Below are 72,089 nucleotides of genomic sequence, written 5' to 3'. Positions count from 1 at the left end.
AGAGTCAACAGGGGCTTCACCATAAATGCTTGGGACCAGCAGAAAAATGCCCGCAGAAAAGTAACCACTGGATCATCTGCAAAGTAGGATTTGAACCTCGCAGAGCGCCGCAGGATGTGACTTTAAAAGGGCAAGCTTAAAATCAGGCCCATGCGTAAGGGTTGTACTGGATCAGGACGCGACTCCTGAAACTTGTTGCGATGTCCCAGCGTTAAATGCCGTACCCTGCAATCCTCTGTGCTTCTCCTGGGGTTTCAACCACGTGCTTCAACGAAGTTTTAAGAGCAATACAGCACCACCACAGTGATTTATTGCCTAAGAGTTCACTGATGGTTAAACTTTTATAAGCCATAATATGGCAGGTCCAAGCTCCAGTGAAATTATCAGCTACAAAAGTAATGACTAAGCTTGCGAATAATTTAGACAAGGAAATCAATCAATTCTGCCCTACATAATAATGCTCAGACCTCAGCTGGCAGCACCAAGACTGCGTGTTCATTGCTACTCCAAATCACCCATCACTGGAGACCCACCAGCCAAAAGCCATTCATTAATTTTACTGGCATTTACTAGATACTTTCTTAAGCAAACCTGGGACACTACCATAGGAAAACATTCTTGGACTTCCCAAAAACCATACAGGCCTGGGTTTTTAACGATACCTTGCCTTGCATTTTATATAAGCCTGGGACGCAGGCTTCACGAGACTGTTGCCCCTGGCATGTCCAGCTCCCGAAGCGGCGAGGCTGGAAGCCCTGCTCGCAGCCTGCGAGAAGCTGTCTTACCTAGGAGGTTTTCACGTTCCATATGCAATTTTAGCACACAGCTGAGCAGGAACAACAGCATTTCAGTCTGCATTTTCATTGGCATCCATGCTGTTCGGCAAGTCCTGGGAGGCCGGCCGCAGGCTGCGGGACATCACTGCTGCTGTGCTGCAGCCGAGACCTCAACCATGGGAAAGCGCCTGTTGTGCTACACATGTAAATACGTGCTGAAAAGGGTTTCTGTCCCACAGCATTCCTCGTTAGCATGCGAGAGAACTGCACATGAAAAGGAAGATGCTATTTTGTGCATTTCAGCAATGAAAAATGGAAGCACAACAAGCCTCAGCAACTTGTTCAAAGTCTCACTGGGAGACTGGAGAAGAGCTGTAAGTTAAGCCCAGCTCTGCGGTCCAGGAGCAGCCCTTGTTCTGGTCCTCCTCGACCCATGAGCAACGCCTTGGGCTATTCAAAGACATCTATCCTTGTCTCCAATTAACTTTCAAGCGATTTCAAAGCATGGGAGCTCACATTACCCAGACCAAAATATGTATCCTGCTAGACACAGGGAATGAAGAACACAAAACTGAACAAAAAATCCAGCTTTTTAGACTGAAGATGTAACATCCGAGCACTCCCATGACTGCTCTATGGGAAAGCAGAGCTCTCTGATGCTACACAGGGCCTCTCAATTGTACAGTATTGCCTCTGCACACAGCCTGTATGCTAAGCAGTGCTGATAAGGGGATCTATTTTCACGTCTTGGGAGAATATCAATAACTGTCCTTCATGAAAAAAAAAAAAGTGAATGATAACTCTTTGCCTGATGCCTGCATGATGAATTTGCGATGGAAAAAGCCCTTCAAGTAGAAGAATTGGCCTCAAGTGAGCCATTAATATCAGAGCGTTGCAGCTATGTCAGATGTTACAATATTTAAATGAATAGAATATTACTTTTTCTACTTAACCAAAATGATTACGTACACACAGACCAAGAACAGCGCTGCACAGAGTATACTGCGATTTTACACTTGGGGACAGCTCGCCAAGACATCTCCAGAATGATTGCTGCAGACTGTAAAAGCGCAGCTTGGCAGGGCACAACCCCACCTTGCCCAACAGCAGTTCGTTGGCCGGGGGTGCAAATACAGACCAAAGAAGAACAGGCACCTGTAACGTAGGGCTTTCACCTGAAATTCAACTTAGGATTGTAAAGCCCCTTTAAGGAGTTATTAAAACAGAAAATTGTAATGATCTGACAATGTTACAGCAGAATAAGCCTTCATTTGCATGAAACGCCTGGTAGTAATGTACTTATCTGTTGGCATATAAATATGTGGGTCCCTATTAGAGTTTTGCATGGCAGCACAAGTTTGATAACGCCGGGTTATCTATTGCTTCTTGGCACCTGCTGGAGAAAGGAGTGGAAGCTCTATGGATGTCTGAAGCACGTTATTAATAGCATAACAATACAGAAGCTGCAAGGAGCACAGCAGATTCCCTGTAGCTATTTTTAATGCCATGCTCTTGTTTTTCTAGGCATCCCTTTCGCTGTCAGAAAAAAACCAAACTTGTTTTGCTTATTATCAGCAAAATCACACAGTGAAATTACAGTAACCTTCAGCTACTTCAACTCTTACCTAAAGCACATTATCAGCTAGCTGCTTTTGAAGAGCCAGCACCTCAGCCCACAAGAGGAAGGACAAAGGGGCTCCACGATGTCTCTCAACTGCATCGTCGCTTGGCCAGACACCAGCAGGTATTAGGGTCAAGCACCTTCCAGCACCCAGCCGAGGATGAAGCTGAAGAAAAAGCCACTGGGGTTATAACTCACCCCAGCCGCGGGTCTGCTCTGCCACGCCACAGAGCTGCCCTGCAGCTACAGCTGGGAGGGTGCAGGCAGGTCCTGCCCTTGGGACTCAGCCTGGGCAGCATTAAGAGTTCGCTTAATGTGGACCAGATGCAAGAAGTAAAGAATCCAGCCCAGCTCTCAGATCGTTTGGGGTTTCAGGCTGAAAAATACACCACCAGGACTGCAATCTGAGCACTTGGGAGGAAACCTCATAGATATCATAAATGTAGATGCCAGCAGGGCCATTTTTACAAATTGCATTTAAACACAGCTAGGCTTCCTATCATCTAAAAATCATTTGGGAACAGTCAGGAAAAAGTTACTTTTCACAAGAAACATGGTTATTGAAAAACCCCTGAGAAACCTGCATGTCTGACTTGCTCAGGGATGCCATTACGTTCCCAGGCAAAGCCACCCCCATGTCCTTGCCGCATGTGAGTTGTTTCCATGTGCAGCCAAAGAAGAGGCAGTGTTAGTGGCAGAAGAGGATGCCAGCTGTTCAGCTGATGGATGTTCACCCTGCAAAGCTGTGTCGCAGAGAATCAGGTATGTTTCAGAAACAAATGCAAATGCATAATCCTTTTTACTACGTGACTGGCTGCAATGCCAGCTACCAGATATAATGTTGCCCGCGTAGTCTTCAGGTACAAAAATAGACAACATGAAGGTGTCACTGACCATCAGCCTCCTCGCCGGACGTGGGCATCTCACCTACCCAGTACAGAGGGAAACCCCTGGTGACTCTCAGGCTGATGGGGACTTTGGGGGCAGGAGGCGGGTCTGGTTCTTCAGGAACATGGATGCTGCCTGGGTTGAAGAAGAGCATGAGCTGGGTCAGACTTACAACAAACAGCTGGGATTTAATTCTATGCTAAAAAGGACATCCTAGCACACACATGCACATTGCATTAAACACAGTCACAATTGCCGTCACTGAATCAATACCTTTAAGACTCGATGCGGCATCAGGATTTCTGCAGGTACGGCAGTCTGTCTGTGGGGATTACAGGGTAATCCTGGGTAACATTCACGTTGATGATACTCCTACTCATGATGGAGAAGTGCTTAATGAGACGTTACAGTATCATTTCTTGAAAAACTCTGAAGCATCAAATATCCCATTCTGAATTGCATTGCAAGAGGTATGAGCCTTTATTTATTTTCTAAAAGGGAGGATGATTTTTAATGGACTGGTAATCTTTAAATCCTTTTGTTTAAAGGACAGAATATATGAGATGTTTTGCTGCTCTATAATAATCACTGGTAATAACCATTACATAAAGGACAGTGATACAAAATACATGATTTCCCATGATGATTTCCTTTGAAGCGGAACTCAGGATATGAACTCAGCTCTGCTCGAACATTGGCAGTGGAGTGTATACTTTTAATTAAGTATGGTGCTACGTTACGCTTGATGAAAGGCAGTATGCAAAGCAGGCCTTGAGCAAGCCCAGCCAAAATGAACATCGTAGTCCTCAGGCAAGCTGGAACAAGCTGTTCTGGAGGAAGCCATAGTATTTCATGAAGAGTCACCGGCAAGTTATTAGAATGCAAGTTTTAGATCCTAAAATAAGAATATAAGAAAGTTCTTCTGGATTAGACCAGTGGCCCATCCAGCACACTATTCTGCCTTTGATGGTGGCAACAGAAGAGGCTATTTAAGGACAGCATGTAAGCCAGGTCCTTTTTTATAATCCATACCTGACACAGAAACCAACTTTCAAGATCATTAAAACATAACCCCCCCCGCCCTCCCCCCCCCCAAAAAAAAATTTGGTGAGAGTATTTTGCTTTGAACCAAACCAAACTGGCTTGGGATAAACCAATTGAATGACAGTTAGTGCTTGCTGGGTAAAAAATCCCATTTACTTTAAAAGATGCTTTAAAAGAGCGACTGCCCCCCCCAGTCACCCTGCCTGTGCTTCACCCCAGGCACTGTCCCAGCACGTCCCCCTGAAGCACTGACTTGCAGGCAGTGATATCACCTCCAGCCGCAGCACTGGCACGCTCTCCACGGTTCTCCTATCCATGCGTTTCAAAACAAATGAGAGAACTGGAGAAAGCGCGGAAATCCGGCACAAGGTTGCCACTGTGGCTGGAGACAGCATCTTCCAGGTGAGGACAGAAAAGCCTGGGTGCGGGTAGCCTAGCTCTGCGTGGAGAGAACAAGAGGTCTCCGTTACTGAAATTAGTGTTTTCCTGGAGAAAACACCCAATGAAGGAGTAACAGAAACAATATCTGAAGATGCTATGAGATGGATAAACTCAAACCAAAAATAAAGCATAAATACTTGTCAATGCTAGTAATTAACAAATCACTTTGGAAAGCAGAGCGTTGTCCATCTTTTGCAGACTCCAAATGAAAGCCAGATGCCTTCCCTTAAGATTTGTTTTACTCAAACATAAGCTACTGCAGTCAATACAAGGGCAGGAGGCAGAAACGTATAGCCTGTGACACAGGCGAGGTCAGAACAGACGATCACATGGTCCTGTCCAGCCTTAAGCTCTGCGAACTGTGTATGTAAACCCAGTTTTCATGTCTGGTTACGAGTGAAAGAGAATGGATATGCCATTCAGTTATTTGATATTCCTGAAGACATAGATACTCAAGGAAAATCTGTAAAACTTATTATAGCTCAGCGAAGAGACACGGGGGCAAGGAAGCAACACAAGAATGCAATAAAAGAGAACAAGAATTAAATTACTGAAAGCAATTTCTACTTCTCAAGAACTTAAGTAATGACAAAATCATAGGCATGCACCAATATTACACAGAAGCTAAAGACTCTGATAATACATCTTCATCTTTAATTTCTCTTAGATTTACTAATCTAAATGAGTAAATGCTTGGCATTTGGCCCAGATCAGAATGTCAAGCCAAGAAAACCTCAGGCTGCAGAGATCAGTGGCTCTCAGCTGTGAAGTGTGCATCCTCGAGGAGATGTGGAGCAACCGCAGGAGGTCGGGAAACATGAGGAACCCCCAAGAAATTCCTTCCAGCCTTCGTTCTCACACCTCTCTGTTTCCTCCCTCTTTCTTCTTCTCTTCCCCATTTCCTGCACCCAACTGCCTCTCCTCGAACAAATACAAAGCCTGTAATTTCTTTGAGGCACTGAGGATGAGCAGGAGCGAAGCTGCAGCAGCACAGGAGGAGCCATGGGGGAGTGGGCAGAAGAATGTTCCCGCTGGGGAGCTTGGCAGGCTTGAACTGCAGGGACCTTGGGCTTGGCTTAGGGCTCCACTTCAGAAAGGGGCAATACAGGCAGGATTATTGCCCAGCCAGACAAGGCTCCAGGGGCTAGGACGTCCTCCAGAAGGAGAAAAGGTATAAGGTGAACTCTAAGGAGAAAACAGACTTAAAATTGGGTTTGGGGTTTCAAAAAGAAAGAGTGGACTAGTTTGTTTTATTGGGTAATATCTGAAAGCCTGCAGGGCTGTAGGGCTAAAATATGTGCTGCTACTTTCCTTGACAAATGGTTCATATTTCCTTCTGAGTTGAGTTTATGCCAACAGTTCATGTACCATAGGGTTAGGCTTCAAAACAAAGAGCAAGAAAAAATGGTTTTCTGGTGGTTCCTTGAAGACCTATAAAACATGGGCGAAGATCCACCCATGAATCAAGTTCTTGAGCACTTTGTTCCTCCGAAAATTTATCTAACATCTGCACCAAACCTGGGCTTAAAAACAGCCAAGGGAGCCATCACTGTCTTTTGATAACTAACTATAAGCCTTTTATCCCTGGCAGGGATTTAGAGGATCAAGAGTAAAATGGGTTCCTGAGGATGCTAGTCTGAACCCTAACCCAAAACCTAACCTTAGCCCTAACGATAGCCCAGCGATTTACAGCTCGCATAAAATTCAGTATAAGCCTTTTGTCTTTAGGGACACAAGATTTAATCTTAACTGAAGGCTTTCCATGGTCGCCAAGAAACTGGTTTCTAAGCCTGGAGCTGTGATGATCACATTGTCCCTAACGCAGCCACCCCACAGAACTGAGCATAACCCGCTCGCCCACACGGGTATCAGCCCTCGTCCTACATCACTGAACCCGCACCCAAAATCTTCCATCTCTAGCCATCCAATTTCGTAACCAGAAGTCCAGTCCCCACCGAACTGCAGGATTCCCTTACAGCAGAGGTTTATCCATCAGCGGTCAGTGGGGTGCAGTCCTCGCCGTGCCCCGCAGCCCTGCCAGGGCTCACTGGGAGCTGAAGGCATCCATCTCCTCCCAGTACCTCACCCTGACTCACTCCACCGCTGCCACCACCGCCCAGTGAGCCCTGCATGACTTACAACTGATTTAAGACCTTCCGCCTTTGGACAGCCCAAGCTTATTTAGGCCAGCTCTGTGGTGCCCGAGGAATCAAGCTTTCCTGCTCCCCATTTTCTGAACCCAGACTCCCACTGACCAAAGCTGTAATCCTCTGACCCACAACCATGTCAGAACCAGCTACCGGCAACTGCTCCCTGTGCGGCCATTCCCTGGTTAATCCCTGTGGCCCTGGAAAGAAGCAATAATAAACATTACCCATCTATATGTGATCTTTTCTAAAAGAAATTCATACAAATTCACAGAGCACTCTTCCAACAAATGTTTTCTGTGCCTTTGTGGTATTTTTATAACCTGCATCTCAAGTGCCTTTCTAGTGCATCATCCCATATATAATGAAGAAATACCAGACAAGAATATAATACTGAAACAGATGCTTCTACTACCCAAATGAATAATTTCAACATTAATTCAAAAATCTTTAAAGCAGTCATGAGACTAACATGCAGAGGATTATCAGCCAAGGGAAGAGAAATTTTATGTATGCAGGTAAAGCAATTTTTTTTTCATGAGCACTACATACAAAACTGAGTTTCTATAGGTCTAATATATATAATAGGTATTTCTTATTACAGGCATGGTGGAGATGATATGTCTTACTTAGATGTTGATATCTAAAGCTAATTCATATAAATGTCATTAGTTTTGGTGCCCTAACTAAATTAATCAGAGTTCAAATTCAGTAATCAAGCCTTTTTAATCAGATGCTGAAAGCTAAATAGGTAATCAAGTGTTATAACTAACTTAACTCATAGAGACTTCACAGCAGGAAGGATCGAGCCCTTGCAGCCAGCCTGGTGGCTTACGGAGGAGCTCCCCTGGCTTTTCCTGAAATCTCTCAGCCAACGCGTCTGGGAAGCCCAGGACTGATCTCCTTCCAGCAGCCTGCTTCCACCCCACTCAGATCTTCAAGAAGATTATCATCACGCTCAAATTTCATTTAAGTCATCTCCTTTTTATTCTCCAGATCAGATAAAAAGCCTAGACAGAGATCCAGGATACGTATGTGCTGCTTCTCCAAAGGAAGCATTTTTTTCCTCTCCTTATCACCTTTCCCCAGCCAAGTACAAAACTATCATTAACTGCCCATTATCCCAGTACAAAGTCAGGGGAAGAATTACTGTCAGGTGCTTCAATGGGCTCGTGTTAGATTCCAGGGGCAAAGGATTTCATTAAAACCAAAGGGATGGTTTTATCGGTGGAGGATTCTCGGACACAGGCGATGCTCTGCCACTGCACAGCCCTTCCACTGCCATCCCGGCTGCATCCCCGCTCAATGCCAAGCAAGTTTCTTTCTCAAAGTAAACTGGCAGACAACAGCTCTGAGGAATCCTCCGAGCGCCGGAGAAGAGCATTAGGCACAAGGACACTCCCTGCCCTCTGTATTTTGACAAGGGATCAGAATTACAAAAATGCTTTTGATTATTGGCTGCTGTCAATCAGCGACAGACACAATTATAATGATACCAAAGATAGCATGCGGTCACCAATAAAAATTACAAGGATTGATTTTTACATACCAGCACAGCAATAAATATAATATGGACCTCATATTCAAGGATACCTTATTAACTAGCTAGTCTACGCAGCAGTAAAACATGAAATTGCACTGAAATAGAAATGTAATCTCCACGGATCTTCTCCTTCCCCACAAAATTCTAGTTCAACATTGATTTTTTCATGTTGAACAAACACATCATGAGGCTGAAATGAGATACGTGGATTCATTTTGAGCCTTTTTCTGCTAAAAAACAATTCTAGAAACAAGGTGAGAGAGCCCTATAATTACAGACCCAGGATTAAGCCAGACCATTGGCAGGAGTTTCATTCATTTGCAATGCAGCTCCCTCCTGACCTCAGTGTTCACAGACGCACTGCAGTAAGGGGTCTGGTTACTCCATCTCTGATGGGGCAGCAAGTTTCAACACAGGCATGAACTGGAACTTGAGAACCTGCATTTTTTTTTTTCCAGTGTTACCTGTAAGCCATCACGTGAACATGAGGACGTGGTTTTGCCCAGTACCTCTTGCTTCCCCATCTCTCCTCACCATCAGGCACAGGGAACAGCCCTTGGTACAGCAGAAGAGGGAGCTGGATGAAGAAAAGGGCCCTGGTTTCCTCCCACAAAATCCTGTGCAAAAGATGTAATACCACATTTGACAGCATTTTTACACTATTCTGCGGTCAGCACTGAGGACGTGCCAAGTGATGTAACCTCATGGCTACTGTCGATGCAGGGAGGATGATACACCTATGCACGCTCGTGCAAAGCTAGTTCTCAGCGACTATAAAACGCACTCAGTTACAGCTTACTGCTCGGTTCCCGTTTTGCTTTTGCACTGCCCAAATATCAGCAGTTACTGAAGGAAGAAGATGGGGAGAGTGAGGCCCAGAGAGTCACAAATAGTCTCCCCAATGCTGCAGCTCCAGATGCTGTAAATCTTCCACCAGCCAGAAGCAATCACAGACTAATTTCAGTGAGATAGGTCCCAAGGCTTTTTTTATTATTTTTTATACTCCAGTGAGTAAATTCATCAGGAAAAATAAAAAGAAGTGAACCCTAGAAGTCACCACACATTTCTAACCTGAGGAGTGAAAAACGTTGTGAAGACTGGAATACAACCAGCGAGAAGAGGGTGCGAGGACAAAACGCAGAGGAGCCAGCGGCCTGGGAGCAGCCTTAACGTCACTGAAGGGTCTTCTTGCTGTATGGAAAATTGGCCGGATTTCAAACGATGTTTACCTAATTTTGCAGTTTCAATGACTGCAAATTCTAGAGCAGGCAAAGCCCTTGTTATTATTCATCCACAAACATATATCCAGTTCACTGATACGCTGCACTTACAGTTGAACCAACAAAACCAGCTGGGTAGGAAACACTGCCAGGACTTTGCTCTCTCTCCCAGCTAGGTTTCAACCACTGACCAAGACACGAACGATCCCATCCTGCTAAGAAGTCCCCGCACCATCCCATCACCCTGCCTATCGTAAACGTAAAGGCTCCAGCAGAGGCATTTTCCGCACGCTCCGGGGGTGCAGAGCAGCCTGCTTGGGGGTGCAGTCAGGGATTGCTCCCCTTCTCAAGAAAACGACCTGCAAAATGCAGCCAGGCCATGCAGCCTTCAGAACATAGCAGTGCAGCCTCCCTCTTTACCAGAATGAACAGGGTTTATTTTAAGTAGAGCAATCCTTTCTTTTGTCATTGAATTGGACTTTTAACATGTCTTTCTTGTAAATGTGCCAAAAATAAGAGCATAATTTATTAATTTCCTCTACATGCATTTTGTTCCCAGTTATCCTTCCAACTATTTGACTGCTGTGAAAAGTTAAAAAAGCAAAAAAAGGAAAAAGCATCTCTAAAGGTTAAAACTTTGAGCCAATTTCAACTTCAACATACATTAGTGTATTTTTCATTCATTCCTCCTGTTGACATTTCAAGCTTTGTTACAAATCAATCAGCATTTCCAAAAGCATTTGGAGAAGCAGGAAACGATACTGGATACAAATCCTACAACATCTATTATTCTTGCTATTTCACTCATTTTGATGAAAAACATTTCAAAGGTTATTTTAAAAGCAGCAAAGATTTATTTGAAGTTTCAGGACAGATAAAGAATTTCTGTACAATGTTTCAACAGCAGAATAAACTTCAGCAATATACATGGAATTTATTTCAAAATTAATTTGGTCAAGCATTTAAAAGGACAGAGATTGTAGTAACTAGTAAGAGATACATTTAACGCTGTATAACACTTCAGTATGATGTAGAAATACTGGAAAATCTGTAAAGTATCTAAAAGTCATAAAAGACAGATATAAGGTGGTGGTTCTTGGAAGCTTCCTCCAGTATGATATTTATCACCCAAGGCCACGATGCTCTGCCCAGGTGAGTTACACACCCAGAGGGCTACTGTTCTGATGGGAGGCAGCTGCTTTGATTTGAGCACCAGGAGAACCGCACCTCTGCCTCTGGACCCATGCTGACATGCAGCCCGTACGTCTCAGGCGTTATAACCTCAAAGTGATGGATCAAACTGTGAAAGCAACTAACTGGGGCTAACTGGTTCCTGTCCAACCAGCAGGGCCCTGGCCAACCCTGCGGCCTTCTCAGCTGCTGCAACACAGACAGCATAGTCCTCCCCAAGATCCCAGAAGGTGTGAAGAAGTGGAGGAGTTTGTCAGACACTCATTTTGTCCTCCCCAGAGGCTCAGCAGCAGCATCGCTTCTCCAGACACGAGGAAGCTGAAAGCAGCAAGCACAAAACTGCCCTCTGCCACGCAGAGCAGCACCGCGTTGTCCTCAGGATGGAGTACCGACGGCACATTCACTGTTGGGTTCCTGCTACAAACCCCGATGTTCACCTCCAAGAGCTTGGTCTTGCTTGAGAACAGATGGGTTTCATATTCTGATCCATTCAGCCTTGCACTTTATATTAATCAAAGACATCTTTCCTCAGGCATGTAAACACTATGAAGTATATATGTGAGTTAAACAAATATACACTACCTTCCAAACCTTCTTGCAGGGTCAGAGGAGAGCAGCATTTTTTAAGGGTGATACTGAAGGTATTTTTCTTCTAGCCAAGTGTGCTTGCTAATTTATTTTAGTGCCCAAGGAAGAAGTACTTCAGCGTCTGATAGCAAGGCTGATAGCCCTAGCAGTATTGTGTTGAGTGCTCCCCTTGAACTAAAACACATCTGTTTCATCCTTCCAGTGCGATCAGGAGTGGTGGCAGGTGTCCTGTGGGATGGGACACAGGGAAGGGCAGTCTAGCACACGGGTTGCCCTCACCCTGAAGCTGAACAATGCATCAGAGAGAAATGGTCACTTTGGCTGTCACTGGTAACCTACGCTCTGCAAAAGCACATTATGTGCAGGTGACGGGCCAGCGCCGCAGCTCTCCCTCCCAGTGCCTCAGCCCTTATCTCCCTTGGCAGACCCACAGCCATCCCCTTCCCTTGCCGCCGCCTCGCCCCCTCTCACCGTCCCACGCTGCTGCAAACACAGCAAAAGCAAATACTCTGCAACCTGAACGGAGGCTGAGCCTAAGCCCCCGCGGGCAGACAGGGGAGAGTTGCAGCTAAATGGTTATCTTGATTTGCACACACCATGCTGCCCAGGCTTTTTAATCAGAGCCCGTAATTGCTCTTCTTTGTTTGGGAAACTCTCAGGGATCAAGTATCAGTCAACCTCAGAGAGGAAACCGTGCCGGGGAGATGACAAGAAGGAGAAAGAAACCCTCAAACCTGCACACCGCTTGCCTGGAAGCAGCACTTGCTGCCACGTACCCACCACGTACCCACCACGTACCCACCACGTACCCACCAACACCGCGTGGGCACGGAGAGCCGCACTGCAGCCAGGCTGACGCTGGGTGGGTAGAGCAAAACCAGCAGTCCTGGAGCACGGGCGAGCCCTTCCAAAATGACATACCTCGTGATTTTCCCCGCTTCGATGCAAGCAGAAACCAGTACCACAACAACTGGAATCACTTTGTGCCCAGACTAACCAGTGGTGCACTGGGAGGAGGACGGAGATGCCACATGATAGATAATTTCCAGCTCACATCTTGTCACTCCTGGTTACCATTATTCCAAATGATGAGGAAAATACGTGCCTCTGAGTAACATTACTCTCTGTCTAGGCTTATGCACAGAGTCTGGGGAGCACAGCGGAGGTTTCAAAGGAGAGCATTTCCCACAAACGATAAGCAACCCTTTCTCATTTTCCATTTGCTGCCATTCTTCACAACCCAGGCCGCAGATAGAGCTTTCCTCAGCCCTCAGATGATGATTGATAATGAAGCATAAAGTGACACGAGGTCATACATAATGATGCTTTAAGTTGGAAAATGGGAAAGCTATGTTCGTATTATTTTACATGGCCTTCCTAGCCCTACGGCAGCTCCTTCAACCACGGTTCCGTGAATGGTTTTAAAAAATGGCATCAGAAGGGAATGCAGATAGATGTTACTGTGGAAATCGAAAAGATCCAGTTCTGCTTTAAGCTTTCTTTAACCTGTCTAAATGTACGCTCTCATTTCCTAAGCTATCCTTTCCCCTTATTCAAACTCAAACGAGAAAGAAATTCAGAGTTCAGGCAGGGAAGCTCTCATTAATTTTCTTGGCGATGCCAGACCGTTTAGAATTGGTATGATGTTAATATGGAATGAATTTGACATTTAAATTGTTTTGTAAATATATCTTTTAGAAGAGATGTAAGATTACAGTCCTTAAAGAACCTATATGGTCCTTAAGGAAACCATAAATGCTTTTCATCAGGGTATGAACGTTAAAGCCAGTACCCTAGCCTAATTTGCCTAATTACATACCTCCCTAAAATTCTCTTTATAGTTTCAACTGCATATGATAATTTCTTCCTATCCTCCCCTAAAAATGCTGTTAATTGTCCTTATGTGATGTTAATCAGCTGCGGCATCCAAGCCCAGACCTAATTTGTAGCAATCGTTTACTTATCTCAGAGAGGTGTTAACACTGCTAGATTGAGAATTTAAGATGAAATTCAAATTTTTAATGCAAATTAAGCTACATCGCAGGGATGAAAAAGCTCAATAATTATTAAAAGCTCATTTTAGAAAAACCCAATACCTGAAGTCAGCTACTTGAAATTTAGATTCAGTGACATCATACATTCGCTTAAACGAGATGTGGAACAAACCTCACATATTATATTTTGAACACTTTGTCTGGTTTCATTTTCAATAAATATGGAAAGGAAGCGAGGCGCTCTGCTCCCGTAAGAAGACCGCTCTTCAGTCAACAACAAGAAGAGCAGGAATGGGGCTCCAGCTCTCCAAGGCTGCATCTCAAAATAACCCAGGCATGGGTTATTCCGACATGGCAGGGTCAAGGTACGGGCATGTGTGCAAGCAGCTCCACCGCCAGCAACGGGTAATAATAATTCATGGTTTGGAGTTAAGCAGATTCTTAGTCTCTTTGCTAGGAGTGAACCCAAATTTAAAAACTCTGCACAGATGCCTCTAGCAAGTTCCTGCTTGTCTTTATGGTTTCATCAGAGCTATTTCTGTTCCAGGATGTTATGCACATCATAATTTTTTTATTATGTAGGAAACAGCTTATTTGATCAATTTGCCCTATTTTTCTGTTCATGAATTTAGTGAGAGGTTTATCATTTTCCTGAGTTTACTAGAAATTACCTGCCAGATATAATTGCAGTAAATAAAACTTGCTCTGGAGCTCATATGGTTCAAAACAAATGCTTGCAATTACTGCATTTGTGGAGCATGAGCTCAAGAGAGCAAGAACACAGTGAAGGAAATTAGTCTGGGGTCTTAAAAGGCACCTAAGGGCTGTAAGTGCCTCTGTTCCCTGGGAGCTGGTCACCAAATTCCCTAAGGGCATTTTGATAAATGCTGCCTTACTTTATCCTGTTCTGTCCTGGAGAGAAAGCAGGGACTGTGATGTGCAGCGGGTATCTCAGCTGGCCTGTGCCTTTTCCCTGCAGATCCCAGGCTACTGTTGGGAGCAGGAATGTCAGTCCCCAGGGCTCCGTAAAGCGCTCAGCAGTTGGTTACTTGCTTAATGCCCTTTGATGCTTCTCCCGTACAGCAAAGCTGTGATATTTTCCTTTTAATTTACTATTTTCTGTAATAGCTCGAACTTGTCTTTGGCACATTGTTAAATCAGGTACCTTCTCCTGAAAGCGTAACGCCTTTTCTACCTGTTGACACTTCTGTCTCAGATTGATAGGCTTGAAAAAAGTTCCAGTTGTGCACAAACCCTGCGCGGGACCTGCAGGGCTGCGTGGCAGAGGCCAGGCTCAGAGCACAGCTGCCATTGCCCGAGTAGCCTGAGATCAAAGGAGAGAGTCGAATGGCGGCATCTGTGTTTGAAGAACAGCCAGGCAGCGGCGGGACCGGTACTGTAAAGGTGAGGCTACAGGGGATGAGTGGAGAAACACAGGATTTGTGAGAGTCACCCCTGCTCGGGTGATTGCAAATGTGCGGGCGTGAGATGCCGGAGCACACCCTGGCTCCCTGCCCGGCCCAGATGCAGGAGTGAACGTGTGGGGCTGAGCACACCTGGAGGACAGAAATAAAACCAGAAAGCTCATCTGCCATTTCTCCAGTTATTCTGTGAACTGCTGCGAGAATACATTAATTATTAACAAGCTATTTTAAACAGGGGCCACATGAGTGTGCAAGAACAAGGAATAGTTTCTGTATAGTAATAAGCAGCAGTGAAAATCCAGCTTTTGTGGTTAATAAACATGTCCAAACTGTCTTCCCTCTTAAACCTCCTCACTCCCGCCCGTTTCTATATTTGTTTTGCAGCACTATTTTAATGCAGCAGATGGAAATACTGAAGGGGACCACACAGAGGTGGGCACAGAAGAGCGCAGGCACTTAAGGGTACATTTGAGCTGCCCTCCACCAACAATTCTTTGTACAACTCCATGTGTTGAACCTGCTTCTCCTTGCAGTGACCACAAGAATTAGAGAGCATCCCATCTGCAGGACTGCAGGACGTAACGACAAGGGCACTGGCAGTATAAACGTCCCGCGGGGAGGAGGAGCGTGCACGCACGGTGTCCGGCCAGCACGGGACGAGCACTGGACCCGCCGTCATCAGAGGGAGCAACCCAGGGCGCCGCAACTGAGGGCTTTGCTGCCAGGCAAACACCAAAGGCTCAGCGAATGGGTTTCCTTTTGGTGTTGCTTATTGTAACTGTGGGAGCAATAAGCAGGTTTAATGACTTTTTTCTCTCACTGCTTGGTTTTCCTCCTAAGATATTGTGCCCCATGTCCCAGATCAGAGACTCCCGCTCCCAGGCAGCCAGCCACACACACAACCGCTTTCATCTGCAGAAACACCGAAGTGCCTGTCTGTTAGAGCAGGCCATGGCTTGACACCCTATAACATGATCCTATAAAGTAAATCCTAATTTACTGGGGGAAAAATTAACAAGGGATTACTTGATTATCAGACTTCGCTTTCCCTTAGGACCGTGAGACCAACTCTTGTGCGTGGAGGCAGGAGTGGATAATAATGAATCTTCTCTTATTAAGGAGAAGCTTTATTTTGAAAACGTGCCCCTGCATTTATCTCAACACCATAAAGTAAAATACACACAGAGAGGAGGGCAATTTCCTACAAGTCATGGTCTGCAATTAAAAAAAAAATCCCCTTTAGTGTTATTTCTAATAAATACTGCTTTTATATGCTGAACAGAATGACTGGAAAATACTGCGGGTACTTTATTGGCTTCCTAAAGCAAAAGCCTCAATATATATCCCACAGCAAGACACATATCTGAGGTTACATACCCCTGCATTAAGATTGCAATAATCCTTTTTGCATTAAAAAATAATGAGCTTCATCTCATTTGCACATTCTTAAGAGCACAGAATCCTATGGTCACTTGGCAATATGAATGCACATCTCATAAATAGTAAATGAAAACAGAGCTCTCTTACCTTCCCACAGAAGCAGGACTGAAAGCTGGGTAGTCCCACAGGGAAATGTATTTCTTTCAGGAAGCTTTCATTTCAGAACAGCTAAAAATCCTGCCCATACAGGCTTGTTTGGGGGAAGAGAGAGGATTAAACTGGACATTTAAAATGTTTGTTTCGCTACTCCCATCTTGATAAATCTCTCTAAAAATGTAATTCTTTCTTATAATGGAGAAGTGCCAGAGTTCTTGGTAAAACCCAAATCAGTCATTGTTATGGGGAACCTGCACAAATGCCTGTTTCACCAAAGAGCAAATTTGGGAAGCATCTACAGTTACGCATAATATAGCAGCTCACTGAAATGGGTGCCTAAAGGCAGCTGGAACCAGAGAAATGAGATCTGTAATACAAAGCTTTGCCAAAAAAGTAGTCTTTTCTATTTTCCCCCTTTCTTCCTAATACACTTTTTCATTTTCTTTTGTAATAAAAACTCCACAGAACACGTAGTCCCTCATTATGGATGTGTGTGTTCTGCCAAAGTTGTGGTCCAAGGATGAGGTTACTGCAATAATGTGCCCAAGACATCAAGAATAAATCTATTATTTGATTTTTAAAAAAACCCCACAACTTTAAAGAAAGGCCTTCAGAATTTAATAGATATGAAACCAATTAGATTTTATAGGAGCAGGGTCTATAGAAGCTGCTCTTACAGCCACCTTATCATTCCTTAGCAAGAGAGATAATACTCTATTAAGTTCTACTAAACGCTTAAAAAATCCACAGGAAAGTCAGCCTTTTCACTTATATTTTACTATTCTGTTGGATTTCACCTCGGCCTGTGCTCCGGCATTCCTCATGGGCAAACAGGTCTCCAGGAGGCTGTCGGGGTCCTTGTGCGGATTTTCAAAGCAAAGGTATGGGGTTTTGGTGCAGCACTTGGCTAGATTTTGCCAAGTACACAAGTACCTGATGTGCGGGTACGTGATGACCTTCCCCGGGACGACAGGCAGTCCCACCCCTGCGGCACAGCGCATAAATGCAGCGGTTTGCTTTGGCCAGCAGCCGTCTCTCCTGGGCTTACAAGGTTTCTGTGTGGAAGCCATAGACAGACAGGCAGTCTAGAGGGAGGAAGTTCTGCTCAGCTATCACCACAAGCATTAACAGCACGTTTCCACAGTACCATGTGAGACCTAAAAAAACTTTAAATGTATTTTGAAGCCTAGCAGGGTTGGGTGATTAACCAGTCCTGGATTGGCAACTCAAAAACTTTGGGTTCAACTCTCAGCCCTGCCACAAACAGCTTATCTGAAGTTGGCCAAATACGTGCTCTACTCTGGAAGTGGTTATTCTCCATAAACAAAACAGAGGTAATATCACAGCCTCTAATGTGCATGGTAGGATGCTGAAATGCAAACAACAAAGTCACCGATGGAGTGTAAACTGTCTCTATCCCTTTAAATAAAAAAATAAAAACTTAAATAAAACTTTAAGAACTGCAGCAGCTGGAGGGGCTATAGGACGCTGCAGGAGGCAGGGGGAGAGCCGGGGCCCGTCGCAGCAAGCCGCGCTCGGAGGGCTCCTCCTGCTCTGGTTTCAGCATTGCAGCTCTTCTGCTCTGCTCTTTGCATTTATTCCTGGAACACTTATCTAAAAGCAGCACATTCTCTTTGATTGACTTTACCTTATGGAAAAATATCTTCTAAGAGTAGCAGCTGTTTTTACAGAATACTTGTATTTATTTAGTAAAATAATTGGAAAACTGCTCGTAGGTTAGGTACAAAGTCATTTCCTAAGGCAGATGTTTTCAAAGTTGGATGAGAACAGCCCGAGAACCTGTCACTCTCCTGCAATTTCTACTGAATGTCAGGAACAGCAGAAAAATGAACCATTGTTTTAAATTATTATGGCTGAAAGAACCCATATTTTTGTTGTCAAAATCTTAAGTTGACTCTGCCTTGATGTTCCATATGTTCTCTTGCCCTAAATTAAAAGATCACATATATTCTAATTTATCCATTTGGGGTTATGTCCCTACAGCCGGCATTTTGGAAGACCCGTGCTCCAGCCTGCAGCCAGCCTGTGAGCTGCTCTGGCAAAGCTGCCATGAAAATCATACGGTGTTTTAACAGGGCGAGAAAGGAAGAAGGAGGTTCAGAAGGCTTTGTTCCTCCGTGGTTAATAACATGGGGAAGAGGTTGTGCATGCATTAATTAGCTCCAATTTGCATCCCTCAACTGCATAAATAAATAGCAACGACCTTATCGTGAGAAAGAGGAGCAGTGGGGAGCAGGAGGGCAGGGTGTCCGCGGCGTGCTGGTGTCCTGCAGCAGAGAGGGGGCTGCACCGAGGGGACGCTGGGGCGAGTGTGCAAGGACCAGGCTGTCCCGCTGCAAATGTAACGGGTCGTGAGGTATCAAGTCGAGCAAAGCTCAGGCCTTGCGATACTTGTATTGAGCAGATGATAAAACTTCTGATTCCAACAGGAATTGAATTACGCTCAGCATGTCGGAAAATCCCATCAGTCCAATTTCCTTCTTGTGAGAGAGCAGGAGAGAAACACACGATTTTTGATCTTTGTAATTCAACACTTTATAATTCAAAGGATTGGGGGCATACTAATCAGTGTGCTCTACACACATCCTAAAGCAATGAAAAGGTGGTTGGGTGCTTTGCAGAGGTTCTGTCCTTGCTCAGTATCAGCCAGGCGGGACGTCCTGAAATCAGTATGATTTACTTTGGGAGAAAACTGCTGCTGTTACTACTCACGCAATCTTTCACAGACAGCACTGCACCTACTGCCAAGTTCATCTTTAAATGTTCCCTTTCAAAATTCTTATAAAGTATTCCGCCTTCTCGAAACACTAGGCACACTGCAACACTGTAAGCCTTTCTCGTGCACTTTAACTCAATCCATTCTCACCCTTGTAGTACAAATACTCTCAAACAGTGCCATGATCAGCCAACTTCCAGGGCTCCCAGACCTTTCAGCGTAAGAGGATGTAGCTCAGCTGATTAAATTTGTACTACTGACAGGAGGATGCTTTAATGTGAAGATCAAGGAAGCAATCATGCACCTGAAAATTTCTAGATGCCCTCCGGACATTTGAGCTCAATTCTACTGTCTAAGCATATTTTCAGTGTTTATGCAGGGAAAAAATAATACAAAAAAAAAAAAAAATTAAAGGCTTGAGATCAGGTGCTATATAACGTGCAGTACACAACTTGTTTTTATACCCAGGCAGCCACTTGGGTGGTACCTGCTTTTCATAAACTAGTCCAGTTCAACTTTTCTGGCTAACTCTAATTAGAAGATCAGTCATTGATATCAAGACAGCACGTATAACGAGGTTAGCCCGAAGATGTATAATACTCGGTTGAGTATTGATAAGTTATTTTTATTTATGTAGGTCATATAGCACTAACATTGACATTTATAATGTGTTTGGAGTATAATACAAACAGAAGGATTTTTGCCTGCTTAGCATTACATATTATGCATCTGTCCTACACTGTGCCAGCTTTCCCTGCCACTGGATCTTCACAGTGGTAGGAAATAACAGGGATAAAGGGATTAAAAAGCAATGATTTTCTGTAAAGCCTTATAGGACATGTCTGCTATGATCTCAGCTTACTTGCCTCATCTACACCAGTAAAACACTATTGTAGTAGACAGATTTATGGATTAAATGCAGACAAGTGTGTAAAATAAATATTTTGCTTATAGCTTCTACACACTTTAAAATATTCTCTATGATTATAATAGCTTCTGAAGTCTCTTTCCAACGGGGTGATTTGCAGTTCAGAAGTTAAAATCAGGGACCTCCTCTGGCTTCGGTGCAATCTAAAGGTCATGATTGAAGTACGGTGTTTAGCAATTCCAAATAATTGTATCCAGACCTCAAACATGCCATGCTTTGTCACAGCTGCCACTTAAGGTCAAATTGAATTTAAATTCTATTTATCTTAGTATTAATAGAGCTACAGTTCAGGCTAAGCCATGCGAAATACAGTTCTCGGACTACTCTCTGTGCTTCCTCCCAGTCTGCGGGGACTACAATCACAACAGGCAAGAGAGGGAAATTCAAAGTCTGCGAATCCTCATTTCACAGAAGAGGAATAGTTTAACAGCTCAGCGGAGGCCATGACCGTGTCTGTAACAGACCCAGCAATTGAACCGACACCTCCGGAATCATAACTCTAGAGGAAAACTGCAAGGTCGCTCCTCTGGCATCTTCCTCTGTGTTCATCCTTTGCCCAGTTACCGAACCCAGGAGCCTGAGACACCAGACACTGCTTTGCCTGAGCACGAGGCGGCCACGTGTGAGCCCTGGTGCAGCATCCATCGCTGCACTCCCGTTAGCACCAAAAACTGTCGCCCATCCATATTCACAAGGGAGAAACTCTCTGCCATGGAGATGGAAGCAGCACGGCAATGGCAATGGGTATCTATCACCTACACAGCGACAGCAGATTTTCTATGAAATGCTGTTACTGGCCTTTTTTATATGTTATATGCTTTATACTTCATACCTATATGCCTTTCCTGTGCACCTTTTCCAGAGTAGTGATGCAACCACAGCACCTTTGCCAGCATCATCTCAGGAGCACTCTTCTCATTTTGACATGCAAGGTTGAAACGTAAGTGATCTTCTCTGCAGGCACCTCAGAATCACAGTCTGGCTTTGGGGGAAGCTGAATCTCCAGGATTTAGTTAGTTTAGTCAACATATGCTCAACCAAAACCAGTGCAGCATCTTTATTTCTACCTATCTTTCTCCTCTCCTTTTGTCATAAAGAACATACAGTCTTACACCATACTTGTAGTCAAGTCTTTTAACATTAAAACCAGATGAAATTTGAATTTAAAATTAAGATTATTGCTATTAAAAATAGAAATATCACTGTGCCTGCTATAAACGAATGCTGCCCTGTCCCCCAACACACACACACACACACACACACACACACACACACACAAGATCATAATTCATTAACATAGCGTATAGGTCCCAAAATTGCCATTGTGTCAGTTGACCATGAGTACAAGATTTTTGTTGTGGATCACTGATTCATTGAGTAAAATACAGCCTGTAATTTACAGCAGCTTCAGATCCTTCCCCCATGTGGGAAGGATAACGCGACTTGCTTTACCTTCACGCTTTCCAAGCAGACTGAGTGCTCGGTCTTACTAAAAAGTGCCAGATGGACACATGTAACTTCTCCCCGCAGGATGCCGAGGCGGCACCGGGTTCAGTCTTCCCCACGCAACTTGCACAGACCCAGCTCCTCTGTGCGGCTCCATCCCACGGGCACTGGCTAAGCAGCCGTCACACCAGCGCAACCCCCTGCCCAGGGCACCGGCGTGGGCACCAACTACGAACAACTGCTTTTTGCTGAACAGAAACCTTTGTCTCAGAGCTAGATGGAGAGCAATAAAGAGTGTTTTTCTTTTTTTTTTTTTTTAAACATGCCACTATACAGCATACATACAGGCATGGTTTTGTATCACTACCCACTTGAAAGCTAAAGGGTTTCCCTACAGTTTACATACTGCGGAGTATCTTCATTTATTTCCCACAGAATCGGAACACACTCCCCCCACCAATAATTGAGATGCTATATTCAGATGTTAATACACAGAATCGTTGAGCAAAAAAGATCTTCGTTTTGGCCAAGTAACATCCCTTGGGGATTTCTCTCTAATAGAGCAGGTCTTTAGATCTACAGATGTCAGCTCAATACCTCATCAGGTCCATGAGTTTCAAAGTTAATTTCACACTAAGAAGGTTTTCAATAAACAAGCCACTGGAAAAAATACACTTAAAAAGAAATATTGAATTCTTTGACATGTCCAAAATATTCTCAGTAGAGAATGAGGGGGGAGAAAAAGGGGAAAGAAGATGGTTTTAAGCTGGGCATACCAAAAGCAGCAGCTGAACTAGGTGGGAAGGAATACTTAATTATGTCATTTGGTATTGCAAGCGGCTCTGAAATCAACCCAAGAGTGATTTCTGCTGTGGTGGTGGTGCAGACAGACCTGGCAAACCCAAGTCAGTGGCATTAACGGGATCTGGAACAAGCACAGGGGTTGCATGTCTTCTCATGCGTGTAAACCAGAAGCAACTCAGACTCCGCTGCAGTAACCAGAGTCAAAGAATAACATCAGCCCTGTGTGTATTTACAGCACGGGTTATATTACTAGTCCTTTAATGCCTCAGCTGCTAGTCTGGGATTCAAAGACAGCGTCCCTTCTGCCCAGTCCCCTGAGCTTGGTCACTGCCGCTCACCCTTTAGAAATGACAGTCACCTGCCCTTGTAAGCAGCAGAGCTGTGCACGACACGTCGTCAGGGCACTCCTCTTCCACACCGGTCCTCTGCTGCCTATAAAATCTAAGGCAGCTCTTCATTTTGGTATTTCTGCAGAGTGCCATAATAGGTTTTTCTGTGCAAGTCCTTTTGTAATCATTTTATTATCCTGGTGAAGGGGAACTGTATCTCAAACATGCTTGAGAGTGCATAAAATGAAATGTCGACCTTTTCAAGTCCTTGAGTTAGACGATGAGACTCCAACCTTTCTCCCAGAAACAGAAACAACTACTTCACATCCTGTTCATAAAGAATTGCAAATTCAACTCTTAAGACCCGAGTCAGGCCTACTTCTCTGAGACCTGCACGCTCAGCCCTGTCTATATATGACCTCTACACCAGGATAGTTGAGAACAGGTTTTTGACTGACTGAATACAGCGCATCACTTCTTTTATCAGAAGATGCAAAGAAATGTTTTCATGGATGTTCATCCATTAGCACATGACGGAAATCCAGCGGACAGGGGTTTTGTGCTCTGTGTGTTATCACTTTTACTCTTGGAGTAAATACAAAGTATATGCTTGCAATGAAACTCTTCAGTTGTCTTTAAGGTGCTCCAGCTTTCTAAGAAGCTTTGGGGGGTTCCTAGCAAAATGATGAAATGAGATTAGAGTCCCTCCTCATGAAACATTCACATGACAGATCATTTGGGAAAAGATACATCAACCAAAAGGAAAAGCTTCACAATTAATAATACATAAGAGAGGTGAGATGGAATGGTGTGTGAAATGACTGACCTGCTTTAAAAACACTGCCTGGTGTCATTTTAGCTCCTTATTATAGAATTCCCTACATAAAGACATCCAGATGTTCTCATCTGCCTATGTATAGACAATTGTCAATAAAAGGAAGGGTGAACCACAATAATCCTTGCTACTGAAGAGCTGGTTTATTTCTCATGGAAAAAAAAAAAAAAAAAAAGCCATTCCGATCAGCAGGTAGAAGGATCCTTCCAGGTCAAAACAAAGGCTTAAATTCTCGGGTTGTGTATAGCAGCACCACGGTGACTGGTGCAATTGCTGTTCACACCGAGTTGCTTTTTGTAGTCCATATACACGTGATCGCATCCACACTTTTGCACCTGCAATCACTTACACCATTTGTGCATGCAATTATTATATCCGCATGCATAATTGGGAATGTATTATGCAAATAACCAGTTATTGATGTAATTGGTCATTGGCTTACACAGTTACTCACTGGTAATTTGCATGCGCAGTGCTGGTACCTTTCTGAATAAATCCAGCACACTCATGCGATTTTGAAAATAAATGCACAGCATCTGAAACACTGGGTGAAAAGAAAACCTAGCAGTGTTTCATCTCGCTAACAAAAAGTGTCATCTAAGCTAAGAAACCTGTTGGCACAAAATGCAAACTGTAATACCTCTTTTTCTACTTAACTCACAAATAAGTCTTCAGCAATAATCATACTTCTCTTCCAAAAATTCCAACTAACTGCTGCCTGCGTTTATGGACTTATTTCAGTCTCCTATTGATTAGGAGCTGTTACTGTTGGGACACAGGGCAACACATTTTCACCTGCCCAGTAGCAAGTCTCTTTTCTTTTTGGCGGTGCCCCTTCTACCTGTCATTCCCACTTGACATCGCTTCCCAGTTTATACTTCTTTATAGAAAGGCACATTAGAATCCCGCAGCACAGTTCAGGGTAATGGATTATGCGTACACTCAGGACGTTAAGCAGCTTAATGGTAGGATGTCTGCTTCAGAGAAAAAAGGCAGTGACATGCATGACAGGTCACCGAGAGCTGTATTGTTTTATTATTATTCAATGTAAGTTATTTAGACCCTTTTAAAGGTTTAAAGATCTGGTCCCCAAAATACCAGGCACTGTCCAGATAGGAACCAGCAGACAGGTCTCTGTCCCAGAGCTGCCGGCGCAAACAGGTATAGGGCAGTAAATGGGGGCAGCGAACACAATGATGGCAGCAAACATCATACTCGTTTCACAACACTTTTGGAGACGGAGATGAACCAGGAAAGCAGCTGAATGCGAAGAGAACAGCGGAATAAGGGGATAAAGCCAGAGGGCACGGAAGGAGAGGAGATGAGAACAAAGAGGCAATCAAAAAGGACAATGTTCAGCCCAAATGGCGGGATATCTCCTATTTTCCTGGGAGCTTCTTTTTTAAGGCCACTTGAGCAGGAGTGTTTGGGAGAGTACTCAGTTCTGCCTGAATACTGCTGATAGGGAGGTATTTGCAGAGCTTGTACCTCGAGCAGTTCATGGGAGATGACACAGAGAAGAAAATCTGCTCCCCTTCTCCTTCAGTGTAAACCTTCCCCTTAGTCCAAGAGTTCTTGCAGCAGCTACTCCTGGAGCTCTTGCTACCTTACAGATACCAGGCTGGGGAAAAAACCAACTTCTACTACTCTTCACTGCACAAAAATATTCATTTGTAGTCTGTAGGAATGAAAGATTTTTTAATTTCCATCTCAACATTATTCTCATTCCCAATGTTTTAATGTTGTGAAAACTGCCTAGAAACGAAGACAACAACTTAAGATTGTAAAATGTTAACGCTTGCTATATTTTGCCTCCTTTTTGTTTGCATGTTTAGGTCCATCAGGTTTATGCCTTTCAAGCTTTTCTGTGCAATCAGAAGGAATAAAACCTTTTTTTTTCCAAATGAAGCTGGCATTTTCTTAGTAAGTATCATTCCAGAAGCTTGAATTTTAAGAAAGACCTGAACGACCAGTCAGCACCCCTACAAAACTATGAAGTTTTACAGTACTCCCAAAATACTGACCCCATCAGGCAGCCTGATGAGGCGGTCAGTGCAGTCAGGAGTTAATTACGTGGCTGTACAGGGCCTCCTGTACCTCACCATCCCAAACCAGCCTCACGGCCAGACGAGCACGCATGCGTGTGCGCTGCAGGAGATGAACTGTGCACGCTTTGGGACCACACAGTCCCATACGGCCTCTACAAATCCTTCCTCGCTTCTGTACGCAAGGTGAGTGTCCCAGCTGCGCTGCAAGAAAAACCTTGGAGGTCAAAGATGGGGAATGGGATTTAAGTACTAATGACCAGCCCCTGTAACAAGACAAACTTCAGAGGACCCAGTATCGGAGCATAGCATATGGTTTGTGTGGCGATGGGATAATTGTACCTGATACACTCCTTGTTCCAGGTGCTCTTCCAAACCAGGCAATTCTGTGGATGTTTTGCTCTGGCCAACGTCCGGGCGCAGCTGTACATTCCCGGTGCTGCAGAGCTGCTCTCTGCTGGGTTGCACCTCTGCTCCCCGGCTGTGTCTGACGTCCCGCAGCCAAGTACCAGCAGGTAAAGAGGTAACAGCAGGGAACCGAGTCCTGATCCTCTGCCCAGTTCCATGCAGAACGGATGCTCCACACCGAGCCAGGGGGACTGTTTGCCATGGCACAGCCATAACAGCTTTCAGCACTTTAAATCCGCCTACAGAACTTGTCTCACTTAGAAAAAAAATAGTATTTCAGAGAGCATAACTCTCTAAGACATAATTTCCCCTCAACTTCTCATCACACTAACCCCCATCTCCTCTCCCTCATACACTGCAGCCACTGTCAGCCACTCCAGGGCTCAACCCAGCATCTGCGCAGCAGATCCCTGCCCCTGCCACCAAACTGCATCTCCTCGACTCTGAGCTGCACCGGACAGTTCAGCAACCCCAGCCCTTCGATCCCCCCAGCAGGGACACCCCGAGTCTCCTGTCCAACGAAGGCAGGTTTCCCTTCTGTGGTCCTGACGAGTTTCGAGAGCTTGGCCAGCAGCGCTGGCGTGCTGGAGCCGCTGCAGCTGCTGGGGCCGATGTGTGCGGGGCCACGCAGGCAGAGAGGGCTGGCAGCTTGGCAGCCCGGCAGCTGCCGCTCCGCGCAGGCCGGCCAGCAGCTGCGGCGAGGGCTGAGCTCTCCGTACGGTGCCCACCTCTCCCCTTCGCTCCCCGGGCGCAGCAGTCCCATCCCTGCCCCGCGGAGGAGAGGCAGCGTGGGGCGATGCTCGTCCCCGCAGCCCTGGTGAAAGGGTCCACGAGGGCTCCGCAACTGCTGAGCGCAAGCACGCGGCAACCATTCCTGCTTGCTTTGGGGTTCAAAGGTGCGAGCTCTGGTTTAAAAGCTTATTTGTGATCGTTTCACAAGTTTCTTATGAATCTTGGCAGAGCGAGGGGCCTGTTGTGTGTGTAATTTAAAATAGTGAAAGCCTGGAACGGAGACAGCATCGCCTGCAATGACATGAAAATTAAATATAGAAAACACTCTTCCCCTAGCAAGCCTCTTACAAACCTACGGCTCTCTTCTGCTACTCTATGTATACAAGACAGGTTCAGCAGCCCTCCTAAAAACCCAGACAAGCCTCACGATCAACAACATTGTTAGCGTGTGTGAAAAATAAAGCACAGACTTTAAACACTAACGCCCATTAAAAGGCCACGAGGGACAGGGCTGCATGGGGGCTGCCAATCCTTTCTCTCTCTGCGTGGCAAAAGAAATATTTGCAGAGAGGACCGTGATGATTGCATGTAACTAACAATATGTGAAAGGATGGATCTGCTCCACTGAGAAAGTGAAAATAAATTCCCTGCCCTGAAACAGCAAAGAACTGAAGCCATTCACAACACAGCAGATTTTCCAAGAAGCATCCGCTATTACATTACTTCCACATCAGGAATAAGTGATAGATAGGAAAAGTAACATCCGGACTGATGAGAACAGACTCTGTGGAAGGAAAAGCAGCTTTTTGGATGACATTGATGAGTTCCTTCTGAAAACTCAATTTCCTTAAATACGAAAAACTTCACTTTTAATGTTACCCAAATGACCTTTTGGACTTTCACAGAAAATTCATTGCCTCAAAAGGAAATCTGAAGCATTAACTAAAGACCATATTTGCTACGTGTTTAACTTATTGTTAACTCATATTAAGGGTCTTCCTCACTATAAATTCTTAAACCAATTTTTAAAATAATTTCCTGAGAAGGTATCACTTTGGTATATCCCAGGAGGAGGCGCCGAGCTCAGCCTGCCTTGGACACCAGCACCTTTCCATCCAGGCTGTGCTCAGCAAACCCTGCCTACGTGACTGCAATGGCTTCATGCAGGGCATGGGGGTGAAAATGGTCCCATGTACTTGGAGGCTGCTTGCTTTGTTGGGGTGTTTGTCAATAAAAGCATCAGGGCTGCCTGTTGAGGTATGCAGAATTCCCATAGTCTTATGCTAATAAAGGGCAGGAGGGATGAGGCAGTATAGCATCCTCCCGCAACAGTGTTCCCTTCCGTTGGTTAACTGAATAATAAAAAAATAGGAAATAAAGATTTAAAAGTATGACGAGAAGCTGACTTTTATACCGCTGCCAAAACTTCAGCTGGCCTTTGGTGTCAAGTCCAGCCAGAAACTCCTTGTCTAACACAGACTAATTGTTCTTAAGATCTGACGTGAGGCTTCAGACAGAGGATACATACTTGGAGCACCCTTATTTCTGTGGGCATCGCGCCCTTGTGTGACTCCGTGTGTGCTGTACTGCGATCCCTGAGGGAAGCCCCTGAAGGCGGCACGGAAGGCTTTAGGCTGGAGAGGCGGCACTCTGACGCCCAGCTGCAGAACCCCCCTCCAGCGCAGGCGGGGAACTCGGCCAGCGAAGCGGGTAAAGAGTGAGGTCAGGACAAGAAAATGTAGGGAAATGTGCAAGTCAATAACTCCAAACTAAGATAACTGAAAAAAGAGACAAGACAGAAAACCGGGAGTGAATGGGAAGCTGAACATATCCGAGGGCTTACATGGACAGCTTTAAATCCTTGAATTTCAGGCTCAAATGACTTTTAGGGTTGAAGTCGTAGCCTATTTTCTCGTAGCTAATTCATCAATCTCTCACTCAAGCAGCCATAGAGGATACATGAATGTAATTTCAGCGAGTAATGCTGCTTCACTTACCTATAGGAAAATTTCCCCTACCTTTCAACGCCTCAATTGGCAATGCCCTGCGCTTAGCCTCGGGGCACAGTGAGTGATTGCAGTACGGCAGTTACCACTGCGAGCAGCACTGCACTGCCACATCTCCATGGCTGGAGGTTTGCCTCTCTACAGAGGACAGAAAATCAAATGTTTGAATCCTGGAGGGCCACTACAACACGTGGTACTTTGGCATCACCCCTCGATCCTTTGCGTCCCTTTTAATGAAGTCCGTAAAAAATTGAGAAACAGGATTCAAAGGGTAGGTGGAACGTTACCTGGCAGCGTTCCCCGACGGGACCACGCTCTGCCTTAGGATACAGCATTATGTGTAATGACGGGGGCATTTTTCTTCGTTAGCTCAGCCAAAACGGCACGCAGTACGTGTATCAGTGATGCCACACCTTCCGGAGCGCATAAATAACTTTCAACAGCCACTGGAAGGGGGATGTGAATCAATCTTCTTCCAGAAGCTGTTAACTCTGAAACCTAACGATGAAGTAATTAGCAACACAGGAGCCCACACCAAGGCTCACCCACATAGCCGCAACCGCACCGCAAAGCATCCGCGGCACCTACGCCGCTCTCCGCGGGGGCGGGGCGCGGAAGGGCGGGGCGGGGCGGGGCCCCGGCCCCGCCCCGCCCTTCCGCGCCCCGCCCCGCGCAGATGGTGCCGCCGCGCTCGGGTCGGCCAATGGGAAGGCAGCCCGTCAGCTGACCGGCGGCGCCTACCCAGGTGCGCGCCGGCGGCGGCACAGAACGGGCGGCGGGCACCGGCGGTACCGGCACCGCATCCATCCATCGATCTGCCCGCTCGCCGCCGCTGCTCCCCCTTTCCTGGAGGAGGGAGGAATCCTGCCCTCTCTCCCCCCCCCCCTCCTCCCGTTACCCCGTTTTCAAGCCGCCTCGCTCCGCAGCCCGGGCGCGGTGGGACCGCGGTAGCAGCGGATGTGCCGCCCCCCGCGCAGCGGCCGCCGCGGGCAGCCCCGGGGGAGAACCGTGGGTGCGCAGGCAACGATCCCCGGCCGCCGGTAAGTGCCTCCGCCGAGCTAGGGAGAGGGAGCTGGGCTTGCGGAAACCCCGCGGGGAGCGAGGTGCCCGCGGGGCGCTCAGCTCCGGGCCGGTGCGGTGCGGCCCGCCCCGGTGGAGATCCCGGGGGTCCGGCCCGACCCGCACGGGGCCGTGAGGGAGGAAAGTTTGCGGCAGCGATCGCGCCCCTCCGGCCGCTGCCGGGAAAGTTCCACCGGGCAGCAAGGTTTCCCGTGCGGACGGCGATTTCGTACCGCACCGGGACCACCCCGGGGTTGGGGGGGGGGGGGGGGGGGGGGGGGGGGGGGGGGGGGGCCGGTTCGCCTCGCACCTCCGGGCGATGGGGACGATGGATGCGGTGTTTCCGCGGAAGAGCGGGCGCTGCAGCATCGCCCTCCTCCCCTCCGGGCGCTCCGCTTTCCCCTGGTTTAGTTTTGCTGTTAATCCGCTGTTTTTCGCGGACCGCGTGGCCCGCTTTCCCGGCGGCGGCCGCGTACCTGCGGCGGGGGGGAGCGCGGTCAGGCGGGCGGGGAGCGGAGCCGGTGCCGCCTGTGCGGCAGGGCTGCCAGCGTCCCCGACCTCCGATTTGCATGCAAATGGGAGTGTATCCTGGCAGATGTCTTGCCTCATCCATTCACACGGAGGAATTTGAAAAGACAAGGAGTCTTCAGTGTAACAATAGCCCTTAAGAAAATGGCATAAAGGCGCAGTGTGAGCGGGGCTGCCCGGGACCGGCGGCTCCGCCACCTTCCTCCGAGGGCCAGATTCATTGTTGGCGGGGCGATGCTGGCGGAACGGCCGCTTCGCACCTGTGTCACTGCGGTTTGGTGGCCTTTCGAACTCGGCGTGTGGCAGGGATGCTGTACGGCAGAGAGAGGGCTTCCCTGCTCCTGCCGGAGCCGCCTCCGGCCGCGGCTCCGCCGGCTCCCTTCTGCACCGGCAGCTGCTTTTTGGGGGTGGTTTTGTTATACGGTTTTGGGAAGTCGGTCGCGCTAAAAGATGCGCGGAGAAACGCGGGGCAGGCAGGCGGAGGGGCGGCCGCGGTCTGGCCGCGCAAGCCGGCGCAGCGGCGGGGCCCTCCCTGCGCGGGCGCGGAGCGGGACAAAGGCGGCCGGCCCCGCTCGCCTCCCCTTTGTCGGGGGCTGCCGGCTGTCAAAGGGGCCATTGAGCGCCGGGGGCTCGCCCCCGCCTTGTGCAGCCCCTTTGAGAGGGGGGAGAGAGCGCGCATTGTGCCAGCGGGCTCTGCCTTTACCGGGAGAAACACAACAGATGTTGGCCTGCTATTTTACATCTTTCCCTAAGTTATTTAGTGCTGGTTCGGCGCGTTTTTCCCACTAGGCGATGGAAGGAAAAGTAACAGAATCAAACTCAAAGTAGAAAATAGTGTTGTCCAAAGGCGAGAGATCACGCACAGGATGCTTCTAGTTTTTGTCCTGGAGCTGCGTGATAGTTCCCAAGTAATGAATCTCTTCAATATAAACTAGTTCGTGGACCTTTAAGTCTTTTCCTTACGGACTTAAAGGATCCCTATAAAACGAACTTGGTATTTCCAAACAAGACTATAAACCTTTTATGGAGACCAGCTGAGATGTACATGAGCTGATCTCGCAGATGCTTCAAATGACCAGAGTCACATACTGCATCAGTCCCGACCGTTGTCTGAAGGGTCCTACCAAAGGATGTCCAAAAGTCTTGCAAGTTGGAATTTAAATTAATTTAAAAGACAGACACACTGAGAGAGAGGGAGAAAAACCAATGCACGAAGCTTCCCAGATGACAAAGTAGTTAAGAGTACAGGATTTGTTATGTCCGATCGGACTACAGGCTCTTTCGCCTGGTATGCCCCCTCAGCCAGGGCAAACGGGCCGTGCCCCGGCCATCCCCCCGGTCCCACAGCGCTGCGGCAGTGTGTCATACCGGGGCCCGAAAAGAGTGAAACCTGGTCTTTGCAGGAGCTGAAGTTTAACTTTTGCCTTGACAGTTAAAAAGTTATCTGAATAAAATTTTATGCAGTCCCTATAAAATTATATATCCTACTAGGCATTTTGGACTTTAATAGACCAGGTACTGTGATGACTATAAAGTATTTTCCATTTACCTAGAACAGAGCTGAATACTACTACTGATTATTAAAGGAAATAGGTTTTTGTATCAAGTTGTATGGATTATAAAAGGATTAAAAACTTTTCAATGTTAACTGTGAAAGACCTTTTTTTATGGACATGAATAATGCTGAGCGCATCCAAACTCACGCTGCAAAAAGAAACTTCTGTTCAGTCTGATTTACCAGGGCTCAGACAACTGTGTAGGCATGGATCCAGCTTGGAGGCTAGGAAGCCCTGGTTTAAAACCAGTCATATGTGCATTTGATTCCAACTCATGGCGAAAATGCGATCATTTACATAAGCATTAGTTAAAGCTTTCATCATCGTATCATAAATAAACACTAAGTACCCCTCTACTTGAAGAAATACTAATTGCCGCTGGGATGTGAGGCGCGGTGGCAGAGGAGGCAGCCCACGCGGAGGTAATGCTGCAGCCTTTTGTTTTACTTCGATACAGTATCGTGGCACTGCAGAAGCCGGGGAAAACTTTTGCTAATCGGCGTGCTGTATTCCTGCTGCATCCGTCTGTCAGCAGGCTGCTGCTGCCAAGGCAGGCGGCAGCTACCAGCTCTTGATTATTTTTTTTTGTAGGGACACTTAAAGCACCTTGGATGAATCATAACCCCAGTCAAGTATTACTGGTACTGCAGCTTGCATAGTTTAATATTTATTGAAAAGGTAATTTATTTGCATTATTGAGCCTACAGATTTTTTTGTTGTTGTTGTTAGGGATGATATAAAGTCCAGGTTCATTTAAACAATAATTTTTGATTTTTTTTTTTTTAATTTCTTGTATGAATTGTTTTGAAGCTTTTATTTCTGTTAATGATATCAAGGAGTAAAAAAAGGTTTTTTCACTTTGGTAGATGGGTTAGAGCTCTATGCCACGTTATTTCTGCCTCTCTTGGAACTGCTGCTTCCCCAGGCGAATGCCTTGGAGCATGCCTGGTCCCAGGTCGGGCTTTGTGTCAGGCTCAGACTAGGATCAGGCATCAGAAAAAGACAAAACCAAAAAAAAAAGGTTAAGTGACATTTATAGAAGAGCACTGGTTAACAGCATTTATTTTATTTTTTTCTCAACCAGCAAAGTAGCAAGATGCTGAAAATGTTTACTGAAGAGCCAAACATTTTCAGAAATAAAAATCACTTTCTTTTACTGCGCACTTTATAACTACGGAGGTGACTGTTCTTTGAAGCCCTGATTAATATAAATGAGTTGTAATTTTCTGACCAAGCCATCCTAGTTCACATATATTATTCCATTGGCAGACATGTGGTCTCCACAGCTGTCCCCTCATTTGTGTATGAAATGGAAACACTGGTGGCATTTGTAGGTTACCATAGTTACACGAACAATACACGTGTGAGGCTTCATCCTGCCAAGCTCCAGATTTTTTCCTGGCAGACATTTTGTAGACACAGAACTGAAGAAAATCTATGTAAAGTTTTTGGAAGCACATAAATCCATTTCTCCTCCTATCTGTTTATGTAATGCTAATGGACAGGGAACCTGCATTTCAGCCTCACGACAGCTGATTTTTACATCTTCTCCCAGTTGGAAATGCCGTCATGGGAGATGCATGATGCTCCCAGGAATCGTAAATTCCAGGTTCCAGTCAAGAGCAGTTAATTAGCAGAATCAGGCCTTAAATGCTATGGCAAATACAAACCACATCTTTCTTAAAAAGCTAACTTGCAGCACAGCGAGGTCCACACAAAACAGAACTTTGGAGTTGAAATAGTTTTTCTCCCAGTTGTGTTACGCAGGTTGGCAATGCCTCTTGGGTTCCCGGGGGAGCAGGAAGGCGCCAGCCCCCACCATGCCTGCTCCGTCAGGAGCATCTGCAGAAATCCAAGAAAGCGCACTGAAAAATATTCCCATGCTCAGTTTTGTCTCTCCAATTACCATGTGCCCACTACGGGAAGAAAGATGGGCAAGAGTAAAGGAAATCATGGAGTTGGCTTAGAAACTGATTTTGTTGGTGTGTGATGAAACTAGTAAATAATGGTGTTTCTCTAAGACTCGGAGTGCTTAAATTCTGCAAAGAGAAATCAAAGGACTACTTTGATAAGAAACAGTCTACTGAGGATGTGCTTGAGTTAGTCAGTGATTTTTCCAGTCTCATTCTTTTCCTGCAGCTGAGTAATTAAGTCCTCCACTAATGGACTTCATAAGGTCAGGAACAGAACATACCTCCATATAGGCTTAAGAGGTACCCAGATTAAAGTTCTTCTAAACCACATTCTCTTATTCATTGCTGCTTAAAGCCCTGCAACTTTATTCACTTTTTTTTTTTTTGCTATTTAGATGTCGCTTTTCATTTTTCTACATATGGCACTGAAGGAAAATACTGGATTGGCCTATTTTGTATTGGCCTAATTCTCTGCCTGTTGAAGACAGCAGAAGTCTTTGGCATCAGTGGGAAGAGAATTAGTCTCTGCTCTTAAATTCTACTGCAAAATGGTTTTATAACTTCACCTTCTAATTCATAAGATCTTAATTTGGTGATACAAGCCAGTGTTTTCTTGACCTTCCAGCTGGCTGAATTATCAAAAGAACGGGACCTGGTTTTTACCTGGAGCACAGTTTCAAAAGATCAAGTGTTTCAGATGGAGTAGATACCTATTGCTTTTTTCTTTTCTTTTCTTTTTAACTTAAAGAACGACAGGGCAAAGCAATTGTAAGTAACGGTCTTGAAATATTTAACAGGATGCTGTATTGAGAATGCACAAAAGTTATAAAAGTGCCATAGAGAAACAGCTCTTTCCCTTATTTTATTGGGTACAGTGGTCTTGCTACATAATTCTCTCTCCTAAGGTGCTGCCCTTTAGTCCTCTGTGGTAATGCAGGGCAGTATTTTCCCTGGCCACTTCACAAACCGAAGCGGTCCATTTAACACTGGAGGCAAAGATTACTTATGGGTTTTATGTAGAAATTTTAGAGATTGTCAGCGTCTCATTTCCAGGTATTTAATTTAACAAACTCTGGTGATTCCAGCAATTTATGCATCTGTCAGCTTTGATTAGAGCAGGAGCGCCAACCGCTTTTTGAAGCCAAGCCCCCCTCAAGGTATTTGGCAGAGTTTGCCTCTTGCCGGTTACTCCGGTGTTAGCAAACGCCGGGGCGGCAGCGCTCACCTCCATGGGGGGCCGGGCGGCTGCTCCCACCAACGGCTCGGTGAGGTGCAGCCCCTCGCCTGCATCCAGCAATGTCCCATGAGGCAGGGGAGCAGGCAGGGGTGGGTAACGTGCGGGCAGCTTGTGCAGAGAGGGCCCTTCTCGCATTGGAAGGGAGCAAAACCCCAGGCAGGCATCAGGTGGGTGCTGCTCTTCATGCCATGATGCTCCAGGAGCAGGACTAGAGCAGGACCTACCCACCAGCTTGTTTGTCCCGCTGTGGGTGGGAGCCGTCGCTGCCCCGTTCCCGCTGACAGCCTGAGTCCCAGCTGGACAGTGCAGCCCCATTTCCCTGGGGACCACCAGCGGGGAGGTCCCAAAGGGCCCCCAGGCCTGGCCTGGCACGTCCGACTGCTGAGACCAGCATCGTCAGCTGGGAGTCACTTGCTTCATCTCAAAAGAGTTGCTTTTGTAGGCAAGCCGGAGGTCTGACAGTCAAGTGCAGGACTGAAAAATGGCACAGCTGACAGCGGGACAGAGGAGACTTTTGTAAGGATGTGTCTGGTATGTCCATTTGACACTCCTTGTGCATCTATTGAATAGTACCTTCTAGAAATACCAAGTTCTGGTTTCATATACACATATTCAATACCAAAGACATTATAAGGTTAAGGCTGAGACCAAAACCAGATTCCCCTGCGTTCAATAAATACCTTTCAAAACTGAAGAATCTCCACAACTGACAATGCAGTTAACCCAGATCTCCATCTCTGTAACTGCCGTCTTTGTCCCTTTCACTGGAGTATTTCACCAGAGGTCACTAGTCCTTATTTTATTAGAGTCGGGTTTTAAAGATAACCTTAATGGTTTGGAGAAGACTAGGGGCTGTTTCAGTTCATGGGAAATGTTCCCTGGGTTTCTCCTCCATACTGGAGTCTGATGTGTCATAAACTCCTCAATGCCTAATTTTATTTGATTTATAACTACTTTGTACAGTCAATGCTACTTGAGTCATCAAGCAAAATGCAATCTTGGGAGTTTGTCTTTATGTAAAAACTGGATTCACCCTAAACTCTTCGCTAACCCCCAACAGCAGCAGCACGGCGAGCGCTGCACAGGGTACCTCCGCTCCCAGGACATGCACCATGACGCCAGCTCAGCTCCCCGGGCAGTCAGAACTCCCATGTTTGCATACGGTCCAAAAGACGTGGTCCACTTGGACCAAGCCCAGGTTTTCTGTAGTTTTCAGGGATTGGTCACCAACATGGTGAAGAATCAGGCTAAGTAACTTCAAAGAAACACATAAAAGTTATCTGGAGAGAATTACTGAGCTTGTCCAAAATGTGGTACAATAGCATTTTATTTTTTTATAAAATATCAGTCAAAGCTTGGATTGTCTTTTTGTAATTTGAAAGTGTTTATCATAGATGTAATGAATCCTACAGTTTCTGTTATTTCATGCATCGTATGATTTATTTGATTAAGCAAGTCCAAAATACCTAGTAAATGCATACCTTGCTAATGTGCTGCATATAATTACTAGGATGCAGATGAGCTACTGATTGGCCTTGCAAAATTTTTAAATTACAAATGATCCATCACTCTAACAGAAACAGAGTAAATATTGATAGTTACGGAGATCCACCACTCATAATGGGCATTGCAGTGACTTGTAAATGCACTGCAGAAATAACTTATTTTACCCATAGATGAAGAACCAGTTAAGTGAACCAGTTGCAAAAAGAAAAGTTTTTAAATCGCTGCTTGAAAACAGGTCTTTAAAATGGTTTCATCGCAGTATAAGGCTCCGAGTAAAACCAGATAAGTGTTCTTTATAAATTCATTGCCAAATATGTTTTCCTTTATCTTTCTGCCCCCTTTAAGTGAAACAAGTCTAGTATATACAAATTAAACATTGCTGTGCCTGAATGAATCACCTTAATTAGGTAAAGACTTTATCTATAAAGCATCAATAACTTAAAATTTTGAGAGAAGTAACTTCTCCTATGTTTTCTGCAATAGGCAGCAATTTTACTACCTCTATATTTTGCACGCACTTATGAAATAAACTGATCTGTGGAAAAACTGCTGACTTTGCCATGACAAGACTGAGGACTAAAACTAAAGGAGCAATTTATAGGTCTATTCTTAAACATACAAATACATTAAATATGACATATTTTTTCTCTCTCTCTCTCTCTTAATCTCGTGAACTTCTCAAAGCAAGATTGTGATCCGTTTTCTGCATGAAACACAGTTAATCTCAAAATTTAGGTGATACGTGAGATAAAGAGAAAGAGCTAAATATAGGCTATTAATATTTTCACCATTCTCAGTTGAATGAGCCTTCGTTTCCTGATGACATGGCAGATGACCTGCTCTACATTCCAAGCAATACTACTTCAATAATTTTGGAATGAAATAATGATGGAAAACATACACTCCATAAAGCATGTATTTTCTCAGTGCGGTGTAATGGTACGGTGGGTTATCAGTTGTGAATGGAAGAAGGAGGTCTTCAGAAAAATGAAAAAAACTTCACGTAGAAGCCCATTCAAAAGTGCGGAAAGACTTGTGAAAAGGGGTAGGGCAGGGTCATGTAATACAGCTATCTAACTGGAGAGAAAATAACTTCTTTCTTAGATCAGAGTAAAGCCTTAGTTCAGAGTAGTACCAAAACCAAATCTGTGGCTACTTAATGGAATTATTTCCATCCCATCTCGACTTGGTTGAGTTCCAAATCTTTTTCTTGGTGCTAACAGCCTCTATATTGGATCTCAGCACCTCCCGTGATAAATCCATTAATTTTGTTATTGGTATGTTCACAGTCTTGAGTGAACAGTAAGATGCCTCCATATCAGTCAATTCAATATATGGTTTTATTAACATTTATATGTAAATATAGCTCAGAAATAGAGAATTTGATCTTGCAAGCATATATCTCCTAGGAAAAAATCAATGAAAGTCTATTTTATTCTAAGGGCTGAAGTCTGTGTAAGCACACTACATGTATAAATTGTGTAGCTATAGATGTAGGCTAACAGTAAAATACAGTTTAATACTTAATCACTAATAATTGAAAACTAAACACATAGTACAGCCACAGGAAATGGACTTATCAAAGTAGAGTGCAACAAGGACCAGAATAAGAACTCTCTTTTTTCTTGCTTGAAGATAAACAATTTAAGCTATAGATGGCTGGCTTATTACATATACATATGCACACATGCGTACGTATAATTTTTTAATAACAAGCCTTACGCATTTCCTACAGTTAGCGCTATTATGTTGATTTTATAAGTACATACTGAGATACTGACTCAGTTTTTATTTATTGGCTACCATTTCTAGCACAGGATTTTTTGGCATCCTTTATGGTAGTAACAACTACTTACACGCCGGGGTCTTTCCCAACTGTGGGGGATCCTGAATGACTCATAAAACTGGAGTTTGATCTAGAACTGTGTAGGAAGCAAAATAATCACACTGCCAGAAAGCCAGTCAGCAAAAAGAGAGGAAGAGGATTTTCTGTTGCTTCATGAAAATCCTGTGGAGTTCTGGCATCCATATTTCTCACGGTTAAAACTATTTCTCGTGTGCTCCTTATTTCATTATTATTAACACTTCACTTCCACTAGCCAAGCTGCCTTGGCTCTTAGAGCAGTCAAAAACCAAAAAGGAAATTCTACTCCAAAATCCAACCCAATCTCTTAATGCCCTTGTTCCTCTTTTAGAGCTATTTCTCTTTATTTAAATTTTTATTTGAACTGTACTGATTTTGATAGATAGTAAGAAGCAGAGATCATCTGAGTTGTTCTAGCGTGAAATCCTCGTGAGGTAGGTGTCCCCATGGGTAAGAAGATGTTCAGATCCTTCCACGTGGTTCTGAGATCCCAAGTATGCCAAGACTGAATTCCATTTCTAGTCTTTAAATATCACTAGAAGACGAAGCAGTATTTCTCTAGTCTTTCATTCTTCAGCCAGCAGATACACTAAATGCAAAAAATAGTTGGAACAGGTCTTCCAAAATTAGTTATGCTCTGTAAATTTTAGACACTGTACCAGCTAAAACCAATTAGGTTTAAGTTCTCCCTCGCCTTTAAAATATACAGAAGGCTGTGAATTCATTACAGCATGTACAGGTGGAAATGAAAGAATTTCCCCAGCGGTTTGTCCTCCGTCAACTGCAGGTAGTTGTCCTGCATTTCAGTGCAGAAGGGAAAAGCTGCAAGGAAGGTCTCATGAAACTGGCTTTTAACCTGATAGTGGAAGTTATTTGGTTGGCTGTCAGGAAAGCTGATCTAGTCAAGTAATTTCATCTGGTAATTACGTGGAATGAGGATAATAATCACAGACATGATTCTTCTCCATCAAATGAAATAAAAGCTTTACTACTGCCTTCATATTGAACAGGGGCAGACCCTGTGTAGCAGGACGTGGAAACTAGAGTCATGGGCAATAAAAGAATAGCCCATATTGTCCCAAGATTAATCTATTATATGAAAATAAACATAGTAAGAAAGTAGATAAGTTGGGTTTGTAATGTAAGAATATTACTACTGTACAAACATATCTTGCCTTTCAGGTTTTCAAGGCTTTTACATGGTTTTATGAGTTTTTTTCTTTCCTAAAGAAAAAACAGACAGACTATATGACAACCCACTGTTTGGAAAGCACTTATTATTCCTGATGTTTCTAATATAACTTGTTAATGGTAATTTGTAAGAGATTTTCAAACAGATGACAGAAGCTGGGTTGCAATTCCATGGTTGATTTGATGGGCCATCAATATACAGTGCTGTACTCTGCATGGTATCTAGCCCTTTGTACTTGAGATCAGTGTATGAATGAAAATAATTTTTCTCTCTCCTGCAAATTTACTTCAATATTTTAATGAAAAACATTGTACCAGATGCAAGTCTTAAGAATAAACTCCAATAAATTACAAATTTCAAAGATTTAATATGCTGTTTCTGCAGTGCAGGCATTATGAATAGGATGCTCTTCACATTTCTTCTGTGGACATAAGACTAGTATTTTTCAAAAGAATACAGATAAAGCGTGCTAAAGTTTTCTTAAAATACAGCATATCGCCTTCTCACCAGAGCTTTCCCTAAAATTAAACACTGACTTTATTTGATGGAATGTGTGTACAGACAAGAAGAAAAAGTAGGCATTATTTGCAGGGGAAAAAAACCCCAAACCTTAAATATTATAAATCCCTGAGGATGTGTTTTGAAGCTTTATACCATTATTAAATGTCCTATAGGCCCTTGTTTTTGTCTTTGCTTTTAATAACAAGCTCCCATTTTCAGATTTTGGTATGCTCTTTCAACTAAGTCACATCATTTTCAGCTTGACTTTTCTGTATTTTACACAATTCAGGCTTGTAAATAACTTCTTTCCTGATGACATCGGAGACTTTAAAAACCTCAATATAAAAGGCTTACTATCAGGCATGATTCCTCAATATTTTTCTAAATAGACAGGATTGAACTTGTAAATTTGATTCCTGGGAAAGGAGCCCATTCCGTAGGTTAGCTGTAAATATCCTGGTTATTAAACTCAAAGTCCAAGTCCAGCCTCTTTCTCTAGGATGTACAAGGTCACTGATGCTCTTGACTGGAGTAAGCCCTGATTTTGGTAACACAGCATTTTAGACCAGGTTTTGCGTTGCACTTACTTGTGTGATTTAGTGGGTGCTCGTACATATTCATGTGGCAGTACTTAAATGCCTGCCTCTCTCCTAAAGCACTACCAAATGTTATTGTTCACCTGTAGTATGGCACCAATAGCTCAATTCTTCTCTAGAAAATGGGTGGATGTAGAACTGCAAAGGCCCTACTGAAGCTCAAAGCAAGGCAAGTCACTTTTTACCTCCAACATAGACACAATACACTTTCCTTAAACTTGTCAAACTGTCTTGACTGTAATGAACTCAACTTGAGCTCATTATGGGCCAGTTCATCTCCAGTGTTGCTTCTAGCATAAGTAGTTCTTCAGGCTGGATCTTTGCCAGATCAACCAAGCCAACCTCTTTCGGTATCCCCTGTCTAAACAGGCTCCTCCTTTCCCCGACTAGGGAGTAACACTTTCTGTTAATCCCAGTCTGAATTCGGTTTTCTTGATCACCAGTTCTTATGCCTTGGCACTAATACTCGGTCACTGCTGTACGCTCCAGATCCCTGGCCGTGGGTGCTGGGCTGTCTAACGTGCATGTTCCCAATGACCCACCCGAATCCAGGATGCAGCAGCCCAGGACAAGTTTTCCCAAACTGACTGATGATGGAGGGTGTTTATATGGCAGTAGTTTCACAAACGATGATGGGGAAACAAGAAAGCTGCACGAGTCATTAGCAGAACATTAGCACAACAGACAATTTTCCGAAAGACTAGCTGCATTACTTAGGCTCAATATATGAAAATGTTTCTGTGGAGAGATGGGTAGGTACTGTGGATCTTCTGTGTGTGCTTCTGGCTCACAGCAAGTGCAAAATAAATTGCTTGTCTTAGCCCGAGGTAATTCTCGTCATGTATCTGATCCCTCAAACTTTTACCTAGGCACATTTAGTACTTATGGCTGCGAACCAAAATCTGTGTTGATGCTACTTGCAATAATAAAAGAAATTCTGCAAGAATGAACCACTTAACTGTGGAGAGAGAAGATTTTCTGTGGTAGTATCGCTGTTTCAAAACAGACATCCAAATATCCATGTGCAAACTATATTGTTTCTTTTTTCAGCAATTTTTAATAGTGACCATTAATACAGTTGTCAAGGAAGTGACAACACTTTGTCTTCCTATTACCAAGAAAAAATGTTTAATATCTGTTTTTTTCTAGTTGGCAAGTTAACTATGAACACTTTTAATGAACAGTTTATTTCACGATGGTCCCTTCATATTCTCCTCTTACTGCACTGTGGACTTAAATGTACTTTTTCTTCAGTTCACCTGAACAACTAGACAGACTCTGAACAGCCATCAGCAAGGCTACGGCTGCCAGTGCACACCTCTTTCCACCCCACAGGAAAGCTGAAATGAAGGATCTTCTGCTCCATAACCAAATACCCACCATTACCATTTCTTGGGCCAAACAAATTCTCAATATTAAACAGTTTTCACAACCTAGCCAGAAAGGGAAGCCTTACACAAACCTCCCCACTGCATTTCCAGGATGGGAGACACAGGAATGATGCTCACTTTTTCTGCCTACAAGAAACATGAACAAGTTAATATCCCAGACAGCCACCGTGGGTTTGCTTGCTGACAGAAATGTGGTTTCTTAATGCACTGGGTACTGAGAGGTGCTATGGAAAATGCATTTATTTAGCCCCTAGTAAAATAACTACTCCATATCTCTCCCATAAAATTAACCATTATTTCTGTTGATATCAAGTTAACAGCTGTTATGACTGTTGTAGTGGTTTGGTACACTAGAAAATATGAATTTAATAAATGAGAGGGAAGGCAGAGAATGCTAAAAGCTATCCTTTACAAGCTCCGTATCTCCCAAAAGAAGGTATAATACCCCCTTACTGTTTAGGGGAACTTTCCCCACCCAGTATTTTTAAAAGAAATTTCTAACACAGAATTGAAAGAAGTGCCATCTATCACATGACCCATATTAAATACCATTTTCAGAAAAACAAGATTTTATAATATGACTATTGTCATATATTATAAATATATCCTATTTATAATAGGACTAATATGTCCTAAGGCAGGTTTTGAGGACGGATATTCTCCCTTAATCCAAAAAGCCCGGAGCTACTGCTCTGCCCCTGTTCTGGAACTGGTGTTTCTTTAAGAAACATTCCCTGGCCTTCAAAAGCCAAAATCTTTTGAACTGATCCCGACTTGTCTTTTGCTTGGACTGCATTCGGCTACCAGGGACGTACTGTATTAGTTATATATTTAAAAAAATAACAACTTAATACAAAAAGGATCTCATTGGGCAAAATGCTGAGATGTCTAGCAGGAAAGGGGGGCGCGCACACACACTCAAATTCTTCTCAATTCAGTCTCAATGGTTCCAGTGAGAGTTGGGAACTTTCCCAGAAGCCATCCCCGGTTTATCCACATGGGCTTGGTGATTATTCATTGGTGGCTATTTGGAACCACATACTGTCACAGATTTTGTTTTCAAAACCTGGTTGTCCTCCAGCTTATCCACCAAAAAAAAAAAAAAGAAGGTTTCCTACATACATATCTTGTCTAGTTTTTATTTGGAAAGATGTGATTATAATTCTAGATAGGACTTCAGAACCTGAGAAGAGTCTGACATTTGAGAAACATAGTCTTCCAGCGAAAACATCGTGTTATTTTATTCCTTTGGACACTAAATGTCACAGAGGTGTCTGGGACCAGTCCTGCCAACACTGCAAAGACTGGAAAGCTGAGACATCCAGGGGCAAAGGGATGGCTGTTGGGGACTGCTCAGAGAGCTGGCAGCTTCTTCTTACAAACATGAGAGCTGAGATGGTCAAGCGTATCATATATAGCTATAAATGGCAGAACAAAAGCAGCCATTGCTATTTAGTTATACAAAAACCTGCAGTGCGCTTTTTCACTGATAATGGCTGCCTCTCTAGTTTTTATCAGAGTGATGGATGGGCTTTTGTAACATCAGCAGCAGCTAAAGCAAAAGTCCATGACTTGGCTTTTCCCTCACACTGTGGCCTCTGGGCTGCCATTCACATAAGCACAGCACTAAAATGGACTGGGGCATGTGGAGCCGATCAGAATTTACTTTTTGATTACACCAGATTTTCATTTATAGCTTCATCCAAGCTGCCCTGGGCTGGGGGAGATTGGAGACAGTAATGTGCAGGTCATTTCTAAAGAACATTTTCCAGTTAAAGAAAATTAAATCCATTTGCAGTAGAAAATAGCTAGAGAAGAGAAAGTGTCACTAGTAACTTGTAAAATCATATATCTACAGTGATCATAAACCCAGAACTCTATTCAATAAAACCAGAAATGCCTTCTTACCAAGGATGAACAATAAATGTAATGTGCAAGTAAGAGGATATAAATATTCCACAAAGGAAGGATCGAATTTAAATTTTTTTCAAAATCTAGATGTGCTCTGACATATTTTAAAAGAAGCTTTGAAGTCTTTTTCTGGCAGTTTCATTTTTAAAGTATTACATGATTCGTGTAACTACATCAGAGCTGAATCAGTACTAAAACACCATTAGGGCCCACAGCTTTATAAGGCATGGACTTCCTTCTCTTCACCTACTTAGAAAAAAGTTACAGGAGAGACTCTGAAGGCATGAATGTTTGGAGCAATATTGCCTCTTGTAGTGGCATCTGGTTTGGTGCAGGTTGTTGCCCCCGGTCGTGCCGCTCCCTTTCGTGCCTCACCGAGCCAAGGCTGCAAAGCTGGGCCAGAGACATTTCCCTGCACAAGGGAACAGCCCACCTGTAATGGCAGCTCAAAGCCCCTCCACTACCCGTCTAAAATTGCTACTGGATGAAATCACTGCCTGCATTTACTATAATTTGAAAAATCTGGAATTAAATCAATTAAACTTCAGATGTCATCAATATTCCTAGAACTGTCTAGTTTGGGTCAGCTACAAATGGATTGTTATTGAGAGAAGCATCCATTAAAGTCAGCATAACGCAGTTTATGCCAGCCTCCTCATCACTCTATGTTAATATATTCCTTACTATTACAGTGCCATTAGGATTTATTTTTGTTAATGCAGTTAATGTCTTATTCAGTTCTTCCATCAGCTGAAAGTTATTTGAGAAGGAATGTTTGTTCTACATCTCGCTTTTCCCCCTCCAGCACAGTCTTCTCATCTCTCATTTAAGTCTCAGCTACCAGAGAGAAAATCTAACTCAACAGGGTCAAATGCTTTCTGGCTAACATTCCTGTTTCCCTTCCTCCAAAATACAACCACAGAACAAATAACAGCATGCCAAAATAAAAATGGTATTTGGTGTGTTCTACTTATAGCATTATACCATAATCTGAAATAAAATATTGTAATTTCATTATTTAATATGCTGACCAGATTTTGATGTAAAAGCATTGTATAAATGGCATTCCTGTCACCACTACCTAGATTACTATTTTAAAACTATTTTTAAAAGCTATATTTATTTTTATTATTTTATATAGTAATATCTTTTGTGGGCTTTGACTAGGTTGAGGCTTCACTACGTTCTAATTGAAAAAGATGCTATTTCCTGCTTTCTGCTATTACGTTTTATCGTTACGTACTCTGTCTCAGATACAGCACAACTTGATTATTTTAGTTACATAAAAAGACAAAACTTTTGAGAAGTCTCAACTGTAATCATTAGAGCATGAGATTTACAGTGTCGCCTCGAATTTCAAGAGGTCTGCTCTTTAAATCCTTATTCAGATTTGTCACATGCCTTGCTGGCGTATGCTTTGTATTTAATTCAAAGCTTGTTGAACACGTGCACTAACCTGTTTAACCTTCACTGTGAAACACTGTAAAGGTGTACTTTATCTGCCAATATCAATGTGCACAGCGAGCCAAGAGAAATACAGCCAGGCATGTGAAATCACCACCACAAGCACTAGTGGGAGAAAATCAGTTCATACAGCATCACCATCACCGAAGTAACATACTTCCGAACTGAAAGATAGGCAGCCGTTGTATTTAACAGCACAGGCCCCAAATTGCACATTTTTACACATACAGAAACTCTCAAAACTGTATCCATGCTTTTTACAGCAGCAGTAATAGATAGGTTTGCAGATAACAAACTGTTTCCTGGAGCTCACCTTTTCAATGAAGTGAGAATGAGAAACATTTTACTAAGAGTTCAGATTGTCCTTGAATATGTGTTTGAAGACCCATGACACAACAGATTTTCTGAGGTACACTGCACACTGTTGGGTTAATTTAAACATAATCTTGCATGAATAAATTCAGGCTAAAAAGATACAAATTGTATAATTTGCACATTAATTTGGCATTGTGGTAAACAATTCACATATGATGCACAATGCAGTACGAACAGCTAAAATAAGGACACTACATTCATTCAAATCAAATTTACTGTTATTGTTTGGTGCTTAGCTGGATTAAATCTAAGCTGTTATCTAGAACCGATTTGATTAACTCGGATGAATTTTGGCAAAGTTCGTATGCATTCAGCTTGAAACTTACAAACCAACGTCTTCCTGAGCCTTAATTCCACACCCCTGAAATCCGAGCCTCGGGGACAGCTCTGGCACCCTGACTCCCATCGGGATTATACTCTGAACACTCGTTTGATACCTAGCCGCACTCGCAAGTATATTCTCGATCTTTAGCATTTCTCAAGCCATTCAAACAAATATTGCAGAGTAAAACTGAAAGGTATCTTTAAGTTTTATTTTCAGATGACTGCATACATTGTTACAGTCAGTCACTCGGGAACTATCAGAGACCGTTCTCATGTAAATCCCAAGTAGAAGAGAGTTCCAAACCCTACATAACTTAACTATACCTGACCAGGATTTTTGTAAGAGAGATGAATGTTAAAATAATGACTGTTTTCAGATATTTTTCGTTAAAGGATGAAGAAATTAAATAATGTATGAACTGTGTAAGAGGAGCATAACATATACCCTATTCTGTTTTCAGGAACATCTTCCAACACTGATTTGCAGAAGATTCTGGGACATAGAGGAGCAGCTGAGAGTCTTCAGATCATTTCTTGTCTTCTCTAAAGTCAGAAAATCATCTTTCACCTTCTGGATGTCCAAGCCTTTCACCTTAAACTTTAAGCTTTACGTTTTCTGCCTGATAACAAATTACCCTCTCAATCTGTTGTTATTTTAAGGGGCTGGGGAGCTGAACTCACTAGCTGACCAGCATGGCGAAGGTTAGAGTTGTTTTAACTGTTTGCCAGTTGGTGCTAGAGTTGTTAATGAATTCATTAACTGAGTCTTCCATACAGAGTAACGAATGTCCACAGCTTTGTGTATGTGAAATCAGGCCATGGTTTACACCACAGTCAACGTACAGGGAAGCCACAACAGTTGACTGCAATGACCTTCGATTAACAAAAATCCCCAGCAATCTTTCCAGTGACACTCAAGTCCTTCTGTTACAAAGCAACAACATTGCAAAGACCACAGATGAACTCCAACAGCTGTTTAATTTAACAGAATTGGATTTTTCACAAAATAACTTCACAAGTATCAAAGATGTGGGGCTCTCTAATCTCACTCAACTTACTACTTTGCACCTGGAGGAAAACCAGATAACGGAGATGACTGACTACTGCTTGCAAGACCTTTGCAATCTTCAGGAGCTATATATAAATCACAACCAGATCAGCAGCATTTCTGCAAATGCATTCTCTGGCCTGAAGAATCTTTTGAGATTACATCTCAACTCCAACAAATTAAAGGTTATTGACAGCCGTTGGTTTGATTCTACTCCTAACTTAGAGATTCTCATGATTGGAGAAAATCCAGTGATTGGAATACTAGATATGAATTTCAAACCACTCTCAAATTTAAGGAGTCTAGTTTTAGCAGGTATGTATCTCACAGACATTCCTGGCAATGCCTTGGTAGGCTTGGATAGTCTTGAAAGTCTTTCCTTCTATGACAACAAATTGGTAAAAGTTCCTCAGCTTGCACTTGAGAAAGTTCCAAATTTAAAATTCCTGGATCTCAACAAAAATCCAATTCATAAAATTCAAGAAGGTGATTTTAAAAACATGCTCAGATTGAAGGAGCTTGGAATCAATAATATGGGAGAACTCGTTTCTGTTGATAGGTATGCGCTGGACAACCTGCCTGAACTTACAAAGCTTGAAGCCACCAACAATCCAAAGCTGTCTTACATACATCGTTTGGCATTTCGCAATGTTCCTGCCCTGGAGAGCTTGATGCTGAACAACAATGCCTTGAATGCAGTCTACCAAAAGACGGTGGAATCCCTTCCAAACCTGCGTGAGATCAGTATCCACAGTAACCCACTCAGGTGCGACTGTGTCATTCACTGGATCAACTCAAACAAGACAAATATCCGTTTCATGGAACCTCTATCCATGTTTTGTGCTATGCCTCCAGAATACAGAGGACAGCAGGTGAAGGAAGTGTTAATACAGGATTCAAACGAACAATGTCTTCCAATGATCTCTCATGAGACCTTTCCAAATCACTTAAACCTGGACATCGGCATGACAGTGTTTTTAGATTGTCGGGCCATGGCAGAACCTGAGCCAGAAATTTACTGGGTCACTCCTCTCGGCAATAAAGTAACTGTCGAAAGTCTCTCTGACAAATACAAGCTGAGTAGTGAAGGCACCTTGGAAATCTCTGACATCCAGGTTGAAGACTCCGGGAGATACACCTGTGTTGCTCAAAACGTAGAAGGGGCTGACACGAGGGTCGCTACTATCCGGGTGAACGGAACGCTTCTGGATGGTACCCAGGTTCTGAAAATCTACGTTAAGCAAGCCGAATCGCATTCAATCTTAGTTTCTTGGAAAGTTAATTCCAACGTCATGACTTCCAATTTAAAATGGTCATCGGCCACTATGAAGATTGACAACCCTCACATTACATACACTGCTAGGGTCCCGGTTGATGTACATGAATATAACCTCACGCATTTACAACCATCTACAGATTATGAAGTGTGTCTAACTGTGTCAAATATCCATCAGCAAACACAGAAATCCTGCGTTAATGTTACAACAAAAAATGCAGCTTTTGCGCTAGATATTTCAGACCAAGAAACCAGCACTGCCCTCGCAGCAGTAATGGGATCCATGTTTGCTGTCATTAGCCTCGCCTCCATTTCTGTTTATATTGCAAAAAGATTTAAGAGAAAAAACTACCACCACTCATTGAAAAAATATATGCAAAAGACCTCCTCAATCCCACTGAATGAGCTCTACCCTCCACTTATTAATCTCTGGGAAGGTGACAGTGAAAAAGACAAGGATGGTTCTGCAGAGACCAAGCCAACCCAAGTCGACACATCCAGAAGCTATTACATGTGGTAACTCAGAGGATATTTTGCTTCTGGTAGTAAGGAGCACAAAGACTTTTTTGCTTTATTCTGCAAAAACGAGAAGTTGAAGACTTTTGTATTTTTGACTTTGCTAGTTTGTGGCAGAGCAGTGAGGACAGGTGGATATTTCAGAATTTTTTAGTATAGCGTATCGCAATTGTTTGACACAAATGGCAGCTTCACCTAGCTTCCAATTCTTTTTTTTTTTTCCCCCTCCTTTTTTTAGTTATTGTGCTAAACTTAATGCTGTTCTAACTACAGTGCTGAATAAAATTAATGAGAGGCTGGGGTTACCCTGTGATTCAAAAGTAGCACAACCCCATTCTTCTGAAGCCATCAGTAGAGTACAGTATCTTGCAAAGCTAACATACAGTTTTGAAACTGCATTGAACTAGGTTTGTAACACTGGTCTAAGGACTCGTACACTGAGAAAAGGAGACCTTGAACGATGTTAGTTGACTGTACTGTAATGTTGTATCAACTGATTTGAATGTTTTTGACTTTGAACAATGAGTTTTCTTTTTTTCTTTTTATTTTTGTAGTAGTTGAAAAGGCTTAGGTAAAGCTAACAGGCAATAGAAATATGTACATCCAGTTTTTTAATGTAACAGACTAAATGTTAATTGTTCTCTTATTCTTTTTACTATATTTAGTAGACACTTTTGAAGAATACTAGAGTTTTGTTGTGTTTAAATCACCAACACATGGTGTTTAATGAAGGCAGAGCTATAATAAATTTAGTTTTGTTCTGATTTTTTATTTTAGAAGTCACAATAATGTATTGGGTTTAGACGTCACTAGTTTGACTGGTGATCATGTTTTGACATAAAATATATCCAAAATGTTATATAAAAATATTGTGGTTTTTTTTCTTGATGGAATTACGTTTCAACAAAGTTCCAATTTTTTTTTGTATGCATTTATTTTAATGGCAGTGTTTTCTCTGCACTAGATGCAAAATATTGAAAATAATTTAATCAGAAAAATGTATCAGTATGGCTTTTGGACTGTAAGTCACATGCAGAATCAAAACTGTTTGGCATAAGGTACACAGCAAAAATAATTCACAGAGTGTGTAACAAAACTTTTTCCTTTTTGTATACTTTTCTGTTTATATTCTGAGCTAAGACATAAATGAAGCTGACATTTAGCTGTCATTATGATCAGTTAGGACAAAAAAACCAACTCAGTGCTACCAAACTGAAATAAAAAAGTTGAATCCTGGAATATACTTAAAAAAAAAGTGAATTGGATTAGCGTTCCTTCAAAAGCAGAAATTAAGATAGCTAAAACTAACACGCAAGTAATATGTTCGGGTCCAATACTGAACTGTATTTTTTACAGGCTTAAAATTAATCAGTACTCTAAGTATTTTACTGAATTAATATGGTAAAAGTGCAAAACTTCAGAAAGCAGTGGTGTTTCTATGTGTGCACTGGGTATAATATAAATGCATAATTTACAGTTGAACCCACAGAAGCTTTGTACGTTGTCTTTTCTGAATCCATGGAGGTTCTCCACAGGGACTGCACACGAGTCACAGGCAGGGTGGGTTTCTGGTGAGGTACGTGGCTACACTTACACTGGATACCTAATCAGCAAGCACAGAATTTTCTACACTTTATGACCACTACCAATGTGCAACTTTTTAAATGTTTTTACATACCAAATACGTTCTTGGTAAGTAAAAGTTAATTGTTAAAATAACAGATGTGCCTGGGTTTTGGGCTTGTTTGAAGTTTTTTAACTCACTAGCTTCTCAAATATATCAAAGAGCCCCCCAAAATTTGCAGATAGCTTCAAACTTCTTTTTCCCCTGCAGTCAACTGTCTAAAAGTAAGAAAGTTATCAGCATAGTTTCACTAATAAGCTGCTTTGGTGCAAAAAACTTCAGTACGTCTCTTGGATACATGCCTTGTTGACCTTGCATTTCAACATAAAGCTGAGTGAAGCTATCAATTATGCATTTAAATCAAGTACTTATGCTGCTATACACAATCTTTTATATCTTCATGAGATCTCATACATCTTTAATCATGTGACAATTAGATGTTGGGATTAGGCAAGCGTCTTTTGATCATGGAGAAGTAACATGGTGGAAGCATTTATTCGTCACCTTCTCCTGTATTTGTTTTTAATGTTAATAGAAAATTTCCTCTTGCCCTCTTCTCCAGAAGAGCTTCAGAGCAATAATTATCATCTTGTCTACATGCTATTCTAACCTTAAAACTGCCTCTATTATTATAGCAGGCATGGTGAACTGAAACTGAGATCTCTTTTGCAGTGAAGATTCACTCTACTTTTTCCAGAGAAAAAGGACAAGGTTGACAGCAAAATTATGGCTTCCAACTTGCATGACATCATAAAATTGTCTTCAGAAAATAATTAGTTGAACAGGTGTCAGATGGTGCAGAGCAAGCCCCCTTCTCCATCATCTCCTCAGCTTCCTGCAGCACTTGCACAGCTATACCATAAATACTCAGTAATGGAGATCACGCAAAGCCCACAGTGCTCTACCTGAGCCTCCCATCAAACTTGTGGAAGAACACATCACTTTGGGTCCAAGGTGCTGGTTCATCAGTCGCTGTAAGCTAACCTAAACACAGGGCTGCCCTCCAAAACAGCGATTCTGCTCTTCCTCCTCCCTGTCCCCACCTCCCATCCTCAATTACACACAACTTTGAGATCCATTTGCCTTCTGAACATGCTTGTATCGACCAGTCTCTGCTGGTGGAGACAGACCACACTGAGAACTTTGCTCTGTGTGTATGTCTGTGGCCGGATTTGTTTTCACCTGGCTATCTCCTGCAGTTTGTGCAGTTTCAGAAACACAGTGACTGGCAAAAAGGCAGGTGGCAGGGACACGTGGCCACGGAGGAGGACAAAGCAGCACTCAACAGTTTGATCAGCAATCGCCAACAGCAGCTGGGGGGTACGGGAAGGAAGGCAATGTTTAACATGTTCCTTTCCACTGGGGAAATGATGGGCCTTTTGTTCCCTGCAGACCTGTTTGGTAGTTTTGTGTCATTTGTTATCTTTTTAGAGCAATGCTGTTGAAGAACAGCAGGAGAAAACGGCCTTATGACAGCCATACACTTCTCCAGGATGTGCTGATCTGCAGTATTTCAGGGTAGCTGATGTTGCTGGGACTCCGGGAGAGAGATGCAGGTTACCTGAGAACAGCTGAGCAGCAAGAAGCACCTAGTTAATGCAGTATACGCTGCACACACAGCCACCAGTGATAAGTATTTTCAGCCTTGTAACCTGACCCCTTAGAATTCTGTACAGATCCCCATGAAATTTAAAAGTTTGCTAATAAAAGAAAAAAAGTGGGTAAAGAGATTAATGACATGTGGCATATAATCTTAGTAAATAACCTTCAACCTTGTGCTAGCAATTTTGTGCTTGCAGTTTATTGTGAGCAAAAATAAAAATACTCTGCCTAATTGCCTTCAAAATGTATTTGCATCTGCTATTCACTGAAGACACAAAAACACCCCCAGTTTGCTCAGAATCAGAGATTGAGACTGGCCACTTTAAAAACAGTATGGGAAAAAACATTGTTATCTTTCATTTGGCTAACAGTTTAGAAATGCTGTGTAAGAGTAGATATTTCATACCCAACTAAACTTCTACAGTGTTATTTTCGCTTGGTTGCCCAATAATAAAATATTTCAGTCGCCTGAAGAGCAAATAGCTCACTCGAGTGTGGTATGCAGTATTCCAGCTAAATCCACTTTTCATTTCCTCACTTAAATCGTAATATCCTATTGGATCGAGAGAGGATATTTTCACCCATGAGCCAAGACTCATACTGGACTTGGTCTTGGAATGAAGTGCACAAATACACCGATACTTTCATAGAGCTATGATCTGCCCTCCAGCCCTGCCTCATGAATATGCACTCACTTAGTAACTAAAAGAAGGTTATGAAGAGAAAAGGCCAACAGTTTGGACCACTGGTTTCATAAATGGGTTAAAACTGGAAATAGGTCAGCAAATCTGAGATCCAGTGAGAAGTGCATAAACTTGCCCTATTGCCACTGACAAGCTGGGACATAAGTGATAAAAGGAGCATCCTTCTGAGTTCAAATTAGGAAACTCCTTTTGCTTTGTGCTGGCAACCTTGAAAACAAGACTGAGGACAAACCACTGCAATGAAATTCCTGAAATTAAGTGGGATAAGCAGCTGGGGGCTACTTCTGCAACATCTCCACCACAGCTGATGCACCCTGTAGGGAACAGGACAATTCACTTGGGGCATATCTCCTTCTAATCATCTCACCATCCTGCAAAGCATCGCGATGGATGTGTGCACAATGGGCGAGGAGTGGTGGAAAAGCACACAGGCATATGGGACCGGTGCCACAGGAGCTGTTTCACAATCCACCCAACGCACTAGGAGTAGCTGTCTGTTACACTGTGATCCTGCTCCACGACCCACCACCAAAATGAATGCCATGAATTTCTGCTGCAACTGGAATTTGCCTTCTCACGCTCACTGTGCTGACAGCACAACTGCTGCAGCCCCAGTGCCCACAGCTACGGAAACCCCAAGACTGAAGGGCAAGGGGAATGTGCTACCATTGAACAACTTTCTTCAGGAAAACCCAGAGTGCCTGAGCTGGAGATATCAAATGCTGTTACACATAGCCCTTGTTAAAATACCGGCACTGTATCCCTGCAAAAAAAGATACTACCGCTACCAAAACCCCTAGATAACATTTCTTTGCAGTGTCATACAGAAGTGAATGTTTTATGTTTCCCCTGAACTGTCAACCTTTTAATCTCCTCCTTTTCTGCTCTTTCCAACTATTGCAATTTTTTTACATTTGAGAACTTTTATGCACCCACCCTCGTACGTTTGGTCTGTAGTCAGCCCTTCCCTGGTCTCCTCCTGCCCCACGCCCTTCTGCCATTCAAGGCCAAATCCTTTACGGCCTTGGTCATCGCGAGATCTCGAGAGATTACACTAAAGGGCTTTTAATTTGCAGCTACCTGTTTTCTCCGCCAACCTTTTTCCTTTCACCTAATTCTTACCCTGTTTTTCTTTCAGCCGTTTCCCTTTGGAGACCTCAATTGCTGTTGACTGTCAGTAAGAGTCAGATGAAGGATGCGATTCCAGCAGGCAGCGTTTCAGTGCTGCCCTGCCGCCTCCCCATTTACTGCTAACGCACAGAACTTTCGCTTCCACTTAGCACAAACCCTAAATGTCTTCCCATGTCTCTCTGCTCCAGTTCTCTATCCGCCCGTATTTGTGAGCACATTATGACCCTCTGTTATGTTTTCTACTGGTATGAAAGCAACAAAAGACTAATTTTTCTTTTTAGTAAGCTAAAGGAGATTTACCGTAAAATTTGTACTATTGTATATTTATGTCAAGTAGACCAAAGGAATGCTGAATCATAATAAAAGCATCATAACAACAGTTTTTGAAATACGTGAAAATAAATACTTTGGAAAATATGGAATTGATCATTAAGTAAAATTTTCAAAAGCAACTAAATGACTTAAGAGCTTACATCTCATTAACTTCACTGGTACGTTAGGTTCAAAATCAGGTAAATGAGATTTTTCTCAAGTGCATCTGGAAGTATTAACTTCCCTTAAATTCTGAGCAGCTGTGAAACATTCTCTGTGGAATTTTATAACATGGATTTTTTTCAAAAATCACTTGAAACCATCATTTTTATCTCAGTTGTGGGGGTGGGGGGGATGGGATTTAAATCCTGTCATCCTCAGTGGAGCTACTGATTTGCAGTGATCTAAAGAAGGTCTACATCTTTAAAAACTGCAGTTCCAGGTTTCTGCTCACAACTGGAGTAAAAGTTCTTGGCAGGTTTTTTAAACAGTAGCTTTTCCTACTTCAGCCTATTCTGCTGGACTTGATTCCAAGCAAGAATTAATGTATCAGAAAAGACCAGGGTGAGGAACTAAGAAGAAAGATCACTGGAGTATTGGCTACTGTCAGTTTTGAACAAGACCTTTTAATGTGAACAACCCCAAAGACGCTGCAGTGTGTTTAAGGACTATGTGCAACCTAATAATGCAGGTCATTTACAAACCCATTGCTCTAAAACACGAACAAGAGAAAGTGTTCATAACTAATTTTTTTGGTTTCAGGTATGAAATTACCCTTTTAACCTTCATACTCCATTTGAAGAGTTGTCTATAATAATAAAAAAAAAAGGATTCTACATGCCATACTCAATTACATGTTTGTCTTTCACTGCAAATCAAAGCACACCCAGAGAATACAGATGTACAGCCAGCTGCTGCAGCCGGGAATGAATGCTTTCAGCGAGACTAGGAAGAAACAACCCCAATCCACACGTTTGAGGTTTAAATGGTGACACGTCATTCACATGGCTACATATTGAGGCTGCCATGCCATGCACCTCTGGAAGTCACAGTCCATAACCAGTAACAGATTATGGATGTATGTTACCCTTTTGCTAAAAAATAAACACATTGTCACCTATTTCTGACAAAAGGTCCAGCAGTTTTTGTTGGGGTGGCTCTTCGAGATCCGTGCTGTGCCCAGATGCCAAATACTCTGGTAACTGCTAAAAATCACAGTGGCTTAAAATTAAGCAGTCATGCAAAGCAGTGCCTCAACTCTGAGCATTCCCACAGGAGGAAAGGAACCTTGCTCCTAACAGAGCAACACGAACATCCTCAGCCTTCGCCTATGTTGTCGTATCTCCAAAACAAAAGAATTACCCAATTTCCTCTGAATTTGATTAGGAGCCCACTAATAGAGCCAGACAATCCCCTGTGAACAGGGCTGGATGCAGCCACGCTGCTAACAGCAGAGGCTGCACAGCATCTCTCTCCACATACGACACGATGTTGAGTGGTGGTGGGGGGCTCTGGTCACAGATGTCCTTGGTGCGGCATCCCCTTGGCCTTCAATAAACCCGGATGTACCTGCTGCATCCCTGCGCCAGCACAGTCCTTAGCTGACATTTTCCAGAGGACAAGCGCTCCCTCCCCACGCTAGGGAGCTCCAGTTCACTTCAGGAGTCAACTGCTCAATATTTTCTTCTCTCCTTGCTGCTCCGCAGAGCTCTCCAGTGCCTCATTTGCAGCAAACCATCCCTCGGGGGCTGGTGCTCTTCAGTGTACACTATTCAAACACTCTGCAAACATGCAACTGAATTCAGCTTCAAAATATTACTGCAGGAAAAGGAGAATTATATAAGTAGATTAAGGCCAAGAGGTTTGGGTGCCTAATTTCATTTCTCTGGTCTCTGAGTTTTCCAGTGTATATTATGTTCAAATACAGCTGCCATGACACCTCTATGTAGCCAATGAGGAGGATATAATTCACGTTGTTCATAAAGACCAAGTTTTTCTGACTTGCCTCACATCCCAGAGGAGCTCCTGTCAGTGGGAGGCCAGGATCCATTTCTAGAGAGCGGCATTCCTCTGCCTGAAACTTCACAACATCCTTGTCCCGCGCCTTCCAGCCTCACTCCCTGCATACCTTTCAGCTTTGAGACAAGAAGCGGAGGCCCAGCTGACATGAGAGCAGGCCCCTTTTCCATGCAGACTTGATTTATACCTCAGGCAGGTCTACTGGGAACAAACCCATCTGAAGAAGCTGTGATGCAATGCTGTAATGGGATGATCACATACAACACGCATGCATTAGGCCAGGTTGGATGGGGCTTTGAGCAACTTGGTCTAGTGGAAGGTGTCCCTGCCCATGGCAGGGGGTTGGAACTGGATGATCTTTAAGGTCCCTTCCAACCCAAACAATTCTATGATTCTATGATTAGCGAATGGTGGAGAAACGATGGTTACACAGATTGCCACTAGCATTTTCTTCCAGTGCAACTTGGATAATTTAGTAATTCTCCTTTTTTGCTTGATTTCTGCATACCACGTGGTTTATGTATAATATACTGTCGTGGTTTAACTCCAGCTGGGAACTAAGCACCATGCAGCTGCTTGCTCACTCCCCCCACCCAGTGGGACGGGGCAGAGAATCAGAAAAAAAAAAAAATTGTGGGTTGAGATAAAGACAGTTTAATAGGACAGAAAGGAAGAAAAATAATAATAATGATAATAATAAAATGACAATAATACTACTAAAAGAATTAGACTATACAAAACAAGTGATGCACAATGCAATTGCTCACACTTGCTGACCGATGCCCAGTTAGTTCCCGAGCAGAGATCTGCCTCTCCCGCCCAACTCCCCCCAGTTTATATACTGGGCATGACATCATATGGTATGGAATATCCCTTGGGCCAGTTTGGGTCAGCTGTCCTGGCTGTGTCCCCTCCCAGGTTCTTGTGCCCCTCCAGCCTTCTTGCTGGCTGGGCATGAGAAGCTGAAAAATCCTTGACTTAGTATAAACACTACTTAGCAACAACTAAAAACATCAGTGTGTTATCAACATTGTTCTCCTACTGAATCCAAAACATAACGACATACCAGCTACTAGGAAGAAAATTAACTCTGTCCAGCCAAAACCAGGACATACACACAGAATGGCTTATAAAAAATTACAAAACAGACTTTCTGTCCGTATCAGTACTGGCAGGAATCACAGCAGAACTGAGACATCCACGCTTGTATGAAAGCTGATGCAGTACCTGCTAACACCAGACAAGCACTGAAGAGAGATGGGGCACTGGTCAGGAGGTTTCACAGACAAAAACAGCAGAAAACCAGCAACATGCAGCAATGCTAGGTTCTGGAATTCACAAATACGCTTTAGGGACCACTTTTACGTACTCTCCTACCCTGGCCACAGTCCACTCCTGTCCTTTCTGAGCCTTTCCTGTCCTTCTCTCCTAACACTCCAAGTCACAGTCCACCACACCCAGCAGCCAGGTCCAGTCTCCTTACCCAGCCCATTGCTTTTCGTCCAAGTCTTCTCAGACCACCATTCATGGTTTCCCCTTCTCTGTCCTCCCTCCTGTATGCCAGGCACTCTTTCTCCAGGACGATCCATAGCAACAGAAATATTTCTCATTTAAATGAGGGTGGGATGGGAATACTGTTAACATTACCCTGTTGATGAGCTAGCCAGAAGGACGTAGCTCCCGCACCGCAAGTAATAAGCTAGCAAGCCTGGGAATAAGCTGAAGATTAAGGTCACAAAACATGGACATAACATTCAACGTTCCATAAATAGAATAACAAAATGCTCCTGATTTCTAGGAAGAAAATGTCTCTAGAAGAAATCTTCCCCAATTTCTAGAAAGCTATTCATTCCCAGTAGGTTTGTTAAGGGAAAGAATGAACTTCTGTTCAAGGAGCTGGTCCTAAACCAAAACAGCATCTACAGCAATACCTTGGTACATCATAGCCATTCGTGACACACAGATGTAACGTTGGGTTGTAACCACTTTATAAAGCCCCTTAGGATTTATGAGGTTATCTCTGCGTGTGTAGGCAAGAATCCATTCTGATGGAAGTAAGCAGAAAGTAAAAAATGTACGAAAGCGGCAACAGAGATGTCTTCTACCATGCGGTCACTGGCAGGAAAAACAAAAAGCAAGTGGGGGCATATCTCTGCTTCCACTCTGCCTTACGTGCTTCTATCGCCCCAGAATGGATTACGTATGTACAGCAGATCATCATCAATTTTACTGCTTCTCTCTCCTTTGCTGAAACAAAAACGTGGTTGTTTTGACATGGCTTTGTAGAAAAAGGCATTAATAAATTTATTACTGACAATATCATCTCACTGGTTTGACTCATATCATCAGTTCAGCAAACTTCTGCCAGTTTTTGTAGGAAACAGAGTTGATCCCCAGTACTATGTTCCAGAAGACTGTGTCATCATCTATGTAAACTGCAGACTAAACCATAGCCTAATATTCTGCTGATCAAAATACACAAGAAAGGAGGAAAATCACAGTATGAGCATCTGCACAGCCTCGTATTTGTATAATTATTGAACAACGCTTAGTCTGAGAGTGAAGCCCGGGAGAGTACACAGCTGTTCCTCCCCCTATTCCTCCTCTACTACTGAAGAGGGGAGCAGAAACATTAGACACAGCAACTTTTCAAGATTGACCTAAACATATCTTGGAGAACAATTAAACGAAGGTGCAGATGTTTAAGTGCGTTGCTGAACAGCACTTTCAATGAGCTTCTTCAATGGCAAGAGCTATTTAAGGCCATTTGCAAGTCCCTAAACAGCAGATTAAAATTGGTTTTGTGGAAAATGATGTCGTTAGCAGTTATTGTACTGCTCCCTATCCTCCCCTAGTGTGAAGTTTTGCTGTCACACATCACGTGGGACTAATGTTAGAGAAGTGGTTTCCGTGGCTTCCAAGTTCTTTCATGTCAAGGCTGAAGCTGATAGTGGAACTATGAGTGTTCAAGGTTATCAACCACAATGAACTTTTTCTGAACTAAGTTTATCAGAAAAGACTGGGAGAGTTATGCTCCAGCCTCAGTTATATTTTAATGCAGTCTGGGCATCTAATTTCCTGTGGAACAATTTGAAAATCCCATCTGAAAAGAGTTTTCAGTTAGTTTGCTTTCCCCAGTGATTCATTCTCCTTCACGTAATTGTATGAATTGAACTTACACAAGGCCTCAGATCCTTATCTTCTTAAAGTCAGTAAGAACTGTACTACTTCTATAGGTAATAGTTCATTTCCACAGCCTTCTTGAACTGTCTTTGAGAATTTATATAGGAGACTGCCTTGACAGACAGAGACTAGGAAAAAAGCAGCAGAAAATGTACCAAAAAAAGACATTACAAACCATGCACAAGTGCACATTATTTCTTTCTGGTCCTCTCCTGTTTCTTTCTCCCCTTTTCAAAATTTTAACAAGACATTATTTGATTTTTCCTGAGATGAACCACTGCCTATTTTTTGTTCTGTCAAGATCTAAGCTGATCTTTGGCTACCAAGTAGAAACAAAAAGCTAAATGAAAACATTATCCGTAACTCATTCATGCCGATAGCCTATTTCGTTAATGTAATTACAATAAAAATTCATACTCTGAGCAAAGCAATTCTATAAAAGCATTCTGAATATAAGTCTCAGACAAAGGCTGTGTGAACGCATTTTTTATATCATTCCCTAATTCTGTTCATTGCCCCATTCCTTGTGTTTAATCAAAATATATTTTGACTATTGGACAGCTCCTACACATTGATTCCCTGTAAAAGGCAGCACATAATTCAACTTCAAAGTAAACTCGGCATTGGTGAGCATCAGGCTAAAGGCACAGCTCTGTCCTTCCTTGCTCTGTTGTGGTAAAAAGGACTGGTACCTCGTCTCTATTAAAGATCCGCAGCAAGACAAACACACCAGTTATCCCAGCATAAAGAACGTGACCTTATGTCAATAAAGGCAAGGAGCCTTTTTCTCCTCTGACACACTGAAAACAGAGCAGCTTTGCAAATCTTTCACTTGATTCTACACTCACATTTATCCAGTAAGCAAACACAAGCCTAATAGCACAGGTCAAATGATCATCACAGATAAAATACATACTTTGACTATTTTGCCTACAGCAAATCATCAAAAAGCTATTTAATAATTCAAATCATATGCAAAACAAGACTATTCTAGTATTTAATATCAAGTTTTCTTATCTATGTAGTGAAGTCTGCATAGAAACTATCAGCATTTGGTGGCAGAGGCCACTGAATAAATGGTATTAAAGAGTTAATAATATTTCAGGTTTCCTCATCTAAGGAGCCCTAATATTCTCCAACACCTTTAAGCCGAAGTGTTACTTCACTTTCTTCTGCTGCATGTACTCCTCCGTGACCCCAGAGGCAAGCATGCGAGCTTCTTGTCCTTCTGAAGCTCCTAAAACACAACCATTTACAATTCTCACAGCACAAGTTGAGTCAGACCCTCAGTTCTTCTGGAAACCATCTCCATTCTTCTTTTGAAGAGAGACAGGCAAGACCTCCGAGGTCTCACTTCCTCAAAGAGAAGAGCTTCTTCATTTTCTTATCCCTTAATGTTCCGAGTGGGGAAAAATAGTTTACACATAAAATCATTAATCTTAATATTTTTCAAATAGTTCTGTGCGATTGTTCTAACCTCTGCCATGAATGAAAGCAATAGCTGTCAAGAAATAAAAGGCCAAATAAATCCTCAACGATTCATCCAGAAAATGAAGTCTGGAAAACCTCCAGCCTCTCAATCTTCAGCAAGTGCATACATGTCCCTGATTTACTCCAACTACATTGAGCTAAACAGATTTCTTATCATTTTATTTGAAAAGCTAACTGATTGATAGATGGGGGGCATGAGCTTATATTATTAATGATCTAAAATTCTGCCAGTGAAGAACCACGGCTGTCTCATAATGACGACTACCTCTCCATTTAGTAGAAAGAGAGTCTTTCAAGCACACAATGCAAATAGGCTCGGTGTGGATGAAAAGAGAGGAGTCAAGCTGCTATTAGGGAGCAAAGCTGCATCTTCTTATGAAACATTAGTGACAGTTTCCAGATTGATTAAATATAGGAAAGAGTCAATAACACAGTGACACGGAAAAGTGACAGTGCTTTTGTTTAAGCATCTCGGACAACGGGCTTTATCCCTGTCCCTGCGGATGTAAAGCGATTGCATCACTGCTCCCTTGTGCTTGAAAACCCAAAGCAGGCTCTGGTGTGCCCTTTTCTTCCATCTTACACCTCAAGTATAACACACCAGGGTGTGTGACAAACACTTCAGGGTCTTCTTCCCTCCCTTTCTGCAGGTGCCTTCGGCAGCAACCACAGCCCCCGGCTCAGGCTGCGAGGATGCCGGGAAGACACACTTGGCTGTTTGGGTAACGCTTGCTGAACAAAGAGCGTGTCATTTGGGAGGAAGCCTTCTAACCTGATATACAGTAGCACCATACTTAACCTTCTATTCATCTCCCCTGTGCCAATAGTTCTGACTCGTTTTTGTTTGAACCACGTCGTTGAAAGTATCCAGGCTTCACCAGAAGATATCAAGAAAGTGAGAATTTCCCACATTCCTTGGCAATTTGTTTCAGTTATTAATCATTCCACCATTAAAACCCGTGTCTTGGCTCAATTACAGTGGCTTTAACTGCAGCCACTCTGTATACTGATTTATACTTTTCTCGCCTAGATTAAAGAGCCCTTTAGTACCCAACACTCTCTCCTATGCAGACAGTCATATACTGCAATCGAATCACGTCTTGATCTTTTTGTTAAATTACACAGATTGTGTTCTTCAACAGTTTTGCTTCCCCAGTGCTCACCTCTTTCTTTTCTTTAATTTCTCCAGATAAGCAGTTGGCACACAAACAAAAAGACAAAGCTGATTTCAGTTGTTCTCTGCTGAGGATTTGCCACATCTATGCAGACAGAGTTTTGGGAGAAAACACTGTCTTTTCATGGCAAGGTTTATACAACGTGACATGCTCTATGGCAAAACCAATTAATACGGACCTGGGGTTTGGTAACGCTACCCAAACTGGTCAATACACAAGGAAAACAATCTCCTTGTTCATCTACCAATGAATATATAAACAGGAGGGTATTTCTGTCTGAACCATTTACCATTCAAGAATAATGAGACTACTGATGAGACAACAGCGTTTCCTGTAGCTAAATTCTGAATGAGCAGAAACGACATCTCTAAACAGTGTAATTCTTTGAAGATTCAGTACATGCCACATTTATTAGAAATGGGATCAAAAAGAAAATTAAATATGGATACTGGCTAAAGTCTTGACACTTGCCTATAGACACCTGCCTATAAGGAGTACAAGGGGAGGAAGACACGTCTCTGTGACTAAGGTACGTAATAAAGAGCACTTGCACTGGTGGCTTGGCATGTCACAGTAAGGGCTATGAAGACAAATGAAACAACAAAAAGCTCAGGAGTTATCAAAACCGTGTTTACTGATCCTGCGGTCCTGGAATTTATCACACGTGAGGATTATGGGGCATCTCATAAGAGTGGACTCAAGAACAAACCACTTGCCTAATTCCTGTCCCCTTGCATTCACAGCCAACAGAATTAAGACATCTAGAAGCTTTTCAAGTCCCACTCATATATTAGTATTATTTAATATAAAACAAAACATAATATTCTATATGGTATAAAACCCAGACACCCCGATATATCTTGAAAATACTAGAGCATTTGGGAAAGACTGCTACAAAATGCTGTGTATTTGATACAAGGAACTTCAGAGACAAAAGCAGTCATGGAAAAAGAACCGCAGGTGACAGTGAATAGAAAAAAGCCGGCATGAGCGCTCAGGAGGATGTTAAATTTCAGCAATCCATATCTATCCCTGCATACGTACCTGGAGTTCTCCGCAGTTTTGATCCCCCAAGCAAAAGATACATACGCCAATTTGAACCCCTTCCTTGCGAAGGAAAAAAAAAATAATCAAAACAAGCAAAGGAGTAGAGAATACAATTAGAAAGAAAGGCTAAGGAAAGGGAACATATTGGGGTTGTGTTAACTATAGTTCAGTACTAAGAGCAACAACAGAAGGGAGGAATACTTATCATTTATTCTGGACATCAACAGCAAACTGAAGAACGGATTAATAGATATTGATGGAAGTTAGGGCCAGAAGGGCTAGGACCTTCTTGTCTGTCTTCCTGCACCGCAGCAGGCATAAATTTCAGCCACTCCTTCCTGTATTAGGTTCAATTAAGTGCAACTAAGCAAGGCTTGAAGAAACTTTAGAAAGACATAAAACCTGAATTACGTGTGACACACAAATGCTGGTGTCCTTGGCGAAGCAGCTCCAGTCATATTTTTTTTTAACGTCCACGAGTAATAAATCTCATTTGTAATTTCAATTTTCCCAAGTTTTTCCACTGTTCAGACTTTTATTAATATAAATTCACTGTGACAAACTCATGGTGGAGTGGGCTGCACACCTGTATGGGCAGAATACCAACACGTTTGCTACGAATTAAACAAACACCCACCAAAATGTAAAATCATGCTGATGCCAGTCCTACTGTGACAGCCTCTACCCTAATATGGCACCTCATTAGAATTAGCAACTGTGCAATTAACTCCTTACTCGTACACAATTTGCACTGTGACAAAGGACAATTTTGCTTAAATAAAGATTTTAGTGTTTGACTTGCAAGTTGTACATGTCATGGAAACATGGCTGGATGACTGATGAGATTCTTTCTGCTTTAATTGCAATTCTATACAGGAAGATGGTGTTCTTCCATGCAAAATAGCAATAAATCACATATACGTATTCCTGTCATGTGAGGTAGGAGGAAAAGTGCTCTCAGTACAATAATACTGGTTTGACACTGCATATTTTTTCTTCCTCTCCTCTCTTGTATGTGCCACTTACACTAGGACAGAATGGAAGAGAAAAACAGAGGAAGTTAGCATGTTTGCTTATTAAACAGCACTTGCAGAAATGAGAATGACAGCATTAGCCACCAGCTGGTATACAGAAATTAATAAGCATTCATTCCTTCACATTTGTAGACTTATTCATCCGTCTTTTTTATTCACATAATGACTGAAACCTAAGTGAAGAGACACAGCCCTGTATCTGCCGTATGCTAAGCATGGCGTGGTCTATGCCCTGAAGAGCTCACTCCCCTTTTAGATACAGCTAAAGAGGGAAATAATGGCACAGTCAAACAAGGTGGAAACAAAACTGGAAACCAACATCCCCAGACAAAGTTGAATTCAAAGTTACAAAAAAATTATTGACAAAATAATTACCAAAAAATAGTTGAATTAATTTCTAACAATATCCCTTCTATATATTAAAGCATACAAATACAGAGGAGGATGAAGAAATAGTGACGACATCGGAGAAGCAGAGGGAACCCAACTTACTGTTGCCAGTCACTCCCAATGACTTGTGTAGTTCCCTGAGCCCTAAATGGCTGCCCAAACCCATACGTTACTGAAGCAGTTGCTGTATCAGGACTGACCACCATGAAAGACAGGATGCTGGATGGATCATGAGCCAATTCTCCCACAGCAGTCATTTGTTCCTATAATCTATAAAGTGTTTCAGAAATGCTGAGAGCCACATTTTTCTGTGAAGCCCTGACAGAACTATTTACAGGGGCTCCGTAACATTTTGTAAAGACATCCAAACGTTATCCAAGACATTGACGTTATCCAAAAATCTTCCATGAAATTTCTTTCCTTTTAAATCTCTCTCCAGAGGAAAAAAAGTTACCTTTGTCACAGCCTTTTTTATCAGCTACAAAGGTCTCTACTTTCAGCTAAATCTACGCAGAAGGGAAGTCTCTCCACACCCTGTGATACACTCCTGGTAGTCATCTTCAGTCCATTACCTCATTTTATTTCATGTGATCGATATCATCCGCAGTCTCAGAGCTACAAGGTTTTGAAGAGGCTCAGGCAGATTTCCTTCTCAGTGCACTATTATTTGTATATGTGTGCAGAGTGACAGGACATTACTAAAGTTTATAGTATAGACACTGCAGAATATAGTAATATAGATGATCTACCATGTGTATTTCTTATATAGAATATATATAGCTTAGCACTATATACCCACACTATATATAGCACTATATACTTATACTACACATATAGTGCTCCAGAACATATAATCATAATATATTAAAGTCTAATTTAATAGATAGCTTGGGCAAAGACAAAGCAGTCACCAAAGGAGAGACATATACCAAGAGAAAAGCAGATGTAATGGTATCTTCAAATGTTTGATGATCAACGTGTAAGAAAATTCACAATCTGAGAAGACAAACAACTCTTCATATATGTGTATATGTATCTGTGTGTATATACATTATCACACCCACAAAAATTCAAAACATATTGCTGCTTCTATACAAGTTTTCTGTGCAATATTTTTATCAGATTTTCTATTAAGTAACATCTAAAAATCACAAAAAGAACTAAACATTATATATTGAGTTGGCATTTTAAAGAAGAGCTAGAATGTATAAATATCATTAAGCTTCAGTGCCCTAGGTACAAAATGACTTTTTATGAAAAAATCCATTACAATTACACAGGAAAACAGGGAACAAAAATGAGCCTACGCTGGAACTGAGACACATAATAGACAGGATCTTACTTAACTGAAAATCACATCAGCAATTAACATCTCCTAGAGACAAATGATCAGTAAGCCCCCCAACTGAAGGGCGTTATAAAGTTTCATTATACCGCTTACAAGAGATTTAACTACACCATAAATTTAAAACATTTTCATCCCCATAAAGGTGTAAGTAAAAAAACCCCTAGAGATAAATAAAAAATGTACAAAAATTCCTGCTGGACACGAGTATTAGGAATCCCACACTTACACAAAGGAATTAGCAGAGCTGCACAGTTCTGGAAACACAGCCTAAATTGGCATTTATACACACACACCAACAGTAAGATTTTTCAACTGACTGAGGTACGAAGCCAGTACATTTTGATCATGATGGATCTTCAAGGAAAATTTCACAGACAGATTGGCAATCTGGTGGATTTCTTGCATTTATAAAAGTTGGACAATAACTCAATCTGCCATGAGGCAAAAGCGCTACGGTGCCTGGCTACCAAAATAACAGGCGAAATTCAAGGGCACCCTATGCCTAATGAGCCTGAATTTTGATTTGCAAAGCTGTCCACTATCTCAGCCACAGTCTTGCACAAATCAGCCCTTGCCATTTCCAAGAAAATGTCATTTTAGAGATACAGAAAAAAAATTCACTAGAGGCTAGGTTAATGCCAGCAAACCAGTCGCTGCCTGAAATGGCATTTGTCCACAGATCTGCAGACAAAGCAAAGCAAGTAATTGTATCCAATGTGTTGGAGCAGATCCACTCAGATCTCCTCAGATCTCACTTCCACAGCATCCCCGTCTTACGCAGCACATTCTTCTTACCTTTTACTTCTCATTGACAAAAGAAAAATCAGTCTGCTTTTGCCTGCTAAAAATATTAACACTATAAGAAAGTGAATTAAAAATGTGCCAGATGGCAAATAACTCCTAATTCAGTAACTGCAACCAGAAAGGAGACGACAAGTCTAAAATTAACACAGTTTGGAGAAAGGGAGTGACTGAATGTTCAATGCAGTCCAGTGACAGAGTCAGGCTATTCAATACTATCCTGTATAACAGGTCCACGTGCTCAGGGAGAGCAGGTCTTGCCAGTGACCGAGGCTCTGGCTCGCTCTTGAGCCACTCCAGATCTCAACTTTTCTTTTAAATTTATTTTTAAAAAAAATCCATTTTTGGTGAAATGGAATGCTCCTGTTCAGAATATAAAGAATAAGGTTTCATTCTGCATGCAATCTGGGCTGTCACAGGCATTAATACACAAAATTAGTATGCAACTAGGAGTACATTTAAGTTTATACCAAATTTATACTGAAACCTCTGACAAACGTCTGTCAGCTCACACAGGAGGCGGACAGGACCCAACTTTAATGTACTTTAGCATATTGGCTTTCTATGGATTTTAGGTCACTTCAAGACAGAAACAGTCCTTATCTTTTCAATAAATGTAAAACAATATAAAAGTTTCTAAGTGGTTCCAGTATGTCCAATTACCTATCCCCTGGCATCCGCTCCTGGGAAGAGTCTCAGTGAAAAATTGTCTGCTGTCATTGGAACCACACCACACCAGAACAGTCACCCTGTCAGGAACAATTCAACAAAACACTTCTTGCTTTTTTTATGATAAACCACGCTGATTTCGTTATGCTTTCTCCCACGGTGCTGGTGAAGGCTGTGTGGGCAATGCCACATTTTGACTCTCCAGGTGCACAGCGGAGCTCCAGTAAGGCAGAAGCTGCTGCCCACTGTGGTCCGAGGCTGGCCACTGGCACCTCAAGTGCATCAATGGGATTTAAGGTAGAGATACTCAATGGACAACAAAATTTACACTTAGTTGTGAGTGAGAAAATGCAAACCCCGGTGTATACTGGTGTAAAGGACAGCACAGTGATCCACTGCATTTCCATGTTCCCGGATGTAAAGTCTAACCAACTGAGGAAGCCCGTACAATAGACACCGTAAGCAGATAGGATGTAAAGAAATCATGGAACGAGAAAGGCAGGGAATGCCAGCTCTAACGCCATCTGAGTGCCAACAGCACTACTCAACATCTGCAGAAACTGTACACAGTGATTGTACTTCGCAGTGTTGACAGAACAGCCTTTTTGTTTCAGATAGCAATTAATTATCCTTATGTAGCGGAGGGACAAGCCATGCTGACCTATAAAACCCACAGCTTATGACTACGCACTACAGGAATTACTTTCAAAAAAAGGATAATAAAGGCTTCATAATGAAATAAGAAGCTCTTGTCCTTCTGTTGGATCGTGGTTTTAGCCAAGGTATTACAAAGTACTGTTGAATGCTCTTGACTTTTTTGTTGTTTGTTTTTATATTACAGGTGATTGCATCGTAACATTGTAAAAAATTATCTGAATTGCTGTTTTTGTGACATGGTACCACACAAACCAGCAGAACTATTTTTGGAAACTGGTTACAGCATGAACAAAACCACTTGCATTTACTACCATCATCCAGACACTTAGCAATTCTGTGATTATGAACATGCAGAATTGGAAAGCAACATACCCGTACCAGAAGTCACATTGCCCTGCTCTGAAAGGATGTGGTTTTAAACTAAATAAGAATTTCCATAAGCCTCCACAGTTATCAAAAACTATATCAATTAGATAAAAAAAATGCTAGGCATTAGTTAGAAAAACGCAGTTGCTCCACGTATGCCAACATGCAGGAGGAGGAAAGGTAGGGAGGAAACCAAAACAACACTTGCTGTAAAAACTCAGGGGGGCGGATTTATACCCTTTATCTCGTTTTCCTGAGCTAACAGTGGCACTCGGGTCTGCCAGGCTTACAGCAGGTTATTATTACTGCTCCACAGAAGCTGAGATAAAAGCTTTCATCTCTTCCATAAAGAACGAAGGTACAATACAGGACACAAACAACCGACGTTAAGCATTACAGTTTCAGGTCTCCCTAGGTGTAACTGCAATTTAATGTGCAAACGTAAAGTTTATTTTGTGGCAGAAGACATAAATCCATGGAGCTGCACAACGCGGTGCCTGGGCGCTGTGAGCAGCCGGTCACCCCGAGGATGGGGAGGGCACTGCAGGCAGGGAGGGGGGAACCAGCCCCCGGTGCCTCCGGTTGTGAGCAGCTCCCTGCCCACCTGGTCTGCAAGGTATGACTGCCTCTTCGCTCCCACCATGCCGAGGTACTTTGGAGACCCTCACTCATGGCCTCAATCCTGCAAATATATAGACCTGATTTAAGTCATATACAGTGATGCTAAGCCAAAGGCAAACAGCATGTAAAACTGCATCAGTTCAGAGACTGCTGTACACCGACGTTCATTGGTTTCAGTGATAACACACGGGAACAACAGACAAGGCCACTTAGTCCACTATTCCCATTATGAACAACATATATTCAGTCTCTTTTCAGGTTTATGAGCTTTCAAACAGAAAATAAGGGGGAAAAAAAAATATTCCAGATGCATCTGAACACGTTATTGCTAATTCCTCCAAAACCCACGGGACTCCCTGCACCCTTCCCAGCCTCCGGCAGCTGCTGCGCTGCTGGCCGGGGTCTGCAGCCTCCGAAGAAGAGAGCTGCCGAAGCGCCAGCCTGCACACTGCCTGCCGCTCGCTGGCTCCGGATGCTCAGTGAAGTTTGAATAAAAGAGAAATATTTACTTTCTCCCCACATTGACCTAATGCATTTATATACTGTTGTTCACATGAAGCTCGTGTAACAGCCGTGGACACACCGATGCGCCAGTAAATGCACAGCAACCCTGGCACCCCACGGCTGCTCCAGCAGACACTCTGTGCTGGGAGACAGCAGCAGCGTTCGCCGTGGGTGTCACACCAGCACCGAGCCCTGGTTTCAGGAGCCCAGGGTATCACAGGTCTGCTGCAATTGGTAAGTGCTGAAAAAAACTCTCCCATCTTTTCCATGGGTTATAAAAGTCCCACCCCATGTTCATCTGGGCAGGACAGATGGGAGGACTAAGGTTTCTTTGCTCCCCGCAGAGCATGACTGGTGCTCCTGAAGGAGGGTGGGACGCTCCGCAGCCCTCCCTAAACGGCAGCTGGCAGGAGAAAGCGTAAGGGCTTAATGTAATGCATCTACCGCAGCAGACATGGAAACAATTTGCTTCTGGAGACAAGAACGACCGTGGTTTGGGGGGGCTTGGGGGTTTCTTTTGAATACAGAGAAAGAAAAACAGCAAGCGAAACAGGGTGCAATTTACAGCTCTTTCACTGAGCTGCTCTTGGGACAATACAATAAAATCCTGCTGCTCTCTGCAGTCAAGCTGACACATTTTCAATCTCCCCTGAATCATTTTTGAACATCTAAATGCAACTTTGTATTGAATATAAATGGGAAATAGTACTTGCTTAGCTCAAATATGTACTTTTATTTAATCTTGGGGGTGGGGTTGGTATGGGAAAAAAGTTTTCAGGACAATACGAACGGATAAGGTGGAATCCTGCAAATTGAGGTTCTGCAAAACTGTCTCCAGACTTCAAGGGATTCAAATTACTAATTAGCTTCAAATAAAAGAGAGTGAATCTAACTGGGATAAGAGAAGTGCGAGCAAATGGCACAGACCTTCCCCATTTCTTGTAAATAAGCAGATACAGTCAGGAAACTTACTGATGTTAAGATAAAACCACAAAAGGGCAGAAAGCATAAACATGGGAGGCACCATCACCAGTACTATTTTTGATTCTTCTCCAATTAAATCTCTCAGTATACTGTAGCTTACCTCATAAGTTGTGTGTAACATAAAATACACGCTGTGTTCAGCATCGCCAAGTCAATATTGCTTTTGGTGTTTAAGCAATTGCATTTCCTTATTTTGTGCGCTTTCATCCATAGAAACCTAGTATTATATTCTCTTTTTCACAGTTAATAATACCTTAAAGCTTATGCTAACTAGTTGAGCAGTCTCTATGATACCAAACCTTTTATGCTATTTTCACAAGACATACATTGTAGTAACAACCTGAACTTATGTGGGACAATCTTTGTATAATCTTGCTTTAAAAAAAAAGTAACCGCAAGATGACATTTGCTTCTGCTTTGTAGTTGCAATCAGTATATAGTACACATTTGTTAAATCTGTTGAAGTGCGGTTGACTGAATGAGAATACCACGCAAAGTGAATTGCTTTCCCTTCAGGCATTAATTATCAGTGTATCTCGACAGTTCTCCTCCACTCTTTATGTTCTCTGACGTTTCATCTCTTCCTTGATTGGGAGCAACCATCCTATAAATAGATTTTTTTTGGCAGTAATTGGGAATAAAACTGACTAGCATGGACTGTAATAATTTGGAAAATTTAGCCTCCAACTGAATAATTGTACAGTTTTTGGAGGCCTGATAAAGGTTGCCTCTAAAGGTTATTTTGCATTTAATGAGTCTTTGTAGGTTTAAGGTAAGGAAAAAAAATATTAAAAAGCTTCATAACAGAGTAGCAAGACTTTGGACAAGATATGCTGGTTTACTGGTCCAGTATTCTGGAGCCTGTATGACTGCTACAGAAATGAACCGAGTGTTAAGAGAGTATGACTGGGACATATATGTGTGGGGCAAACGCTTTCACTCGGGATGGAGTCAGGAGCGGGGTCCTGCGAGCAGCAAGAGCGGTGAGGAGCGGCGGGGTGCTCAGCTCACCCTCTCGCACATCCGTCATGAGTGGAGGCGGCGGTCAAGAGCTGTGAAGGCTGCGTGCAAGGCAGGGGCAGAGGTGAGCTGTGGGCGCTGCTCTCTGGGGTGTCCCACCTAATGGCAACTGTCAGAAGGGCTCTTCAAGGTATAAAAAAATATAAGGGGTTATAATAATCAGCTGTTACAAAGTGCACTACATGAGTATCTAAGGAGATATTGCTAACTCTAGCAACACAGCATTTTTGAACACGGGGTAAATTCTTCCCGCTGGTGTGCCAATAAAGTCGAGGAACAACTTTATACCTCCTGAACTTGCGTTACCACCCACATTCCCATTTACCCAAGTTAAGCGTGGCACATGCACCAATTCTTTTTAAGAAATATCTTTTTGTAAGAATCTTATTTTATATACGAGATTCATTTAAATGATGATAATCAAAGTATACAATAGTTATTTTAAAGCCCAGATAAATGAAGTTTTA

The 72,089-nt window shown here is 43.0% G+C and overlaps 1 protein-coding gene across 2 annotated transcripts; it reads left to right on the top strand.

Annotated features, from left to right (window-relative positions):
• Positions 1 to 45,732: 45,732 nt before the first annotated feature.
• Positions 45,733 to 48,944, top strand: LRRN1 (leucine rich repeat neuronal 1). Of its 2 annotated transcripts, XM_050904685.1 has the most exons (2): positions 45,733 to 45,762; positions 46,830 to 48,944. In XM_050904685.1, exons 1-2 carry the CDS (start codon positions 45,733 to 45,735, stop codon positions 48,942 to 48,944), a joined length of 2,145 nt encoding a protein of 714 aa, XP_050760642.1. The 2 variants fall into 2 exon arrangements, with proteins under 2 accessions (XP_050760642.1, XP_050760641.1); XM_050904684.1 differs by lacking the exon at positions 45,733 to 45,762 and having other exon boundaries at positions 46,794 to 48,944.
• The last annotated feature ends 23,145 nt before the right edge of the window (positions 48,945 to 72,089 follow it).

The sequence above is a fragment of the Gymnogyps californianus genome, chromosome 13 (assembly GCF_018139145.2).
Source record: "Gymnogyps californianus isolate 813 chromosome 13, ASM1813914v2, whole genome shotgun sequence".
NCBI classification, from domain to species: domain Eukaryota; kingdom Metazoa; phylum Chordata; class Aves; order Accipitriformes; family Cathartidae; genus Gymnogyps; species Gymnogyps californianus.
Note: the sequence above shows the minus strand (reverse complement) of the source record. Positions and strands in the feature narration are given on the sequence as shown.

Excerpts from the sequence above, each read along its gene's own strand:
- LRRN1 (XM_050904684.1), top strand. The coding sequence starts at position 46,794 with ATGGCGAAGGTTAGAGTTGTTTTAACTGTTTGCCAGTTGGTGCTAGAG.